This window comes from Acyrthosiphon pisum, chromosome A1, assembly GCF_005508785.2.
Source record: "Acyrthosiphon pisum isolate AL4f chromosome A1, pea_aphid_22Mar2018_4r6ur, whole genome shotgun sequence".
Taxonomy (NCBI): Eukaryota; Metazoa; Arthropoda; class Insecta; order Hemiptera; family Aphididae; genus Acyrthosiphon; species Acyrthosiphon pisum.
In genome coordinates, this window is record NC_042494.1 from 96,542,688 (window position 1) to 96,614,776 (window position 72,089).

General features: G+C 31.1%; 1 protein-coding gene across 1 annotated transcript; it reads right to left on the minus strand.

The window, feature by feature from the left end:
• Positions 1 to 16,024: 16,024 nt before the first annotated feature.
• LOC100162939 (phospholipase B1, membrane-associated) lies at positions 16,025 to 43,522 on the minus strand. Its single transcript, XM_001947352.4, has 8 exons — positions 43,386 to 43,522; positions 29,576 to 29,756; positions 28,492 to 28,768; positions 26,769 to 26,995; positions 26,224 to 26,383; positions 21,421 to 21,566; positions 19,307 to 19,475; positions 16,025 to 16,936 (listed from the first exon to the last, which is right to left on the minus strand). The coding sequence occupies exons 2-8, from the start codon at positions 29,690 to 29,692 to the stop codon at positions 16,767 to 16,769; spliced, it is 1,266 nt and encodes a 421-aa protein (XP_001947387.1). The 5' UTR covers positions 29,693 to 29,756; positions 43,386 to 43,522; the 3' UTR covers positions 16,025 to 16,766.
• Between the last annotated feature and the right edge of the window lie 28,567 nt (positions 43,523 to 72,089).

Here is a 72,089-nt window from a genome sequence, read left to right on the forward strand (position 1 = left end):
TTACCGGATTCCAATTTTTCGGATTTAGTTTTTAATTTTGTTTTCGGTTTCGGTTTCAGTTTTCAAACGTTTTTACAGGCTTCTAAGATCGGTTTCAAGGCCTGGACTATTTACGTTCATTCTTAGTTAATTAATCTTTTTGAATCGCTGGATCAAGCGTTCGAATCGCATTTTGTGTCAAGATCCAAAGATATATTTTTTAAAAAAAACTGTTTTTCGGTTTTGAAGTTAATTAATACCGTTTTCCAATTTTTTTCGGTTTCCGTTTTATAACGGTCGATATCGGTTTCTAAAATTGGTTTTGAAACCCTGCTATACTCGTGATATCATCATCTTTCACGTTAATCTGACAACGATAGATAAGGCGAAAACAGTAGTCGATAATGATTAGGTATTCTCATTACAATATACGTTCGATTCTATTATACGCCTTATATTGCGTTTTAAAATCAGAAAACGACATAGGTATCACAACACGTACTAAACTGCAGGAAGCGTATATTTTCCCGGTCGTATACCTACCCATCAGTATAATAATTATAAGTTAACACGTTGGAGTACGATAAACGATAACAATCGATAAAGTTGTAGTACTATATTATAGGATGTTATAATCAAGATTCGATGATTAAACAAAAAACATCATCGCGAGTTCGTGTTTAATCTACACGGACATAATATTATAATCGGGACGTGATTCGATTGATCAACCTCGAATCGGAATTTGTTTGGGTATACCACGCTTATCGCAATTAATATGCCTACGTTTTTGGGAATTAAATTATAATAATATGCTTACTATTGTCTATGTGTATTGAACACGTCTTTATTATAATGTGCAGCGTGCCTGACTTATCAGTTGTAGTATGATATATTATTTTAAATTATTAATATATCACATTTTTGTAATAGCTGTTTGACAACTACAAAAAATTAAATTTTTAATATTTGGTTGTAGTTTTGGAAACGTACTGTTATTCGAAATACATTTATCAATTAATTATTGTCTTCTTTGGTTTAAAAAGATTTAAATGGCAATAAGCGTTTTATATAATTATTTCATATATTGTTGATTATCATTATTAATTATTAGGTATAGGTATTCGTTATTAACTTAATGTATTGACGACAAAAAGCTCTAATTAGATTTTTTGAATAAAAATAATAAAAAGTAAAGTAACTTGGCTAAATAAAAAATGTAACTTAACATTGATCTAATTATAATTTTTAAAGGTAATATTATCCGTAATGTAATAAAAAAAAATAACTTCTCCAACACTGGCCACAGAATTTATATATTAATCAAAAATATTACATCAAAGTATAAAATTAAATTAAATTTTGAAAAATATGAATAAAAAAAAAACACAATAGTTATCGAAAATATGGTTGGTTATGATTTTTAATTTGGTTTTACATTAGCATTATAAATTGAACTCGACAGTATAACTAATCGTTTTTTCATTTTTTATAATTTTTCATTATTTGATGTTATGTAACATAATGTATTTTGATTTGTAAAATTAAATGCATTACAATTAAATGCATTACAATTAAATGGAAAAAGTATTGCTATTTTTATTGCTTTTGAATTGCATGGTATAATTTCTTTAAATTTTAAATTTTGATGGAATATTTCTGAAATGTTGAATTTGTTTTTAATATTTTATAGGTCATCAACTTTTGAAACACAATCATTAAATTATATTATCCACTTCTAACGGTGGTAATCGATATCGTTTTTATATAGCTACAGTTGTCTGATTCGAATAATTTCGCGACGTGAGCACAATACAAATTGGCTCACGGCTTGCTCACTAAACAAAGTTTTGAACTTTAGAATCACCGAAATAGTAAAAATGAACAACACTGCACGACTGATTTTAAATATGGTTAATATGTCCGGGATTCTGACAGTGTTAGTAAGTACATATTGTGATGTACGCATCAATAATAAAATTATAAATCATAGTTTTTACTGTGAATTATTACAATATGAACCGTCAAGTCAATATATTAACATAAATCACCGACGAATCATGATAATCATAATATGCATATTTTAAATAAAAATAAAAATTTAATCATCAACAGGTAGGTACACTGTAGTACACTGATAAAATATCTATTACGTGAGTACTTATAATATTAATTAAGATAGTAATATTCAAATTTCGAGGTGTTCAATTTAATACGACCATGAATAATACAAAAACCGATCGAAAATGCGAATAATAATAGTCTGTACAAATTTTTTCCATTATGAGTAATTAATAATTATATTCTCATTTGAATTAAAATTCAAATCGTTTGTATATCTGCATTAGAACCGTAGGTATATAGATGCTGCAACCATGAATTCAAAAATATTCAAAGCTACGCAAGTACCGTCTTTTCTCGAGTATTATATTGTCGTTTTAATATAGTCGGTTATATAATATAAGTAATTAATATTTATATTCTCGTTCGGATTAAAATTCTAATTCGTTTGAATGTCTACGTTAAAAGACGTAAAAGGTACTATTGCCAGCTATGAATGCAAAAAATATTCAAAACTGCGCTAGTGCCTATCGTCTTTTCTCGAGCATTATTATATAAATATCGATAAAAATGCGTAGGTATAATATGAACATATATTATAATAAAAAATCAAAATTATATAGATTTATCCTTGTAAGATACATCCTTGTAAAATAAAGAAAATTAAAAGCTAACAATTTATTTTTTTTTAATTTCTGTATATGCGTATAATCAAGCCTGGGCATAAACTAGTTAAAAAGTTAAAGTTAAGTTAAATTTAACTTTTTAACTTAATTTTTACCTTGACTGATTTTTATTGATATAAACGTGATAAATTACGAGTTACTTTTAATCAAATCCATGTTCATTTATAAATAATGAAATAAAAAATATAATTAAAATTATTATTGAGGATACATTTATATACATTTATATTGCATAAACATTTACTTTTTATTATTTCAAAACATATAACTGGCAATTAATTTATTTAAAAAAAAAATTAACTCAACAGTTTGTTAATAAATTAATTGTAAATTTCCATATCACTTTTAACTTAATTGAGTTAAAAAAAAAATAGGATAACTATTAAATGTATATGTAAATATTTTTTTTGGCCATAAAACAATTAATTTAATTTTTTTTTAAATTATATTTATACCCTCGGCAACATGGGCCATTGGGCTAATAAAACAATTAAACATGTAATGCAATACTAAAAATGTTACACAAAACACGTAATTACTAAAATAGAACTGATTATATAATAACAAAAGTATTTTGCTTCTGATGAGTTGGAGTCTTACAAAATTATTAATTAATTATATATATATTAATATTTAGTTGAACAAGAAAAAATACAAAAAATAAAAATAAACGCTAAGATAGTAATAAACAAGTATAGAATAAAAGATAAGGAAAAGAAATATAGAAGTTATTTGATTTTTGTACGCAAGAAAGATATATTATAGGATAATAGAAAAACAAGTAGAAAATCAAGTTATATCGTATGAATTTTTTAGCCATATTTTTATAAGAAGTTTGAATTTTGAGTATGATTGACAGTTTAAGATATGATGAGGACCGTTATTTAAAAGTTCAAGGCCTACTTTACCGAAGTATCTACTGAATTTCAAAGTTTTGATTGTAGGAATAGTAATTTTATCATTTCACGAGTTGTACGTGTGATCTGTATGAATTCTATTATGTTTAGTTTATTAATAAAATATAATATTAAATTTAAACTTTTTAAAATGTTTTCTATCAACTTTAATTAACTCAGTTAACAATTATGATAATAATTATTATTATCATAAACTTTCCCAGGCTTGCGTATAAATGTATAATAGTATGTGCACTACGCGTCACGTTAATTGTAATTATCGATATAAGAAAGTAATAAGAGTCGTATTAAGAGGATGTATCAGCGCACTATGTTTTGTTTTCTCTATGTGACACAATCGCGATGTATAGCAAATTTACATTTATAAGAACCAATAACCCTGAATTAATACTCTTAATATTATTTTAAGCTAGTGAATCCACCGATTATCAAACTTTAAATTAAGAAGATTACCAGCTGTGTCTCTACGTTGGTTATTTTATGATACCTATTTTAATTTATTGTAAGTATGTTAGGCAGCGTGTAAATTATTACAATTTAAAAATGCTCATAAATTGTATACAATCGAAAATATCGTAAAAAACCTAACGTAGGGACACTGGTAATTTTTTTAGCTCAAAGTTTGATAATAAGTGAAATTCACTCTAATATTTATTTATTTATGTTTATTAGTTAACACCAATCAGCGCAATTATGTAGAAACATAATTAAATTATATAACAAAATAGTTACAGAGATAAGTAAAAAAAAACTTAAATAAGGACGATATAACAGTGATAGCAACTAGATAAATAGCTTAGGTACGAATTTGTCATAAATTCTCCGAAGTATTCAAGCGAGGGATGCGTTGGCGAAAAATGTAGATCGACTTGTCAGTAAGTAAAAAGTGCCCTGAAATTGACTGTTACTGGGAACGCAGATGCTGAGTGTCTCTAATAAACGAGGTGCGCCTATTTGTCCATTCGATAATCCGAAGATAAAACGATATCCAAAGGTGAGCATTAACTTGTTAAAAAATTACATTTTTTTTACTTTTTAACTTGACTATAGTTAATTATTTTTGTTTTTAACTCATTAACTTATGCAGTTAAAATGCTTATTGGTGTAACTTAACTTTTTATAGTTAATTATCATTGTCAGGCAGTTAAGTTAATTTTCTTTTCATGGCATGTGGAACCAGCTAGACAATACTGATTCGTCGATTCTTTTTCGATTTTAATAATTTATTTTCTATATGTTATAATAATCTAATTTTTTATATAATGTTAAACGTCTTATATATATTAGCAAAATATTTTTGTGTAAATCAAAATACTAGGGAAATTTATGACTTTAATATATTGTAACTTGAAAAAAAAATGAACCTTTCTTTTAACTGAGTTAAGTTAGTTTTGTTTTTATCTTAAATTTAAACTTATCTAGTTAATTTTTTTTGTTAACTTTTAACTTTAAACTGTAGGCAGCTTAATTGGATTAATTTAACTTGCCACAGTAAAGTATTTTCATTAACTTGCTCACCTTTGACGATATCTATAACTAATAAGTGCCTGATGTCTAGATGACACGTATTCTAGACGGAAAACCTCCTTTAGAGGCTGATAATCACGGCATAGATCAGGGATGGCGAACCTATGTCACGCGTGTCACGGAGTGACACGCTTGCATTATTTCAGTGACACGCCAATTTCAAATATAATTCATAATTTTTACTTCACTTTCCAAAAAAATAATTGATAGGTAATTTGAAACTTATTATTGGAATATATCGTAAGATATTGTAATCTGTACTTTCCATTTCCTAAGCTCGTAAACGTTTAGATTAGATTATCAATAACTTCGTTTTCCCGTTTACGTACAAACGTAGGTACAACAGAACAGTCAACAGATAACAGATAGTTTCAGATGCCTCACATGACGACTAAAAAAAAAAGGTCTGCAAAGTTTCTGACACGCGAGGCAAATAAAATTAAAACCAAACATTTTGATTTGACACGCAGTTATCAAGGTTCACCATCACTGGCATAAATGACTGTGACCATGAATTTACTACTGTACTAAGTTCATGGTTTAAACGGTACCCAGCATAATTCAAATAAATAATAAATAAAATCCTCTAAAAACGGTACCTAGGTATAATAACAGTGAAGTAGACATGATTTCTGAAAGAGGAGGTATCAAAAAAAAAAAAAAAAAAACGACATAGCTAAATGGGAGGGGAAAATTGGAAAAATCTCCCACCCTATCAAAACTTTTGACTAAGGTAATAAAAAGCCAATGGGGGATCTGACCCGCACGTCCCCCCACCCTAATCTACGCCTGCAATGTGTAAATCTGCAATATATATACCTACTATACATTTGGTAGAACCTGTTAAGAGGAATGACTGCTGCAGAATAACCGCGATTACGAAATGAAAAAAATACCTGAGGCGACTCGTTATAATTACTTATAGTTATTTTAATAGAGTTTTTATTCTATTATAGCGCATCGGACGACGTTGCAACTACGACTGCAACTATTTACGGGCCGATTAAAAACGTCCTATGACGTCTTGGGTAAGCATCGTGTTTTTTATTTGTTGATGTTTCCATCGTTCACGTAGTCATTCGTAATTTACATAATATTATAGGTACACCTCAACATCGTAGACAAAACGCGAAAACGCGGAAAACCGTTCTCAGCGGCGGCGGCGATGAAGTCACACGATACCACGCATGGGTAATGATTATTATTACCTAGTATAATAATTCTGTTGGTCTTCGACGTGATTCTGACGTGCGGTGGCAACGATCCCGTATAATTAATATATGCGTATATTATTATAGGTAGATATTTAGATACCAGAGGTGGTAATGATAATATTCGTTTTTCCCGGACAAGGTCGCGTGCTCACGACTTATGTAATAATAATTTTATATTGTTATAAATTATAGTAATAATGTATTGTAAATCGACGACAACAACAACAACAACAATAACCGAGTTAACCGTATGCGTACGGGACAAACCCACTCGCTGTGTACAATATCGGTAAACGATCAACATGGGTTTTGTGTCCAGTTACTACTGTCTTGTTAAGTACTTGAGAAAAAACACTCGAACAGAGCTTTTTAAATTCTTCTACAAACTATCTGTACTTATTTAAAATCAAACAATAATTTTCAAATACTTAGTTATTCGTTTTAGCTTATATAATATGTTATCTATTTTAACTTTAATTTTAATCAAGTAAAAAAAAAAATGTGAAACTAATTTATTTTTTTGCCGGGAATTATTATTAAAATTCTAATAACTTGACAAAAAAATCTGATGATCTTTTAAAGCGTATCTTTTACAAGACTGAAAAGGGCCTATGTGAAAATGTCCAGACTGGGGTCCTTATACTTTCAAATAAAAATTAAAACAATCATACCTTATTATTAGAGTCTGGAAATTATTGCATTTGCATCTTTTTTTTCTAATTCTTACATTCAAGGCTCGTCTTTATAGGAATTCGACCTATATGTCACGCAGAATGCAATAGTACAAATTTTATTTAGCATTTTTTAGGTATTTCTTGGTAAGTAATTTCTTTATCAATTCGGGTGCATTCTACGCATTTTTAAACTTTTTGTAGGTATTATAAGTCATAGTGTTACTGATCATTATTTATGTATATTTTTGTAAAATTAAATATTAAAATTAACTTTTCTTGCTTTCAAGACAGAAATATAAAAAATAATTTTGTTTCTATCCAATATTGAGCTGTCTTTTCTTTTTAATATTCAATAGAGTGATTTTGTTGAAAAGGCGATCTTCCCCAATCGAGTTTCGCTGGTAATTCTTAATCAATTTTAATTTTGAGAAAGATCTCTTCGCTGAAACAATTGTTATTACGAGTAAGGTTAAATAAATTATACATGCACAATACGTCATAATTGTGTGTAGTGCTAAAATCATTTTCTAAAATAAATATGACAAGATCTTTAATCATACTTTTTATTTCCGAAATGTTAGCAAACAACTTTTTTATGAATATCATAATTTACGGGTCAAGTCTGGACGTAGGTATGTCATCCTGATAATATGACCAAAGGCGGGCATTAATTTGTTAAAAAGTTAAAGTTAAGTTAAAAAGTTAATTATTTTTAACTTTTTAACTTAACTATAGTTAATTAATTTTGTTTTTTTAACTTATTCAGTTAAAATTTGTAATTTTGTAACTTAACTTTTTATAGTTAATTATCATTATTATGCAGCAAAGTTAATTTTCTTTTCATGTCATGCGGAACTAATCTCATCAAAATGTTTAATTGAAAATCTTGTTCTTTCTATTACATAATAATAATTGCCTGGTACAATAGGTAATATTATTTATAAATTAAAAGTTAAAACAAATAATAAAATCTGTGTATATTAAAGACTGAATAATATGAGAACTCGGTCCCCCACCCAAAAACGGGTGCATACCCAACACCCAACATCCGAAATGAGTCAACAATATTTTGACCCATTGCGGGTATTGGGTCATTACCGGTACCTAAGAATCTAATAGTAAAAGCTCAAGTAACTCGGTAAAGCATGATCAGAAATTTATTTTAATTAGCTTTAAGGTTTCGCTATACAAGTAAGTATTATTGTATCACGATTCTCAAATCCCAAGTTAATATCATTTTTATTTATGCTTTATTTATCCTGTAATTACAGGACATTATAAATATAATTTAAATTTTATTTCGAGAACAGTTTACAATCTATTTATTTGTTTTATTTCATCTCATATAATATTTATACCTAACAATTATGTTTAGTTAAGTAAAATATTTGTAATTATGAAAATGTTGCATTGAAAAAAAAGTGCATATTTCTAAAGCATATATTTTGAACTTTTTTAAGCGCATAAGCGCATGCATACGTCTATTTAGTACTTTTTAAATGCATTTAGTTTCGAGCTCCAATTATAACACTGCAAAGATCGACGTCACTATCTGGTAGATCGTTCCGGTTGGTTTTAAGTCAATAGGTACGTCAGTTTAGGTTGGAATGCTGTTTAAATTATATCATAATAATAATAATAATATATTATATTAAAATATTTATACGTATTATACATAATACCTTTAATAATAGTAATCGGTAGCAGAATATTATGTTTCGCGTCGACGCCACGTGTGCCCGCCGCGGACAAGGACCTGCGTGCCAATGCATGATAAGTTTGAAATTAATTATTATATAATGCACCCGAGTAAAATGATATTATTATTATTAATATTATAATAATTTGACGTGATAAAGGCACGCCAAGTACCTACGCAGTACACACAACAAAAAGTTGAATAATAATAATAATAATATAAAAACCGTGGAATGAATAAATAATAATGTTATAATTATATAACTGCAGTTGCCTATCTTGCATGTTGCGCTTTAAGCAAATGTATTATTAAATTAATAATGTATAACAAAATAATAATATTTTCAATTTTTTTTTAATATACAATTCGATTTGAAATTTAAAACTAAACAATAGCCAATGGGTGTGTGTTTTTCTGGCAGAAACAAATCCTGCGCGCTGCGTTCACTGTGCTCACTTCCGAACGAATCGTCTCGACTTTTTCCACGCAGATTGGACCGTCTTCCACGGGATTTCCACCTGTGCTGCCGGTGAGACGATCTTCGCTCGGCCGTACGAGGGTGACATCCTTCCGTTGCCGATGGCCAAGTCTAGCGCGTCGACCGTGCAGTGAACATGCAGAGGTCGCAAGGAGTTTGTCGCTACGACTTGGTATACAGGTGATTTCGACTCTGGCGAAGACCGGACCCTATCTCCAAGTCCACGCTGCACCGGTGACCCGAATAAAGGCCGTGATCCTTCTATCAACGGCTAGACTGAGCGTGTCGATCGCGGACTGTCGGTCGTCGGAACGTTCGTACGACCGACCGCGTTTTGAGACTTCCACGTCGTCTTCCATTTCAGTCTTGTGACGAATAAATGGCGTCCGGGAAATGGCGGAACGGTGTTTTTAGGAATTATGCTTAGGAGACTTGTCACGCATCTATGGGAACGATGAATCGACGAAACACTACCGTAAACGGAAACAATTAATATTATACTATTACTATGGTGGCTTGACAAAACGGAACGGGACGAGTGGCCCGGACGTCCGGATAAGACTGAACGGCGCCGGACAAAACTGTGCGCAAAGTACGCGCGCGCGGCAAACGGCGTGCGTTGAAAGAAAGAAAAATGGGCGAAAGCGCACCACGACCAATACTCGAGTGACGGAGCCGGCCGAATGTTGGCCGGTGGACATGGCGGGCAGCTGACCGCGGTGGTTACCTGGTAACACAGCCGTGACCTGATCAATTTATTGACCAATATCGAGGACTTTTATGAAACGTCGTTAAAATATCCAACATACACGAGTATGAATTTGAATTGCTTTATAGGCGAAATCAAGTTTTCACTATGGATATTAGTATATTACTTCTTATAATAATATATCTTCTTTATCGGTTCGTTACACCGCACTAGTATAATACCTATATACTGTTTGGGATAATATAATGGCGGGTAACACAATGATGACAGTATATTATTAGGTATAGCAACTTGTAAATAATAATAATACGACCAAATAACAAGGCTGGACATTAACGAGTTAAAAATTAAAATTAAGTTAAAACGTTAAGTTAATTAACTCGTTACTTTTTTTTTCAAATTAACTTTTAACTTAATAAGTTACATTTTTTTCAAGATTAACGCGTGTTAACTTCAAGTTAATTTTATTTCAAAAATATCTAAATTAAGTTAATTTTCGTCCGAAGAATAATGCAAATTTTTGAATGTGTTTTTACTTTGATGTATCATTTTAAATTTCCCCAGTAATTTTCTTGGACGTAAAGAAAAACGGAACTTTTCTCCTTTACGGGACAGCCCTTTTTTTGGGTTTTTTTTGGGAGGACTTAGTATTTTTTTGGGTAAAAAAATGTTGGCGAAATCAGAATTTGGCGCACGAAGTTATTTTCGAAGTTATAGCTAATTGAAGTTTTAACTTTATATAATAACCCTTAAATACCTATAATGCTTGATTTCTCGCTACGCTCGCTCGGACATTAAAATCGAAAATATCCCCCTATTTGCTGTGTAAGCCACCACTGGGCCACGACGGCCCGCTTGGAGACGCGACATTTATAAGTTATTAAACGTATTATATACTAACTTTGAAGTGTCATTACTTCGAAACTAAGTCTGAGCCCCAAATTCTGACTTCGTCATCGTCTTCAGCGTACTTAACTAATAAGTATCAAAAAAAAAAAAAGAATGCAAAAAAAAAAGGTGTCCCGTAAAGTAGAAATATACCAGAAAAGCTATCTAACAAACCATATTATGTGTCTGGAATTTTTATTTTTGCAAATTAGCAAATTTTGACTTAACATTAAGTTAAGTTAGTTTTTTTTTAAATTTAACTTTTAACTTAACGAGTTGACGAAAAAAAATACGAGTAACTTTTAACTTAACCTAACTTAATTATTTTAAAATAACTTAACTTAACGAGTTAAAAAAAAATCGTTAACTTGCCCAGCCTTGCCAAATAATAACCATAATAATAATACGGTACAATTATCGTTTATTTTTTCTCAAACTTTTGGTAATATTATGACGTGTTTGTTATTATATCTTTTGATTTAATATTTATGATGACGCCACACGACCATTCGTTGCGTCCCCGTCTTACAAGTGCGTTACAGTTTACGTTCAGCAGAACACATTTTTAGCTTCGATAGTTTAAAAACTACAACAGCGAATAGACTTATTATAAAACTTGACGGTACATTATCTGTGTTCTCGCGTAGGTTTTTTACGGTATCTTATTTTTTACGTGAATTATGTGCGTTTTAACATCTCAATATTTCACTTGAAAACTAATAAATATTGTGAAAACACAGATTCAAAGTCGTTCGGGTTCAGGGTTCAAAATCGAGGTAGACCCGCTGGACACGCCTCTGGGTAGATTGACTCAAATTTGTTAACAAATAAAGCTAAACCACGTTATCTGCCGAGCGTATATATTTTGCCATATTACGCACTTGTATAAGACGGAGACGACAATAATGGTCACATGACCATAGCGTCCTCTTAAGTCGAGTAACTAAAGCTGTACCGCGAATAATATAATAAAATATATTATTGTGCATAATATAGGTATTTCAAATTTAAATTACCGACTGTCATTATATCTACTTACATGGCTTAGCGCAATATTTATTGGTCCATCAACCCTGAAAATGACCGATATAGCGCTACAGTACGCGCGGCGTAAAAAGGTCATTCGTTTTAAGCGCATATAATCGGTATAAGTCCCCGCTGCATCTATTTATTGCTATTATAATATATTATGATAGTTTTATTATGGTGTACCCGGATGTCAACTAGAGTATATATGGTTGTAAGTATGCCGTAAAAAACGTGTCCTCCGTAATAATAATCGTATTTGTACAATATATCATAATATATCGTGTGATTTGTTTTTCACATCCGCATCTGCAGCACTTTGGTCGCAGCACATGTATATGAACCGTTTTCCTGTCGGATCTCATGACACGCCACTTACAGGTAATGTGTGTATTATATTTTTCTAAGTCGTCGACGAATAATGCGCCGAGTGTAATATAATAGCAATAATAATACGGGAGGTGGAGATATCGCGTAAATAAACGTAATAATATTACGTCTCCGAGATCGCGTTCAAGGGCGCCCGGTCTCCATGTCCGGTGCAAATGATCGACAAAAATAAAATTCCGTCTGCGATCCGCCGCCACCCGGTCTTAACGGCGTAAGTATATAATATTATACATTTTTGTTTCGTTGTTTTCTTCGCATAATATATATTATTATTGTGCATCGTTTGTTTTCCTCTCTTTCTCGAACATTCTTGAACCCGCCCGCTCGGGTTTTCTGTTTTCGGGTCCTTCACCAGTATGATATTATGCGATATTATGCAGATGGCCACAAGTGTCATACCTATCGCAGACTACGCCCGAAACTTGAAAAAAATTATTACGTTTTTTTTAAATATTTAATAATGCTATATATTATAGCAGTCTAACTGAATATCCCGGCTTCGCCCGTTTGCACTTTTATTTGTGGCAAATTTCAAGCCCGGGCATAAACGAGTTAAAAAGTTGAGTTAATTTAACCTTTTTTGAATTTAATTTTCATTAACTTAATTTTTAACTAAACTGATTTATTGATATAAACTTAATAAATAACTAGTTGATTTTAATAAAATCTTGGTTACATTTATGTATAAATATAATATTATGATTATTACAAATGATCCATATTGCATAAACATTTACTTTTTATTATTTTAAACCATATTAGATACCAACTATTTATATGTATATTAAAAAATAAAAATAAATAACTTAACTTAAGTTAAAAAGTAAATTTTGATTTGGGTTGTAATTTTCCTTCTAAATTTTAATTTAACTGAGTTAAAATAAAAATCAGGATAACTATTAATAACCTTAAACTTTTTCAAATGTCTTCTATCTACTTAACTTAATTAAATTAAAAATTATCATTTACTTGCCCAGACTTGGGAAATTTTATAACATAATATATCACTATATTATAGTATATTAAACGTTGTAGATATAGGTGTGTCTTGGTTTGAGTGTATCTCAGTTTTAGTGTAGGGCAGTGAATCTCGGCGTCAGTGTACAATGCCATTGTGCATACCTGTAATAGCTTTGTGAAATAATTCGACCTAGACGGGCAACCTCAAGTGTCGTGGATTTCATTTAGCATTTGATATATATTTATCAGACGTGGTTATAAGCTACTTACTCTCTACACTTTTCTGACATCTCAAAAAACTTCAAACCGTGAGATTTTCGTCGAATTCGACCGAGTAGTTTTCGAGCATATTATAATAAGCTACACACATACCTAAATTAGTTTTTAAGGTAATATTATATATTATAGTGTATTCATTCGTGGTCATATAAGCGTGACGATGCGTAAGAATTATGCTTGTGCTTGATCTGCCGAGTAACCAGTGGCAACCATTCATAAACATACAAAAAGTTTCAATTTCCACCGTGAATCTCAAGATCCCTGCAGTTCAACCGCACCTCTTTAAAACGCGTACACCGAAAAATCCTTTATTATTGCACATCTATACGCAGAGCATTAAAGGAACCACTATATTATTCCAAATTTCGGAAACGAACGTTTCGCGTAGATTTTGAGATATAGCGACGAGTGAGTGAGTGGTATTTGGATTTTATACATACAGATTGTCAGGACATGACGTTATCGCGATTCACGAGGCCACACTTACGGCACTTACCTACGTTTCATGTGTTTTTCGTGACCTGACTGATCGACGATTAATGTACCTATAATACTACAACACACAACAATAATATTATTATGTTTATGCATAATATTATAATATTTATATATAATTGTGTATTATTCATTGACTATATAATCGCGATCGTCTCGAGATCGCTCGCTGCAGCCATGTTATACAATATATACATTGTCGTAAGTAGCTACTTACATATTTATTCCACTTGGAGTCTGTCCAAGACGGACAATACGTAATATTATTATTATTTTATTGTAATATAATAATAATATTGTTGTTGACAAACAAAAAAACCGGATCGCATCTTAGTAACAGTACCTATAACTACGTACAATATGCATTTCGCGTAGACGACCATTGCGATATTTACTGTCAGCTGCGCAAATTTTGTGTGCTTGAATAATAACGTCGAGAAAAAAAACGAAAAGAAAAAAAATCTAGAGGGACGCAGATTATAATCTATATATAAACATAACCTATATATATATATAGGTTATGTTTATAACAGGTTATGGTTATATATATATATAATCATAACCTATATATATAACCTAACCACATTTATATTCGGTACTGGATCTAGGAAATCGGACGCCCGGGGATAATAAAAAAAATGCAGCGACCTTACGTTGGTGATGAGGGGGATGATGTGCAGGGTGCCAACACAAATCAAAAAGTATATATTTTTAGAAAAATGTATAACTATCGGATCCCGCGCACTTTGTTGCCCGTACAAAATGACAATACTCTTAAGAAAATTGTGATTGTTCAACTCCTTATGTGTGTAACTTTCTGTATAGTAAGTACAACTCGGTCACCTTCATAGGCAATGTTTTGATGATGTAGATTTGACGAATGCTTGTACCTGATCTGCCCGATTAATAAATGGCAACCAATATACAAATAAAATACCAATTTTTACTAATTATTTCTCCTGTCACCAAAAGCAACCATTTATAAACGAAAATGTCCATGGTAAATATCAAAATCTCTGTTTGAGCACATCCCCGGGATTGGACCTACTGGATTCAATTGTGAATCTAAATCTTACCGGGAACCACTCAAACACACATGAAGAATTTCATCAAAATCGATCCAATAGTTTAGAAATGCATAAAGAGCATACAGATAAAAATTAATTTATTATTGTTATTATTTTCAACCACCCAATTAATTTTTCCAAGACAAAATTTACATTAAATCCTTCTCCACGATTAGACCAATATCTATTAGTGAAAACCGTATGAAAATCCGTTGAGTACTTTATATAATAATATTAATTTAATTAACCATTATCTAATAGCAACCATATAGCAACCATTTATAAACAAAAATTTCCATTGTAAATCTCAAAATCCCTGTTTGATCACCTCTCTGGGTTTGAATTTCCATTTTTTAAATAAGCATACAGCACTCAAGAGGCAGGGATAATGTAGCATTCATATGATGAAAGAATTTTTGAAATCTTCTTGAGTTATAAATGGTCTAATATTTTTTTGAACTCTCTTTTATATATAGATTATCCATATTTTATGTCTATGACTTTTTATTTGTCATAAACTTAAGAGCGCCTGAGCGCCCTTATACTAACAGCGCCCGGGGCAAGGATACCCACTCTCCCCCACCCAAGAACCAGTACTGCCTATATTATAATAACGATCGACGTTTTTAATTTAATAAAATATAAAAACAGTATAGTTAGCCAGCATTCGTCATTACACATTTTTAAGCATAATTTGAATTTAATTTAAACACACACATGTATATATGTGTAAGTTATGACGTGAATATAATCAATATTTTTTTTTAAATAGTTACAAATAAAGAAACATATAATTATACGACGTGCAATTAATATTGTAATAATATGGTAACGTCGAATGCTTATATTTTTTTTTTTTGCTTCCAAAACATTAGTAATTTATAACCACCAATTAAAACGAACTTTATTATACCAATAGTTAGGAATAATCGAATAGGTACATAAAAACGTTGAGTAAATAAGAAAACTGCGTAGTCTATATTATAATATTTTAATACATGTTTTTTATTGTAGTGTTATAATATAGGTATCGATAAAAATCGTTGTAAAAACAATTATAATATTATCGTGTATACGTTATGGTAATTTCAGTGATCTGGAACTACTCATGATGGCGACGACGAGTGTGGTGTGAGACGAGAAAAAAATATAAATACGATTAAAGATTAAAAAAAAAAAAGAAGTCTTCATGGTACCCGGTATTAATTGGTATCTGTCGTCAAACGCTGCCTGCAGAAATTCCAGAACGGATAGGATAAACACGCGCGTTGCAGTATATTATATTAACATTATGTACGATGGGAGGAAATGCGATTTGTCCGAATTATTATTATTATTAAACATTGTCTAAAACGTTATTATAATAATAATATACTAGCTAACCGGATACACTCGGAACTCGACGACTGACGTGTGACGTACACACGTCTCGTGTGCACATGTGTAAATTAATTTTATGCAAATCTTAAAATAATAACAATAATAATAATAATAATAATAATAATAATAGTAGTAGTAGTAATGACAATGAAAGAACGTCGAGAAAACATTTGAAATAATAATAATAATGTATACACAGTATAAAACAATAAATTTAAAAACGATAATTATAAATTATGCATGTATCGATGATGGTGTACCTACGTCGTGTGTATCGGCGTTTGCCTAATAATAATATTATGTCTTACGACCGGAACGACGTTCGGCGGTTGTTCGTTCATCTGAGCCTGTTGTCGTATCGATAGTCCAATGGCACCGAATTGTTGGCAGTGAATAAGTACGGACTGCGGGGCGTCGGACAGACGAAGTCCTTCATGATGAAGTCCATCGTTGTCTCCGATTTCGTGCCGACGGGTTGCAACATGTTGTTCCACAGCAAATTGGCAGCTGAAATTCGAAGGGACGATTAATATGATATATGATTACGAGACTAGCGGAGTCGGACTCGCAGTTGTCGTAATGTAGGTACGCCACTCAACATCATGTAATCTAATTACTAATAAGTAATTAGGTACCTAAGTTTTTTTTTATGATTCAAGTTTAATGAAGCTTAAGGTCTCGTTGGTTTAATTATAGTTATTCAACTTTCCTGTTATACATAAGCAGCACTTGGCTCTATTTTTTTTTTTTTAGGAGGGGGGGCAAAAATTAATCACAATTTGTTGACCTATTTTAATTGATAAGCTTACCCTCACATTCTTTTTTCTGGGGAGTAACAACACCCCTGTAACCCTCCCCAAATAACACCTACGCTGTTATTTGTACACAATATTTAATAATAAAAAAAAAAACCATATAGCGTCAATTCACATGCATATTAAATATAATATATTATATACGTTTTGTAACGTTCAGCACAATATGAAAACTTCAATAATACTGCAATTACGATTTACATATCTATATTTAATATAGATATAATATATATATTTAATAAAAATATTTTTTTGACATTATATGTAATAAGAAACTAAATTTATATTTATATGGCTGTCATTGGTTATAGAAAATATTATTATGATGGATATAAATATATAATTAACTAGACATTATTGATTTACCGACAATTTAACAAGTTAATGATCTTAAAAAAAGATAAATATTATAAACTATTTTTTTATTTTAAACATAAATATTATTTTGGGCTGAATACACGTTTTTTGTATGGTTTTCGTTGAAAAAATGTTGAAAAATGTTTCATTCGGTCATTTTTAAGGAGTACGAAGTAGGCAAATTATGTGGCAGGTACATCCGGTTCATGGCAATTTGTGTGAGCGTAAATTAACATTAGAGTGTGTGCACTACTAAAATTTCATTTTTGCTCACGAAAATCGTTTTATTTCAATTGGTCACAGAAATAAAAGATACTTTAATATACCATATTAATGAAATTAATAATTAATAATTAATTAAATTAATGAATGTATGTTTGTATGTTATATACTCAAAAATTACGTCATAGATTTTTACAACATTTTCAGAAATTGGTGTTATAAATTTAAGACAAATTTATTAGGTTCGATTTTTTAAAAATAAAATAATTTTTTTAATAATGTATTTTTTATTTTGAGATCTGACATTTCTATGATTTCATCTAATTTCTCCTTTGCCGACATCATGATACTTATTGGCGTACAAAATATATTAAATATTAATTAACAAATTGTTTTTTTTATTTAGAGTTTATTTATATACTATATATAGGTTAAAGAGCCAAAGTGCTCTTCACTCTCCATAAATTATAGAATATAAGGATGAAAAGTCGTTAAATAATAGTATAAATTTAGTAGATAAGAAGTAGCTATTAGGTAAACCATATAGGTACACATCTACAGAGTTATATTGTATAGTGTCTTTATATCCTTCAGTATTGTGAAGTCACGTAAAGGTGATAATGGGATGCACCAATTTACGGTATAAATCGTTGGTCATTAACCTTATTTTAGCAATTAAATTCAGCTAATCATGAAGGGGATTCGATACCGAGATTTTCTGTTTTGTCTAACATACGTATTTTAGACGTGTTTTTTTGCCAAACATACCAAATTGATCTAATGAAGCAATAAGAATTCTGAACACAGATTTGAATTGGTCGTCAATTCTACTTGAAATCAACTTACTGAAATTTTTGATATTATCCTTCACATTTCTAAAAATGTCATATTAAAAAAGAGTTTTTATAAATATTGTTTTATTTTTATTTTCGGAGAAGTTAAAATCAAAAATGAGGGAAAGTCGATTTCAAGTAGACTTGACGACAAATTTAAATCTTTTTTAGAATTCTTATCGCTTCATTAGATCAATTGATATGTTTGGCAACGAACCTGTCTAATATCCTATGTCAAGCGTGTATTAGACAAAAACAAAAAATAATGGTATCGAATCCCCTTAATGAATTTTTGTGACCTATTTGTTTTTTATTTTTGAAGTTTAAATAATAGTTTTATATGTGTAAAAATCATCGTAATTATTATTATTATGTCGATTTCATCTTCTTTGAATAATAGAATTTAATATATTTCAATTCTACTTTATTTATTTTATTAATTAAGACTGTATTATTGTGATTCAATTCTAAAACTAAATTGCAGAGTCGTGATCCACCAGTCGAAGACCACACAACATTTTTAATGTATAATAACATAATTTACATAATATTATACTGCTCGAGGGAAAAACATCGGACTTGTGCATTTCCGACGGACGTTCCGTCCTAATTGTCGTTTCAATTGTCAAAAATCCGTCGTTTGTACCTACCTAAAGCGTGTCCCTTTTGACTGAAATGGAAACAATCGTAAGTGACGTACGATATGTCTATGACCTCTTCGAATTGCCGCTTCTTGTCCAGCGGCGCGTTGAACAGTTTGATGAATGGTTGGATGACCACGGTGAAGTCTTCTTTTTTGTTGTATCGACCACTGTTGATCTACGGAAAATCAAAAACGAAGACGTCAACAATTAAAAAAAAAAAAAATGTCTCTGCTAAAATAATAATAAATATTATTATCTCTATATGAATTAACGAATTCAGGTGAATATGATTGTATAATACATTTTACCCGATTTTTGTTTTGTTTGAAATTTGGTGACAACACAATTTATTTTATATGAGAAACAGGGCTAGATACCGAAATATATTTAAACGATTATAGTTTTCTAAAAAAAAATTTTTTAATTTTTGTTTTGTCTGAAGTTTTTTAAAACTTTATTCTTGTTTACCTACCAGGAATTGCATTGACTGACTTTTACTGACATTTAGAAGTTTGAATTATTTTCAATAATATTTTACCAGCATTATTTTTACTAAGCAATAAGCACCTTAATGGCCTGAATTTTTTCATCATAATATTTTACCCATTTTTACTAACAAGGTATAATACATGTTTAAGATATTTTTAGAGTATAAATACAGACACATTTTAAGATGTTTTTTTATATTGGAATTAAGTCCGTGTTATTTAGCCATAACTATAGTTACTTAATTAATAATATATTTTAAAACATAGACTCAATGTCTACCTACATCTTCAATTACCTATATTATTGTTATCATTAAAATTTATTCTAAATATTAAATTTATAATTTTTGTACAGCATTTTTGTACACTCCAGATACCAATATAATATTTAATGTAAAAATGAAACACTTATTTTCTTAATTTTTAGTAGAATATAATATACAATCAGTACCGTAGAGTACAACAAAAATATAATTATGTAATACCTAAATAAAAAAGGAGAAAAAAAAATTTTGAACAGTGAAATCTTGCTGGAAGAAGACACTTGGCCACCCGGTGGTGATATTATATTTTGTAAAGATTAAACACTGCAGTTAAGACAAATATACATTTTTTATAGTTTTGGTTTGGGTTTTGCGAACGGTTTATATCTTTCGGTTTTGGTTATAATGCTAGGAATGAGGTAGAATTGTACTTGGTTTAAAAAAAGGTAATGGTCGAACTGTATTCGGGTTCAAAAAAGATATTTAACAACAATGTTATACATTTAGCGTGAATATTAAACCTAATTCATTGCACTTTTCACAAATTATATTGAACTTGTTTTTATACGTGTAATTTGTCTACAGTTTAATTATTTGAAATATTATATCATAATTCACTTTCTTATAATTTACAAAAAATAATTTCCTTAAAATATAATCTATATATATAAGGATTTAACTTGATTTTGGAGACGGAGGAAACCGGTTTGTTTGTTTATTAATTATTATTATTATTATTTATTATTTATTTATTTGTTTGCACTTGCATTTTTCAATTTGAAATATATATTATTCATTGAACAAATAATTTATTGTTACATTTTTTTCTACCTTATCTCTATTATATAATAAAAAGAATAAAATTTACCACTCCAGTGGTTGAATTCAAAATGTAAGATATGTAATTTTCAGAAATTAGCAATAACAATAACTACAATATGTAATTATATTATACTATTTGTATAGCTAAAAAATAGTCATATGTTTTTAAATTAAATTATAAAAAAATAATTTCTTCCGGAGGAAGGTCGGTCAGCTAGTAGTATATAATATTATACATACTCCATAGATATATAATTAAAAAGTATAACAATTATTAATTATTATGCCAATGATTACATTTTAAGTAAGAAAGGGAGTTAGTGTTTAAAAAGTTTAAATTAATTTTATTTTTTGAACATTTTTGTTGAAAACCCTATTTTATACCCGATTGCAGTTTGACCCTTATCTTTTTTTAACTCAAGTACAATTCGATAATTTAATTTAGGTAAAAAGTGCATTTCAAATATCCCGGATGTCAGAAAACGAAAAAAACGATACATATAATCGGTTTTCCTAGCATAGATTTCAACACTCTGACGAAACTAACCAAAATCTGTTCGGCAGTCTGATAATCTCGGACCATTTGCGTGATCTGATCCATTTCGTCTCCCTTCTGGTGGAAACAGGTACAGAAGAACCTGTGTAGCATATGGCACATGAATGACCTCTTCACGCGTACGCTGACTGACACGTCTACACGGACAAACAAGAAAATAAATGATTACTATATTTTATTATTATTATTAAAACATTAATATTCGAAAACGAAACGTCGCTCGCTAATAATATTATATTACCGTTATACAATGTATTATAATATTTTAACGTTAAAAACGCTACATCATGCGTGGTCGTGTGCGTCTGAACGCATAGTATGCATTTGTATAAGTGATGGACATTATTATTCGAATGGTGGTAAATATTAATTTACGGTTTATAGGAGTTTATTATTATGTAATAGTCGCATCCGAAAAAGTTTCATCCATTGAACGTTCCTCCAAGAAAAACCCATAATACTACATCTTTTACACGTCGGAGTCGTAAAATAAAGACGAGCAAAAATGATATTGTTGTAAAATAATATATTATATTAATAATATCGGCCGTAACTATAATAATAATAATAGCGCATGTCCAGTGTGCGGCGCTTCAATTAGAAATCATTAAGTGCGAGGATATAATATAATAATATAATTACGTTACTACTCGTAGGTAATATAACAGTGTATCGTTTTACACTATGTATACGAATTATGTAATAATACCATAATATAACTCCATAAGAATAGTCAGAAGTATAACTATAGAGCCTTGCATTGTGGAGGTACATATTATTCGGAGACGGCACGCTTTAGTTGAAAATGTGAAATTAGTTCAAATGAAATTAATATTATTTGGATATTATAAAACTATAAAAAGTAAAATACAAAATATATAGTATAAGTGAATATTATTAAATATTTTATCGAAAGAACATAACAATAATGATGATGGTATAGGTATACTGCCAATATTCAAGTAGGGAAATTAATATTCTTGGAAATTCTACTAAACGTATATATAAGTATAATATAAAAATCAAATATAACATTGTAAACTGAAAATAACTTCTAGGATATAGGTACATGAGATTAAATATATTTAAAAGGACATCATCATAGACACGCGTATCCTTAAAATTTGAAACAGGTCCGGTCCTGCAATTAACGCTATACCTCGACCTTTTTACATTCGCGTACCTACCAGTTACCACCTAAAATTTAAACATTTTAACCAAATTACTAATTTTTTGCTTCTCAAAACAAAATACGTTATATTACATGTATGGAATTTTATTTTATTTGGAACTAAAAACTTATGATATAATATAAGCATATATAGTGTATAAAAAGAAAATTAAATATGCGCAATTATTATTATTTATATAATCAACTAAACCTTAAGTAATATTTAATGTGAACAATGATCAATTCCATTTTTTTTTTATATAAATGGAGATTTATTTAGCGTACCACTAATGAGCTTTCCGCGTACCACAGGTTGACAGACGCTGTTATAGTCGATATAGATCTGCCTACATAACAATATTTTCTAATCATCGATGGCAAGTAGCAATATTTTCGTTCATTTATCAATATTAATTACGCGCGAGACAACATTGTGAAACGTTACGTTTTAGCCGTTCGAATAACATTATAATAATATGTGGTGTAAGTATTCCCATCATTCATTCCGTGTACATACGCATTGCAGTGCCTACGTTAAACAATGACAACATAATACATATTATATTGTATTATAAATTATTATTATACATTATAATATACGCGACACGTATATGACACGACGACGTTCGCATTGACAGTGCGTTCGCGAAATGGCTTTCACTTTCGTTTCCGACACAAGCTCTTTTGGAAGTTCATTTCGTATGCGCAACGTGTTTCGAGGCGACTCTATATATATAAATATATCCATGCACTTATGATATATATAACACGCCACCTCCGTCCGACGCGGTAACGTCAACCGCGGTATCAACGAGACGACGTCCCACTTTCCAGACGCGCGGTTGCAAAACGCCGACGCCGCGACGGAAACGGACGGACCGCGGGTGTCAAAATAAATAATAATTTATTATTTTGACGTCTGAAAGCCGCGACGACGAGAGGAAAAATGACGAGTAATAGTGGACGATATTATCGTGTCGGACTGCGCGCGAGTGATGTACCTACGCAGATCGCCGCCAAAATAACATAACGGTATAGCATATATAGACATATTATTGATAAATGGACCGATCGCAGAAATAGAGGTTCCAAAATTGTTAGAAAGAGATAGCGTACAATTCAAAACGGTCATAAAAGAACAAATCACATATTATCATGGAGTAAAAAACATTTTAATACTTCCAAGATTTTCGAGGAAATATTAATTAATTTGAGTTATCGAGGGTTACGCGTGCAATATACAAGCGATACGTACCGGACTCGTATTGGACTCAGACTTCGATTTGAGTCGGTACGTAACTATTCCATTGCGATACGTTTCCACCTTCAAAATGTGTTCTTATCATTCCACGATATCTCACTTTTTTCTGTTATGATTTTCTTAAACTAGGTATAGGTACTCTAGCTCTTTCATATACTATATACATATTATGTATAATATCGTTGATCTCTTTCTGACAATGTTGATTTCACGGTGACATAGGTGGGGTGTGTGGGAGGTGCGGTCCATCTATTAATATTTCTATGCGGTAATATTTTCGATCTGCTGCAGAGATGCCGATAAACAATGGGAATTGGAAACTCGAACTTGGCGGGTTCATACCTATTATATATTATGGAAAACTTTTATAATATTATTACACTTTTGGGCTTGGCCTCCGCTGCCGCAGGACTTGTAGAGTAGAGATTAGGATTACCGGCCACTACGTACGATTATTATATACGTTATATACGCGCTGCTAACAGGTTGCAATATATTTTATGTTGATTTGATTTAAAATAATATTATATTAGTCTGTCGCGCCTACCTACCCATAGGTATAATAGTTGAGTGCACGATCGAATCTATAGCGACACACGATGTACGCGTTTTATACAATACACAGCACAAAACATACCAATGTCATATTATCGTAATTGTTGTTGTTGTTACCGGAGAAAGAGATAGATATTCGAACACGACTTTTGAAAACGGCGGCATTCGGCCGTGTCATTATAACAACGCGTACCTATATATGATATTATATTCTAATACATATGGTCACGATAAGACTAACGGTATATTATTGTAATGCCATGACCGTTTCAGTTCGACGTCATCGTGAGATTCCGGAAAATCTAAAAGATTGTTTCCGAGTGAAACCATCGGAAGACAGACGCTTATTTCTCCACGTTATGACTGCGGCTGCAGCGGGTACGACGTTGTGATAAGAATGAGACATAATAAAGCAGAACAAAAGTTGCTTGCAGATATCCGACGACGACTTACGACACTCCGACGGTACGCGTACGACGCATCGCGAGATATTATAATATATTATTAATTTATAGATTCTTAGAAAAAGGTTATAAAACGGTGACGGACAGATTAAACCACGGTCAACATCAAAACCGATAACCATCGATAGCGGTCGCGTTGATAATGATATAGGTACATTATTAAATTAAATTATTATATACCCCGCGGGCCCGAAGCGTATTATGACGTAATCATGTGTGACGACGCCTGCGGTGAATGAATATACCTACGGACCGCGGTAACGATGATGGTGCATTATTTCCTCCATACGCATTCCGCGGGGTCTGAGAGTCGTGAAAGTGAATTGGCGCGGCTCTCATTCATAACAAGCGTATAGTAATAAAACATAATATATACATGTGTACCTACATGTATGTATAGGTACGATCGCCGGTCGACTTAACCCGGTTTACGGCATAATATGTGTCGCCAGTGCGTGCGGCGGTAACCCCTCCAACCGGGAGGACTACGTATTATATATCAGTGGTTACCCTATCGGCGCTTTAACCTTGCATACGTACGTATCATACGTGCAGCAGTGCCGGTGCAGTGTGAGCGCCGGTTTCACTTCCGACCGTGGCGGACGCTGCAGTAGGTATAAATATTAAATTTAATCGAGACCAGCGCGGTGACAACATTTTTAAAACTCGGTCAAGTTGGAAAAAAACGTATTGATTCTTAAATACGAACAGAGACTACAACACTATTGCTGCGTTGTCAATATGCGCTCACTACTTACCGACTTCACCAGCGGACTTCCGGCGAGGACGGAATTCGGCACTGGGTGAAGTTGACGCATAGGTACAGGAAGTTAGACAATTTTAAAAATTAAATACGCGCCCTACCTACCACAGAGATTTGATTCGAAATCGACACTTCTATACGCGTTAAAACGATAGAACCATCGACCAACGACCATGGTAATAGTGCAGTTATCACGTACGCTATACCGCATATACTGCACCTGCGTACAAGACGCGATATAATTATATCGTACATCCGCAGTTTTGGGTAGTATTGCGAATACTATTTTTTTTTAAATACTTTATTTACATTAATATTGGTTCCCTTGATTTTTGGACATTTTTTTACAATATTATACACATTTCAAGTCGAGTATCAACAACTTAAATTATATTATATTTCAAATTATTAAACTATACCTATAATAATATGTTGACACTATAATTTCAAATTTCCCGAAGTAAAGAAATCATTTCTCTTCTATTTTTATGAAGTATTCGAATACCTAAGTATTCCGAATACCATTTAAAAGTATTTTATTCAAGTCTGAGGGATATGAGAATATCGTAAGTATACACACCTAGGACGGGCACGAGGTTCACGAACGTCCTGGGAAGATTGGTCTGGAGGTAGTCTAACGCTTTTTGCAGTTTCTTGCTGTGCTGTAACGGAGTCGTGCCGTCCTTGTCGTAACACTGCCCCGAACACAAGTCGTTGGCGCCGAAAAACATGGTAATCAGCTGTACACATGGAAAACATAGGACGTTATTAATAATAATAATAATAACATCAGAAATAATTAATATATACGTCTCTATACAATATAGAGTTTCATCACAGCTGCGCTTAATTGTTTATGTACAACTAACGCGTTAATTATGATTTATGACGTATTATATTAATACTGTTAGGTCCGGCACCCCAAATGTAAAATCATTGCAGATTTAGATGAGGTGTGTCACAAGTATTATTACGCTAATTGCGACCATTGAGATGCAGTAGAGTCATGGTGCCCACCGGTTTTCCAAATTAGGTATAGTCGTGGTAGTCAATTGTTTTGAGTACGGCGTGCTGGGCCTGTTCGTTTATATCATAAAATATGCATATTATATCGCAACGTATTACCTTCCAGTCGTTTTTGAAATCCACGTCCGGGTCTTTTTTCATCTTCTTCACCAAGAACTGCGCCTGCCTATACGCATCGAAGTCAGCCGACACGGGGAAAGCGACGTTCATGTGAGAGTTGGGCGCGAGAAATTCGCCTTTGCCCACGGAATAGCCCTTCAGCCCGGGGTTGAATTCTTTGAGAATGTTGGGCAGCGTCAGGTAGTTCCGCCACGTAGCTTCGCCGCCTGCGGGTTGGATTATTATAAATTTGATTTATTAAGTACACACAAACGAAACAAGGTATCTAAAGGTGTTAAATACGAACATTATATCATTATTATTATTATTATTATGAGCGACGACAAAATCTTGGTCGACCTGTATCAGACACGATATATTATTATTATAAAGATATTTAGAAATGGAAATACGCATTGTACCCGTCATTTTAAATGTTATATAATAAAGACACTCATATACATATTATAATAAGATATTTACACTTATAGGGCCGATGATGAAATATATATAATACGTATTCATCATACCGGATGTTGGGTACAACTGCAGGACATGATGACGTAATGGAAACACAACGAGTGTTGAACAACTAATCCACAACAAAATTAAAAATAAATTATTCTCAACATAAAGCACCTAACTCGAGTAGGTATTGCTCTCGAGATCTCGATCACTATAAGTCTGTAACAATAATATCGAGTTTAATACTATATATTAAGATATAGGTAGGTACTATTTCTGGATACAGAAATAATGATTTGAGATATTACATTTTGGATCCCGTAAGTTTTACCGAGAACAAGTAAATTTTTAATGAACTGGGACGTCTAAACCAATATTACAATTTGAACAATAAAATATTACAATGGTAGTTTGATCAGCGATCGCCTGTAGTGAGCATATATAAGACGGTCTGCGTTGTAGACAAATAATTAAGATATGGAAAAAATAGCTCTTTATCACATTCACGCACACTCACAGGGGTTAGCCCACCAAGTTTACATAATATAATATTCTGATATTGATATACAAATAATTGTAGACTGGGTAATTATTTAAGTACGCCTGTTATCTTAAGATTAAATTATACATATTTTATTCGGCATAACTTTTAAATTTGTTTAGTATTATACATTTTCTTATACCTTATACAATATTTAAGAACCATAACGAGTATAAATTATTTTGTGCCGTTATAAACATTTTTTTTTTCAAATCAGTGTATCAATTTCTTCAGCGAATCGCTAAGCAGATCATATAATTAATTAAATTAAGTAGAAAACTGCCTAATTGAATAATTACAATTAAAAATATCGAAAAACCAGTAATTCAAGCATATAAGAACTGCGCGGTCACGCTTACAAAATTATTATAATATATACTTAATATTGTATACACGATATACATAAACAAATTGTAATATGAAATTTGTATAGTGTATGATATGATATAATATTCATGGGTCAGGTGTGGTCGCTAATGTGTGCTGCGGTCAAGCCTTGTCGAGCGTCGCTAGCACCAGGATGGGTGACCACTCAGGTTTTTAGGGACACCCTACATGATTATATATTCACGTGCAGTTGCTCAAAATCAACCGCAACCCCCCCCCCCCCTCACACACACACACACTAAAATTCTAATGGTCATAAAGTTGTCGATACGTCAAAAACTAATAAAAATATATTATGTACTTTGTATTTAAAGCGAATCTATGCCATACCTGCCGCCCAAGACACTCCTCGGTACTCGATCAACGTTCCCATGGCGAATTCTTCGAGCGCACCGTTTCCGGCCACCAGACTGTCGCCCATGGCTCCCACGACGTCAATGTCACCGGGCCGGAGCCTGTGCACGCTGGTCGGTCGCACAATGCTCCTGCCGAGTCCCGGAGACGTCATGTTCTTGCACGGGAACGGCATCGATCCCGGAAATGACGGCTGTCTCCTGATTCCCGTGGGCCCAGGCGTCATGACGATGTCTTCGCTCACGGCCGGCGTCTGCAAGGGTAAACGGAAATCATTAATCGACCGCAACTATGGCCGCGACGTTTAAGGGAGTCGGTGTAACGTATAGGAGAGCGAGCCGATCAGAAAATAAAAATAAAAATGTTTATAGTCAGGTGTGGGTCTAGAAATCAAAAAAGTAGGCACATAATTGCATAAGCGTGAAGTTTAAGTATATTTACAGTGAATAAAACATCCATCATACATATTACATACTAAATAATAATAATAACAAAATTACCTTTTATGACATAAGTAGATCTATTATGTATAGTAGATATATTTACGTAGTTAAATAAGACTCATAACCTTAAGCGGCCCGGTGATTAGGCTTTCGTTTCGAGTACCTATACATTATACCTAAATCCGTGATAATATTAACCGTGAATACCACCGGCATATAACTGATTTTTAGTGGAAGATATGCTAATAAAATAGTTCTATCCATGAAAAAGCATGGAAAAAAATAAAGACGAGCTCAAAATGTCCGGGGCCTCTGTAGGTGGGACCGCATTATTAAGGCGGGTTTCCACTACACACGTACTCGTGTACGTGCAAACAAATCCTTTGCTGTGATTGGTTGGTTAGGCTAAGTTACCACACGTTTAACCACGATACCGTGCAGTTTTTGGACATCGCTGAACATTTTTTGTGTACGGAAAACGTTTATAGCGGAAACCCGCCTTTAGACTCTGTACGCGCGTTCCATGTATTCGATTCAGTGGTGTGTGCGTATACGGTATAAATCAATATAGTATGTAATACAATGTTATATTGTGATAGTATTATTATTATGCGTACCATTCGGACATTCCTGCCATTGTTTCTGTTGGGCAAAAGCTGCTCGAAGGTCAGCCTTTGGGCGGTGCACCACGCGACCGCGCAGAAATATATCAAGACGTTTCTATTGGTCAACATCGCTTTGCTTGATGGCGCCTTTCATCGTGGGTCACTTTTCTCGTAAGTCCATTTTCGGAGAAAACTGTGACAAAATAAAGGAAAACCGATTTAAAACAACAACCACACATTACTATACTGCAGGTAAGACACGTAAGTGACATTACACACTGAGTACATTATTATAAACGCGTTTGACCATATACATTTAATTGCAAGAATCACACCTTAAGTCGCTGTCTCGTTAATCATCGCATGATAACGGATACGATATATACCGACCATTTTACCGAACATCGTGATAATTTATAACAATATAATATAATAGGATCTATTCAACTTTTGAGACAACCGTTTAACGAGCACAATAGTGCATTTGTTATTATTATTAACTATAATAATAATATGTCGTGTATAAGTACGTCGTCGCACGTTTCGAATACAAGAACATAATATAGGTAGGTATACAAATTATGTTTCGTCCTATTCCGTCGTCGTCGTACAACCACGGATGGCTGAATAATACATATTATTATATAATATTATGTGTGTCAAGTTTATGTTATTATAATGGTTGTGTATACATCTCACACATTATTATATTATATTGTCCCATGTGGGTGATTATGCGCGCGTTACCTCTCCGGTCAAACATATTATTATTATTATTTATTATCTCGGCGAACGTGGCCGTCGCGACGTGTTTCGTCACGGCTGCCGGCATAGTCGCAATGTCGCATAATATACCATTTATTATTATGTAGACATAATACGAGTGTTGTATTTGTTTAGTTGTGAAAGATGGGGTTGCTGTCTGTTTCTTTTGTACGCTGCGCGGTCACTCTGATATTATATTATTATACTAAAAATCTAAAAAAAATAATTAAAAGCACACGGCCATAATGTAGGTACACCGCACGCCGAGAGTTGTTTAGATCGTTACCAAACAAAAATATTAGGCGTTAATTAATAATTGTGTCCCAGTCGTCGTGAAACACACGCTCGCGAGTTATTACAACTAGAAAACACATTTTGTGTTTCAAGATATTTTATTATAATTTATATTTTATTATATAGTATTATGCACATGTGAGACTGGCGCGGGCCTGTGGCGAGGAGACAAAAGAATGCGTAAGGCACGTCGTCCCACTATTTCTTCGTTCCAAATCGTTCTCATTCGTGTCATGGGTGGCTCCATGGTTAGGGGGGGGAAGTCATAATTTTCAAACAATTTCGATGATTTTTGTTTTTAACAATATAAAATTGTTTAGAAATACGGCTTGGGAACGGCCACTGAAGGCCTGGATCCACTACTGAATCGTGCACCCATTCGTAATTTGTGTGGGTACCTAACCTGTAAACTTACGTCAAGTTTCCATCACAATAATATTATTATTATCATACCATTTAGGCGTCCCAAGTTTTGCGACCGACTCGCGCGTGTATATTATAGTAAAGTTTTTGTTGATATCGTACGTGACGAACGAAAGAAATCGTTCAAAACATAGTCATCTGTCAGAAGTCCACGGTCGGGTGGGTAGATGTGGCGCGCGCTGTGATATGGATACGAACCCGTCGCAGAAACAAGATCATAGGAAACGCGGTATTTTTGTTGGTACCTATGCCTTATAAAATATACGATAACAGTAACACAATAGTTTCCGAAAATGCGCATTAAAATAAATAATTCTAGGCCGGATTTTCATGGGGTAAACGCGGCTGATTTAAGACTTTAACCTCGATTCCGCAGAGAAAACAGTTTTATCCCTGAAATTATAGGGAAATTTTACCGGTTATACGCTGTTTAACCGTCAACAAGCGTGACCATCACACCCAAAAGATTATATTGGACTTTACAAAAACGCATTTCGATCTGCTTTTGAGTGGTCCTAAGTTTCTAACATAACCAATTTATTATGAAGTGGATTTTAGTTGACGATTATTGCTTGACATTTTTATCTGTGTAATCCCCCAAACAACCCCCTGGCAACGCCACTGTTCTAGTAAATAAGTACACTAGTAAGTAGGTAGGTACTATAGGTACTAAGTACTAGGAGTATTATCACAAGTAAAGGATCTGATATTTATTAAGAACTTAATATATTATATACTTATTATATTTATAAAAACTTCAAAATAAATTTGTATTTACCTTACACGCAATTTGAATGGAACAGAACATAATTAATTAAACTATATAGGTACATGATAGGCACATGCACATAGGTATATTATATGGTTTACACACCTATATATTATATATTATCGTATCGATATGTATATAAAATAAGTTGTCGCAGTTTGTATAATGTATCTTATCAGTATTTTTCTCAGACTGTATAGGTATAATGTTAAACATTTTTTCGCCAATGTTTACATATTGACTTTTAGAAAAAGGGTAATTTTTCCCAAGTTTACAATATGTTGTCACAATTTTTCGTGTTCCATAGAATATTATATTGTCGTATTTCGTCCGAACCGGTCGGTACGCCACATATATCTACCTCTCGGTGTCATGCACTTATTATACGTCTTGTACCACGGTATAACGACGTTTTATAGATGTATTTATTTAGTAACGGCCGCGTGGCACATTAATCGAGAGCCGTTAAATGTCGTCGAAGATAAAATAATATTAAAACAAAATAAAACAAAACACGTTCACTTGTCAAACGTCGCGCACCGCCACCGCCATCGCCGACGGGGTCGAGATTCGCACGCACGCAGAAAACCGCAAGCTTTCTAATGAGTTTTCTAAGGTCGTAAATATAAATAAAAAATAAATGAAACACAGATTGCCATTAATATATTACAGTCGGACTGTCCGAGACGAAACCCGAGAGCCCGTCAGGCCCGGAGACGTCGACGAACGTATACAACGTTACACGCATTGTACAGGATGATTATATTATTTGTCTCCCGACGTCAACCGGCCACCAATAATATTACGATTCTACGTAAGCAACATAACAATTTTGATTTAATTTTATCTTTTTATCGGGATACTAATCGCATTACATACGATATTATATGGTTATCGATACGAGATCAAAATTTTTGCAAGATTCCCGGGTGTACGACAATGACGACAAAAAATATCATCCTATATAATATAATCCAATAGTGCACTTCAACGACAATGATAAATAGTATAATATTATTATAACGGCCACCGCTATATCACCTAATTGGATTTCGTCGTGTACACACGATATAGGTAGGTACCTATTATTGTACAATAATAATAATAATGTATATGCACCAGCCGTAAAACGAAACTCGAAGAAAAAAAAAAGTAAATATCAAAACGTCAAAGACGAATTATATTACGCGCACTGTAAAAAAAATCACACTTAACACGCGTGCGCGTGAGAACCTAAGCAGTGAGCATATTATATATAAGTGCAGTCCATATGTATATAATAATATATAATAACCATTACCTCGGGCGTGTCGCGTGTGTATATAAGTGCGTACTACTACGTAACAGCGGCGGCAATATTTAGTCATAATTTGTATACTGCAGTCTTCCGTCTGGGGGCGTCTGACAATGTCCATCATTCCCCCAGTGTTCCCGGGAGTCCGGGACTATTCATCCGCAATATTGTCGGATCTATATATGTATACCTACGTCGAGGAGCTCTCAAACATTTTCGTTAGCATAAACCGCTAAAAATGTCCACAGAACCTCAAAAACTTGGAATATAGATTTAAAGAAAAAAAAAAAATTATGAATCGTGATCATGATCGCATACCTATATTATCGCATTGGTCATTAGTTCGCAATGTTCGCATGACATAAACAATGGGTATACCTACGAAAACAACTGATAATATTGAATTTGATTTAGTTCGGATGTGTCCACGCCCCCCGAACTCCTAGATCAGTCCGGAAGAACAATATTATAGGGCTGCGCGGAGCCACTGTATTGTAGGTATATCTACGTTATTGTATATTATTACACCTGCTCGGAGAGACTTTTTAATTACGCTCACCCCCCAGTTTTCCCTTTGATATTCAAATTCTGATTTTAAGAATATCTGAGTTTAGATAAACACTACATTTTCAAATTTCTGATATTTTTTAAATTATACTACTATTTTAAGGTGGCGATACAAACTTCTAATTTGAGAAATCCGCTTTTTTACTGCAAATTATTTAGAGGATGATTTTATTGACATTTTTGATGTATCTAAATCAACATTTTAATGAGTAGTTTCTGAGTTTGGTTCAATGTTTATACAAAGGTTAATAATCTCTAAAAATGGTTTTGTAAGAATATAAAGTATATATTAGATATTATTAGATTGATTATTTAGATCAATAGTAATTACTAACTTTTTTGAATCTTTTAAGCCCCCACATCTACTTAACCCATTACCGTATAGAGATAATATTATCTTTAAAACCTCCTCACAGTTATATGTATAACTTAAAAACTACTAACTCAGATTTTGATTTAGATGCATCAAAATTCTCGAAAAAAACATTTGCTTGATAATTAAAAATTAAAAGTGGGGAGGGGGCTCCTAAATGTAAAACGGAAAATTGTAGGATCATCCTCAAGTGGTACAAAAAATATCAAGTATATTTTAAAACATGGACTTCACTCTTCATGTGTAGACTGTAAGTATTTGAAATTTCCAAAACTAAGAATTTGAAAATATGCATAATTTAAGAATAATAATAGGGCGAACATGTTTAAAAAATATATCACTCTGTAGATCATCGTAGCATTGTTGTAGTACATAATCACGTTTGCGGTTTTAATGTCGGGTCGACTTTTATCCACCACGGAGACATTGCTACAGCAGTAGTAACGGCGGCATTAATGGTGATGATAATAATAATAATAATATTACAATGGATCGATTTATTCACGTTTTCGCATTCCGCTATAGCTGCAGTCGACGACCGGTTCCCGTTAAAATATTTGAAAGAAAAAAAAATCCGAGCACAGCAATACTGCTGTACTTGCGACTACTCAGTACCTATATACCGCTGTATTATATTAAGTTTGCCAATTTCCGTCGTATATACTCGATATATTAAAATATGTATTATAGTAGGTACCTGGTACCTATACAAAATACCAATGTATAATATAGCTGGCGATATAGGTACCTATCGTGAGCACCGCGTGTATACGTCGCAGCTTACCGTGGTATAAATATATAGGCAGGTGCATATTATAATACATGTGAACATGTGTTCCTAGTGTTCCTACCTATATAACACATCGGATCATAAACAGGATTTTCGTTGCCCCGCCGTCGAGTTTGCCGGAAGTGGATTCGGTATAGGTACACACGTAGGTATACAAACGGGCCATAAATATTACCGGACCGATACTTTCCAAACGTGAACATTTTTTTTAGTACGACCAAATATAATACATAAATGCGCGAAAATATTCACGCGAGTGTGATATATATGTATTCATAGTATTATATTATACGCGCTCGCACACGTCGAAAATAAAAGTTATAATTACGCGTTTGATGCATATTATTATATGACCTATGGCCCATACTATTGTACAGGGTGTACAGCAGGAAAACCTGACAAATTAAATAACTTCTGTTCTATTCAATATTTTTTTTTTTTTTATTTTTTTACATCGCTTACAGGCGCTTGCGTCGTGCGTATAGCATGACATTTAAGATTTTTGATTTCTTAATACCGAAATCAAACAATTTTAAATCTGACATACCTAATCTTTTTTTTTTTGAAAATTGTTCAACAACCAATTTGTAAATCTAGTTTTTAGAAAAATGCTGATCGCAAAAACGTTTATTTAAGTAATGCAGTTTGTTTTAAAATTTTTTTTTTTTAAATCTAATTTTGTAAATAGTTGATCCAGTCGTGAAAAACATTTTTAATTCATAAAGTTATTACTTTTCGAATTAACGAGTCTTACAAAAAAAAAGTTTATATAATAAAATATCATGAGCAATAAACCTGTAAAAACTTGACTTAGATAAAATATTTTTTACAATCAAAAGTTTTCTATAAACCAGATTTACAAATTGGCTGTATTGAAATGTTCAAAAAAATTTAAATGTTCATTTAATTTTTTTATTTTCAGTATTAAAAAATAAAAAAAAATGTTATATTATTATAACTACGTGTAGCATATGAGTCAATAAATTGTGCATTAAATATAAAAATACAAAATATCAATGAAAACGAAAGTTATTTCATTTGTCAGGTGTTCCTGTCTTCCAGTTACATCCTGTATGATACGTTACGCGCATTATAATACTCGTGTATAATATACTATATCCATGATACGACCATATGGCAACTGCAGTAGCGGAGAGCACTGTACATTTTCGGCGTTTACTTAACTACCTATATTTATATGGTACCTATATATTATAGTACGATGGCTTTTATAGCATTCGACCGATATTTAAATAGTATTATTCCGCGTCGATGTCGAAAGGAAAAAACGTAGGTATAATATATATATATATATAGTTGGTTTTGGTATTATGCAAATACCACTAGAAAATAATAATAATTTTGAATATTATGCATTTGCGCGCGAGCCTGGTTGTGTATCGCGCGAGCGATCAGAAGCAGAATCTCTCCCCACGCGTGTAGACTGACGTATTATAGAGTGACTCTACGATAATCGGTTTGAACTATACCCTTCGTTTGCAACAATTCTGCCTCGCGATTCAATTTAATGACTTATAGTCTTCGACTGAATAAAATATAAATTATGCTTTCCGCCACGATTCCCATCGTATATCATAATATAGCTGCGGCTCATCCATTAGCCGTATATTTAACCTCGAGCCGATGCAATAATCGAGTTTCTTTTATACAGCTTGGTACTAAATTTACATCCCATATTCCAGGACCTAAAATACATCTGATTTCAGGGGACACACCACACACTTATTAATTTAACTGTTACTTTTGAGCTTTGACAGTTTTCTATACCAAAAAAAACCTGTTGGGGTTCTAACACAAAAAATCCCCCCTTACCACTTTTATATATCATTTACCCTGTAAGTGAGTTAGTGAGGTAATTTTTATAATTATTTTAAATCACTAAAAGCAGTAAAAGACTATGTGTGTAGTAAATTGAAATATATTTAAATATTTTGGTTTGTTATCATCATCAATTAGAATAATTTATATATAATAATTTGATGTAGCAAAATAGTTTATAAGAATATTCAAGGTTTTTAAAAACAATTTTGATTATGTTTAGAAAATCATATTGAGTTTGTTAAATAAACTGTTATAAATATAATAATATACGTATATTATTATGTATGTAGAGCCTTTTAGTCAGGGGCGTCATTTGCGGGGGGGGGGGGGGGTTGCAGGGTGTACATTTGCACCAACTTTTTTTTAAAACGCCTTCTTTGGCCTGCCATCAATAAATTTAAACGCCGATATACCTAAGTGTTTTATGTTATATAGCCTATATTTTTTCAGTATCAAAAAAATGTATTGTACTAATGTTTAATTTCCAAGAAATTTTTCCATAAAATACATTTCTGGTTCTATTAAGCTGGCTATATTATATATTTTGATTATGCAGGGGGAAAAATGTGTTGATTAGGTTTTTACTATTTTATTATTAAGGTGTTTTATACCCATAAATGTATTTACCAAGTTTAAATACCACTGTAGCACTGGTATCCACAATATAAAATAAATACATTAAAAGTACCTACACATAGTCCTTCAAAAATAGTAACAATATTGTAATATTTTCATACTAATATAAGTGACATATTAAATAAAAATCTTGTACAGTTTTTATCCCCACTTGACCCCCCTCCAAAAAAAAAAAAAAAATGTTTTGTATGTGGCCTGGTAAAAATTTGAATGGCCTGCAAACATTTTGGCACCAATAAAAAAAAGTTGAAATGACGCCCCTGCTTTTAGTTATATTTATTAAATACGACAAAATAACTATATAATTCTTTAAAATAGATTTATGATTACAATAATCAGTTTAATAAGTTTATTTTTTTTAATATTTTAACATATTTTAGACTTAAAATAAACAATCATAAATATTTATAATATGCTATAGAACATATACCTGATTATATAACATTATAACAATATTCAATAAATTACGATGCACTTTCCAGTTAACTTTTCAGTAGGCATTACAGTACGCAATATTGTATTTCAATTTTCAATAGACACAACATAGAATAATTTAAATATTTTATACTAAGGCAGGTACCTAATTACTTTGAATTGACCTATTATTAATTATTATTTTTTTTATAACAAACTTGTCCATATTATAGAAATAAAATAAGTAGGTAATTAACTTAAGTTAACCGAATAGCTAGGTAACTAGTAAATTAAAATATTAAATGATTAATGTTCATTATTTCTACAAATGTAAAAACACGTTATATAACTTGGAACACACATTTGTCATTCAGGGGACACACTTTGATTTTCAGGGGACACAAAGAGTGTCAGGGGACACATTATTTTAGCCCCTGCCATATTCCTATAAATCATAAAATATTTTTTCCCCACCTAAATGTCTGCGCACTTGGTGACTTCAATGCCCTAATTATAATTGTCACTCGATCGATGCTGCAGGCAAATATCATACCCTATAAGCACGGTTTCGAATCGGTTGTGCAATACCCGAAAATATATTATAACCTAACGAAACGACATTTTAACGCGATAACGCAGTTGGAACCTACGCGTTACGATCAAAATTAACTCAGTATACATACACTGGGGAGGGGAGCGGCGGGTAAAGTTAACCAATTCAAAAGTGGTTGTAATCAAGTTAAGATAATAATATAATTGTAGATTGACTTATTACTTAAAATTTCGTTAATTATAATTTACAAGTAACCACGACAACGAAATTCTCATGAAAAATCAGTCAGAAACAAAAAATCTTATGTCCAGCCCAAAAAAAAAAAAAAATAACTAACAATCGCGTATAGACGTTGTAAATAGATAATTTATAAATAGTTATAAAATATGATGCCTATATAACGTGTCGATATGTGACACGATATACGGTCCATGCGTGTTAGGTACATATTATAATATTATGCAGTTATAACTTATATTATTATATACGTACACAGATATAATAGGTATATTCACAAACGAAACTCGTCGACACGTTTATAATGTAATATATATAATACATACGAATTCGGTGGTCCAGTATAATATGTAATATCGTATCGGAATGTGCGCAGTGTAATTATTATTGAGTGTTAATTTATGTAAATGCGACGTATACGTTTGGAAAGTTTTTCGCCTCGAATTCCCGAAAATATCGCGTCGCGAAATACGGTTTGCTGGGTGGGGCCTGGGGAAGGAATAAAGTCGTTTGCGCGCTGGGACGATGTATCGCGATAATATTGTAATGATATAATTCTTCACACTATATTCACCACATACTTCTACATTATCTAATATTGTATTGTAGCTGTGATGTTGCCTGGCTAAATATTTGTATATTTTTTAATAAATATACTTGTAAAAAAATGTGTATTCCATATTCCTTCTATAATAAATTGTAATATTAGTATAATATAATGTTTAACCAATGGCAATAAACATTAATTTCTCCTATTACTATATCATAATCATAAAGCAGCAACCAATAGCAACCATTCATAGACAAAATATTCCGTCGTAAATCTCATAATCTTTTCTCAAATTTGCAATAAAAAAAAATGAAGGGTCACTTATCGAAAACAAGTATCATATCGTTCAGGCCTCAGGTTGGACCAATCATAAGAGACGTTTACAAAATTTCATTAAAATCGGTTAAGTGGTTTCGGAGATTAGCGTGATTGAACATCGTGACACGAGATTTATGAATAAAAAGATGGTCTGGGACTACCGTGTGGCTTCTATGTCACACGTGTATATAAACCTATAAAATACCTTCTTATAAATATATTATATCCAGTCTTGTTAAGTATTCGAATGCTTGTAATTAAATACTTTTTTGGTATTCCAAATACTTTACAAATAACTACTTTTTGACAAGTGTACTTAAACCATTTTTAAATACTTTCAAAATACTTTATTTCATTTAACCGTCGTATTCCAATAAAAAATGTTTGTTTCGTATGTTATAATTTTAAAATTGATTTTATAATAGTTTATAATGCTTCTAAGAGTTTTTAAGATTTAATTAAATATGCAGATGACGCAATATCTAAAATGCATATATCTACCTTGCTAAAAAATATAATAGTCATGTGAATTATTTAATTTAAATACTTATTAATAATTTTAAGTTTATTTTTTGCATTTATGAATGCAATTTGAACAAACATTTTAGAATACTAAAAAAAAAAAATACTTGTGAAGTTAAATATTTTAATACTTTTAATTTTTAAATACTTGAAATTTTGAAATTTTGAAAGACAGTATTCGAATACGTATTCTGGATATACATTTGAAAATCATTCTCAACAAGACTGCATAATATATATAATTTATATATATGCACAACGAGTTATATCAAACATATACCTACAACGAAGTCCGACCGGTTGATCTATTTAGAAAAAAAAATAAATAGGCACTAATAATAATAGCGATAATTTGTCAGATGGCGGTTATGTAAACGATGACCCGGCGAAACCAGATCATACCGCGTCGCCGACATAGGTATCTAATGTACACATTATATTATCATAGTTATAATACCTAGGTATGTACCTACTATACCTATATAATATTGTTATACGCACGCCGCCGCCGAACCGCGTACAATATTATGTATATAACTAGCAGTTACATATTGTTGTATAATTCCACGCGTTTACCGATACATTCGCGTATGAAATCGTATATAGATAAATAATATGTGTGTGTATTTTTTTTTGTCTAGACTCGTTGGGAAACATAATAATAATAAATATATAAATATTAGGTAGGTATATCTATTATACTACGCCGTAATCGAACGCAAACGGTCGACAACTCAATTTTGGATGGCTAATTGATGCGTGATGTGATTATATTAGGTACGATTAACATTATAATATTAAATATTGTGCGCCAGCCAAGGCCGAGGGTTAGGTACCTATAACCGTTATTCTCCGCAAAGACATGAAAACGAATAGCGACGCATAGTACTTATATAGCTCAAACATATTTTATATAATAATTCACACCTCTAGAACAATACTGCCACAACTTATCTTGCAAAAATTCATCAATTTTCAGTTATGACTACTTTCGAATAGTGAAAATATAATAGCTCTATAAAATGCAAGAATGCATATCAAATTCAATATCATGAACATTTAACCACTAAAAATATGTTGTGTCAGCGTTGAACTATTTAATTATTTTTAGCTAGTTTTCAAAGCAAGAGAGCCTTATTATTTACTTTATAGCAGTAAATTATTTTAATTTATCCACAATTAATCAAAAAATTCACGACTGCGGTGTTATTGCGCATTGAATAAAAACTAATTATCGAGTAAAATAATATGTTGAGTATAAAACAGCCATATTTATTATTTACAGTCATGGCGATATTGCATTTTATAATAAATTTGTGGTATCGTAGCCACAATATGAAATTCAACACTGCCATGTTTCAGTATATATTATGATTGTCTTAAAATCAATTTCTATATGCAATACAACCGTGTCTCAAAATATGGCAGTCTTGCGTTTACTTAAAAAAATGTTACAAGTTTTATTTTTTGGGTTTAAGAGAGATCCGGGTATTTCATAATATTTAAAAAGTTCATAATATTGTAAAGTATGTTTGAAAGTTTTTGAGTTTTTAGTTTCAAACGCATAGGCAAAGAACTCTTTGAAATATCTTGGATTTAAACTTCGATTTTTCTTAAGACTATAAATTTCGAGTTGTGACAGTCTTGTGCTAGAGGTGCTAATATAGGTGCATAATAATATGATGACGATGATGATGGGTTCGGGGGATACAGTACGCGCCGATTGAAAACAATAATAATAAGGAAAAAACCGGAATACGAGAAATATAATGTGTGCTTTTCATTTTTTCACTTTCTATCCGGTTGGCCGATGAATTATATTATATTATGTTATATGTCAGCTGCTGCAGTACACAGCATGGCAGATGGCTACGGCGATTATCCTGTAGGATTCTTATGTTCACCGCCAAACGATGACCATTGATCGATACGTATTCCCCTTTACTTCGATCGGGGGGGTCACGAGGAACTGGAAGAAAAACGGGTTTCGGCCGCGGCTGTATCGTAGGTATGATAATAATATTATGGTGAGTCCATATTATATGCTTAGTCCGCCGTTGCAGCTACACACACACATATATATATATGTTATGTTATGGTGGTGCGTATATACATATATCATGCATGTTATATTATTTTTCGTTTCAACATTTTATCCGCCGAAACCGGTTCGCGCACGAGTGATTAAAAATCGAGAGTAGGTATCTGTGTATATACGCGGTAAGTATATTATAAGTTGTTAGTAGAAAAAAAATCGGAAACGAAGGGAAACTAGAAAAAAAAAGTCGTCTATATATCGATGCCCACGCCTAACTTTATAATAAGGTCGCGGCTGCAGGGTAAATAGCAGCGCAGCACGTGTGTAACGATTTTTCGAAGACTTAACCTGAGTTGTAAGGATCGTCGTCGACCCATCGACTTGACTCGTCGTCTGTCCCGTGATAATCGTTTTCATGAATTCGTTATATTATTATCATTATACGTATTGGCCGGTGCGGTAACGGAGCTTTTGTAGGTATCGAACACGTTTCGTTTTTAACGTTTTCACTTACGCGTGCAAAAAAAGAAACGACGGAATTTTTACAGAAAAAGTGCATCGTATGCGCACGTGGCTCGGCCAATCGATTAGTAAATCATTGCATTATTATTATTACCTATTATGCGTTGTGGTGGCGGGTTAACACTATATCGGCGGTCATGACATATTACAATTGATTGTATACGCGCTATAATAACGCATACCTATATTCTTTATGTAATAATTAAATTAAAATTCAATTTTACATTAGAAAGGTTACGCGCACTATGTGTGTTATACTGCCGGCGATTCTCAATTCCGATTCGCACTCGCGATTTCTACTGCGGCGGATCTTGATAACTGCATTATTATATATTGTTGTATATATTATATTATACAGTTGCGCGATTTCCCACGGACGTGATTTGGCACGGCAAAACTTCGATGAAGATTCGATGGGATAATAATATTGTAATGGTATAAAGAAACCGCCGCATCGCCGAAGGATGATTTGCACATTGCATAATATTACAACCGCATATCGACGGAGGAATATAATAATATAATATAATATAATATTATGTACCGTATAAAACAAAAACAAATGTGCAATAAGAGCATTTGCATCGAGAAGGTTGTGATTACCTCCTATACGTATAGTTGCGCAGAAAGTTGAAAACCTACTCCGGAACTATATCTACCGCGATCGTTGCACATTATGACGCGTTTACAACCTGCACTGTGTATCTAATATTGAACTATGATTGCAACTCGAAAATTTGCAAGTGACGGCAATACGTACATTATTATTATCGTGAAACAAAGACCTTTTATAATATATAAAACGTTGTAACATAGGTATTATTTTATCGATAAATTGGGTAAAAAAAAATTTAAAAATAAAAAAAATCAGATAAGCTCCTCACAATGCTGTTAGAAAACTACGAGAGTACTTACCAGATCGAGATCGACGCCGGCCATGGCACGTGGTCCCCGCGATGAGAGTCGAACTGTAAATAACGTCGGTGAAGCGATCGCGGCGCACAGGTAACAGACACTATGCACACTCTCACGCGCACACACACTCACACGCATGTTCCGGTCGAAGGGGCGGGTGAGAGGGTTCCGGCGGAGGCAGCAGAGTGTGTGCCGGGAGTGTGTGCGCGCGCGCCGGTCTCAACCAGACGACGGACCGTCGATTATTATTAAAAAAAGCAAAAAAATATAATTGCCACTGTAATATTATAACGACGGACGACGATAAAATAATGATATTTATAACAATATAATAATAATATGATAAAAAATAATGGCGTAAGAATAATATTTAGATATAGTAATATTATAATAATTCGCCGCCGTTGAACCGTGCTGCAGATCGTCGGGGACCCCCGGGTGCGGTTCAACCGGTCGTCCGCGGCATACCGCGCGCCAGACTTCCGGTAATCTGACGAAGGATAAGGATATCGCGTAGTTTGCTTCCCACCGAGAGAAGAGTTTTCAACATGCTGCGCGGGTTTCACATGATACTCTTTTCTGGTCCGCGCTGACCTCCGCTGCTCGAAATTCAGTAACGCGAGTATAGGCACCAACCTATATACATGTTACCAAGGCTGGGCAAGTTAATGATTTTTTTTAACTCAGTTAAGTTAAGTTAATATGCACCAATAATAAAAAGTTAAAAGTTAAAAGTTAATTTAACTATAGGTTAACTCAGTTAAGTTAAAAGTTAATACACACTTTTTGTTAACTTTTTATTTAGTTAAAAAAAGTCAATTTGTTTATACAACGCTAACGTACTTAATTTTTTTCCAACTCAAAACTAAATTATAGATTATAGTGTTTATATTTTATACAGTGTTTCCATATTAGTTAAATTCGAATTATATACATTTTTTACTTTAAACAAGACACGGTAAATATTTTTTGACATGAAAATGAAATATACTGAAGTAGTGAAATATGATAAAATTAAAAACAAAATAAATTAACTTAACTTACTTCTTGAAATGAAAAATTAACTCGTTAATTTCACGTTAGTTAAAAAAGAAATTTAATAAGTTAACAGTTAAGTTAATGAAAAGCCAAAATTAACTAGTTAAGTTAAAAAGTTAATATAAAATTAACTTATTAACTTAACTTTAACTTTTTAACTCGTTAATGCCCAGCCTTGCATGTTACTACGACGTAGTCGTGGAAATAATATATTATACGAACGATGAAGACAAAATATAAAACATAATGACTTAACCCAATTTTGTTTGAAATTATCGTAAACACATTGTGCAAATGCATTAGGATTATTTACAAATTAAAATCGTGAATGGGCACAGATTATATTATTAAAGTATTAAGTAATTATATCATAATATCTGTATAAATTGTCAGCAATCATTATTCTTGCGTCGGCGACGTCACGTGGTACCAATATAAAAATGTGTTACTTAACTGTCCACCGAATGTTTGTAAAATATATTATATTGACCGAAAGTAGTGAATTCGACGCAACAACTGCGATTTAAACCAGTTGAGTCTCTATACTACTACTACTACTATAACCAATAGCAGTCATAATGTTTAAAAGTTGTAAGACGAATTAATTAATTTGTTTTTACCCAGTTCTAGCTTTTTCATTTAGCGTATTACTATTATGGCTGTATAATGTGGGACACCTGACCTTTTTACTTTGAATATTAATAATGTCATATTGTTTCGCCAGCGTGTATGCATATTACTGCTTAACATCAATCATTTCATATTTGCATATATAGGTATTATGTTTACCTATTTTAATATTATTATGCACCATTAAAATATAGTCGCATGTCTGATGATAAAACAAGTGTCTAGTATTGAAGTAAAAATATACTAGATATTATAATTTACAAGCCTGGACAAGTCAGTGTTTATTTTTAAATGAGTTAACTACTTAAGTTGATAGAAAACATTTTAAAAAGCTTAAAGTTTGTACCTAGTTACCCTAATTTTGTTTTCAAACTCAGTTAAGTTAAAAGCCATATGCAAACTTACAATTAACTTATTAAAGTTAAGTTAAGTTATACATTTTTTTATATACATAAATAGCCAGTAATATGGTTTAAAATAATAGAAAGTAAATGTTTATACGATATGCATCATCGAAAATAATTTTATTATAATATTTATTATTTAACTATTTATAAATTAATTTAACTTGGATTTGATTAAAAGTAGGTAACTCGTTATTTATTACGTTTATATAAATAAAAAAAGTTAAATTAAAAAATTAAATTAAAAAAAAAATCTAGTTAAAAATTAAAATTAGTCTCAATTTCTTAAAATCCAATCACCAAAAAATATAACTGAAGACTTGTCTACAAAGTCTACCTGTATCTTTGCAAAATACCTTAAAACACAGTACACAATATCATGTGGAGTTCAGGAGCATGTGTAATCTGCACCACAAATTGAGCCCTCCCCTCCCAAAATTAACGACTAGGTATAAAGCTCCGATAATAAGTGACCGGCAACAAATTAATATAGTAGGTGTACGTAGCTTACAAATCAATTAATTTTGAATTGTTTTTCCTAAATCTTTGGCTTGCAAACATAAAATTATCAGGCCAAATATCGGAAACTACTAAATCTACATTTTAAAAATTTGTTCGTCAGTCGACATTGCGGGTGACGAAAATTTAAACGGAAACGGAAATTGTATTCTATTGAAGCTATTTTTAAATTCTTATAATATTATATAGATGCTGCCACATAATGAAATATTAGTCAACTACAATTAGCGCTACTTGTATAATATGCAAATGTACCTATAGCCTATAGGACGCCCTACAATACTCTACTGTTTTATTAGTTGGTCAATTAATATTATTTAAATATAATAAATTGTCCCGAGTGGAACATTTCAAGCTTGACTGTTAAAATATCTGGCCGTGACAAAGCCGTAATTTATATTTTTTTTAAATAATATAATTCACGTGAATAATATAATGGGATCGATAATATTTAATTTCAATATTTTATTAGGGAGTTTAAATTGTTTTTTACATTTATAATGCATCTTATTTATTTTAGTTTAGAATGAAATAGAAATGTTTTACCGGATATAAAGTGTAAATGCTATGGATGGAAAACGTTTTTAATTTTTTTGTTTTCGAATTTGTTTATCGATTTAAAAAATATAGTTTTTGTTTAACGTTTTTATAAGTTTTTGATTAAAGTTTTTAAAAACGTTATTTTTCTATAGTGTTTCAAAACTTTTTTGAAAACTGTGTGATTCATATTAATAAAATGTTTTTTTTTAATGAGTAAGCATGACAACGACACCTTACAAAAAACAGTTAGAAACATTTTATCATGTATATCCAACTTAAAAACAAATTATTTATGTTAAAACAAAATAATCCTGAAGTCAGAAGTTAATATACAATATTATATAAAATACATATATTTTTTTTTTTTGTTTGAACCGACGACGCCACGGGATCTGTTTTCACATTCTTCCGCGGCGTTATATAAAATACATCTAAAAATCAAAAATACAACGACAATAATAATAGCTAGGGTAACAATTTTCTGAGCAGTACTAACGGAAAATGAGTAGTTCATTATAGTGCACCATAATATTATAATAATAATTGTAACACAGCTGTAACGCGTCACTACAAAATGTTCATACAACCTCAGATCCACTGCTGCTGCAGCTACTGTAATATTGTGCTCTATCAATAATAGTATAAAAACATGCGATTTAATAGCTCAAATAGCTTTAATAATCATTCTATTTAATATCCAGTACAACAGTATTATAGTATTAATATTATAAAAATGTGAAGGTTCTTACCGATTGATTGGACACTGCAGAATACGAAGTCTTGATCAAATACACGACGGTTGAGCGCGTTCCTCTGTGAATATTTATTGTTACATTAATATCGTTGCAGTCTTATTTTAGATCGGAATAACGACGAATGAAAACAAATCAGATGGCGAAAACGATGGTTAACTCGAAACAAAAAAATGAATATTATTGTAATAATATAATGTGGACGGGTTCGTACTCGCGGTCCGTATATATAGGAGACACAGATATGTGGCGTGCACCCTTCGCCATTTCGAAACAATATAATATTAGTATAGTGCATGTCACGGCGATGATGATATTGTTATATTTATTAATAATTGGTACGGTATACGACAACGCAACTATAGTTGTTGCATATAATATGCAACAACAAACTGCAACGCTGCATAGCTATGATATTGAAGTTTCCCCATAATGTCATTTTTTAAACGTTCGCGGGTAAAGAGTGCTATTATTATAGCCGATGATAATACGACACACATTACAGTCGGTATACAACTTACAGTTACTATCGTCCGGTTGGGAAATCGAAGTAAAAGTCTCGTGACGTGCAGCACACGCATATCGTTATCATCATTATCATAATTATGTACCAGCTATAATATTATTATCATTAGGCGTTATCATAAAAGTGTTGCATTGCTGGCTGTGCAGTTCTCAGTGCAGCAACAGTCGCAATCGGTGGCTGAACCCTCTTCGAAACTGCAGTAGGTAACGCGGGCGACACAGTTTCGCGTGACCTAGGCCCGAATATTCGTGGGGGAGGGGGGCTGCGAGTAAATAATAATAATATAAACATCTCGTCAGCGTGTAGGTATAATAATATAATCGTCATTACTCATTACCGTCGCACATCATAATATATCATTATCGTCCTGTCGTTATATTTTATTTGTTATTATGTACATAATATTATTATATAGGTACACGCCTATAATACGTCTTATAACACGCTCGTCTAAGCGGATAATTTACACGACATATCGCATATGATTTTAAGGCCAGTGATTATATAGTATTTCGTATAAACAGATGTCGTACGAGCAGTCTGTAATCTATGTGCGTAATATTATTATTATTATTATTATTATAATGATTATTAAATAATAAAATATGGTATAGCAAATTAGTAAGCTGCTGTAGCGCGCGTGTATTACTGTTGAGACGACTCCGACATGTCTTAATGCGCATATCATATTAGATTATCATGCCATAATTGCCATTATATTATTATTATTGTAGTATAGGCAGGAGATACCTACTATTGCTGTAACAAAAAAAAAAAAAAAACTATTCGAGAACAAATAGGTAACAATTATTATATTACATTGTAATATTATTTTATACCACACAACGTTGTCTCCGTCTTACTAACGTATAAAATATGCAATAATATAATATACCAAAATGTACGTTCAGCAGTTCAAATTTTTGGTAGTTGTTGGTAAAATATTAATATATACAACTGCTCATAATTCACTTAAAAATAAAATTATAGTGTAACCATACGAAAGAACATGGATTATTAAAAAATAAAATGTTATTGATATTAACTGCTTCGCTATAATATATGACCATTGGCTACAAGAAATTTAACATAATTATTACATTAAGGATAAAATTGTCATAACAAGTTTCCGTGAAACTTGTAGCTATAGAGATACAAAAAAAAAATTTAAAAATGTGCATATAAAGTTAATAATAATACATTTTATGTGAATACATTGTATATTTATAATACACATTATATGGATACATTTCTAAATAAATTGTATAATGAAATTCTGTAGCTCTGAAGAATTCGAGAACATTAATTATGATACCAGTGTTTAGATTTTCAGCAGGATTGTGAGTAGATCATAGATGATGTTCTTACATTTAAGTTTGATAGTAGGTCAATAATCAATATTTACTATAATATATTATAAGCCAAGCACACAAAGTTATATTTTGGTGTACCTATTATGCGTTAGTAAGACAGAGACAACACCCAAACGGCTCCTATCCATTGTTTGCTTATTCCCAAATGGGTCCCGTCGAAAAATCATTCACGAATAACTAAATTCTCTAACGGCTCAGGTATTCGATAAATATTTTTAAGGTTATTGACATAAAACAGCTGAGACTCAAATAAAAGCTCGCAGTTATGTAAATATATCAAATATCAAATCAAAAAAAAAAAAAAACACCTGTTCATTGAAGCCATCGTTTATTAATTTTCATCTAAAGAAATATCCAGAATAGATTACATAAAAAAAATTACGTAACGTATGATTTTTATACTTTTCATGTGCTTGAAACCGAAAACATTTTTTCTGATTCCGTTTTCGGTGTTGAATATTATTGGTATAATATATATACAACTTATTTTCGATTTCATTTTCAGTTTTTAGGTATATCGATTTCGGTTTTAACGGATTTAGCCGGTACCTATTCAAAATCGGCCTCAAACCCTGGTTTAATATTTATATGCGTAAAAATATTTTATATTTTATTATATTTCATATTTCATATTTTTTTGAATTCGGCTTCGGATATAGGTATTATTTATTTTCAATTTCGTTTAATGAGCTGCTATAGTGCGTGTCTACTGTTACTGTCGAGACGACTACAACGACGATCGCGCCTATATAGATTATCATGTCATTATATTATTATAATCATAGTTATTGCAGTAAAAAAAAAAAAATTATAATAACCAGTCGAGAATAATTATAACATTGCATTATATTATTTTGTATCGCGCGACGATTAAGCGAGAATGCTTCGTTGTGACAATAACAATAATTAACATAATAATAATGGCTGTGCATGCGATATCGCGGTAGGCGTGTGCGTTTAAACTCGAATTGTCGGAGAGTAGACAAACCGTCTACTACAATAATTATATAGTGTGATCCCCCCCCGTTGGAAATTCACGCAGGGCACACCACTGTTGGTGTGTACTCAAATTAGACGCAGACCCGTTTTTCGAATTGAGTTGCGCCTCCGGGCTGAAACGTATGTCGTCCTTAAGTATTGATTTTACGAATTCTAAAAATTGTAAAAAAAAGTTTGTTACAAATTTACAAACAATATTATACAAATTAAGTTGTATATAAGTATTAAAAACTATATTGGACGATTTCGTTGAGTTGTGGGGAGGGGGTGCGTAAAGTTGGCCAATCGTCGTGAAATTGATCGTTGCTTGTAAAATAAGAGGATACGAATTATAAAAACTTGGCTACAATAATTGTTACAACTTGGAAAAATGAGGGTAAAATCATTTTGGAAGAGGTCTTAAACAGTTGGGGGCTGGGGGGGAGTGCTAACTTCACACTTCATGATTAAGCGAGAATGTTTCGTAATGATAATAACAATTAACACGATAATAATTATGGCTCTACATCATGCGATAACGCGGGAGGCGGTGTGTGTTTAAATCGGAATCGTCGGCGAGTAGACACACCATCTATTATTATAATAGTGTAGTATGCATACAATGGACGCAGACCCGTTTTTCGAATTAGTAAGCTCCTCCGGGCTGCAACGCATATGTCGCACTTAAGTTATCATCAGCTGATAACGCCATATATCGCTGATAACGCCCACGATCGGTAGAGACTATTGAAGATTTTCTAGAAGCGCTTCCAATAATATTTCTGTACCACAGAATAGTAACGCAAGTCCGATATACAATGAATTTATAGATATTAAGCAGTATACTAACTTAAGTCCTAAACTATAATATGATAGGAGTATTGAAACGTATGTCCAGCGTGATAAATACATAAGAGAAGTATAATACAAAATAATATTTTTGAAGCATACAGTCGTAAGTCCATCGCGAGTCGAGACAAACATTTGTTTGGTCTCTCCTGTAAAATTTGTTTTTTGTGACTTGCATAACTTGACAAATTTATCGTCTTTGATTTCCTTCTATAATAGATCGGTTCGTTCGATCAAAATTGTTTAAAAAATGTTTTTATAATAAATAATAAAATAAATAATAAAAACTTTTCAATTCCGATGGTAGTTTTTGTCAGTCGAGGTGTACCTACAACATAATAATATATTATCCCTAATTATAGATAAATAAAATATACACCATATAGGTATATATTATATTGGTAGGTATATAATAATATATATGTAATAAATATTATGAGTTTAAATGTTAAGAACAGTACCTATATTACTGTAAAACGTTGTGCATATTTTTAAATGATAACCGTGTACCTACTGCACCTTGTCACAAATAATAATACCAGATACCTAAATACCTAATTCATAAATCCTATAGATTTTACAGACGTTTGGTCGGAAACTATGCCTAATATAAGATAGTATGATGGAGATTAAAATATGAAATACAATTTACAGTTAAAACTCGATAAGACGGAATCGCTTGAGGCCGTCTAATTTGTCTGTCTATTAAAGTGCTTGGTGCCAATGTAATATTTTGTCCACAAAAATACGCTCTACGTGAATAATGATCCTCGTAGAATCAACCAAATTTGATAATTTTTTTTGTTACTAATATTATATAAAGTGATAATTCTACAAGCCATTTTACACTCCATTTTTTCTTAAGAGCATGCATTTGTTGTCTCCGTCTTACACACGTACGACATTTTCGTTCACCAGTTTCAAAAGTGTGCTGTTAGTTTTGATATTAGAGTGATTTTACGACAATATCCTAACCTTTAATCTCAAACTATATTTAATGTCTTCGAAAATTAATACAATTTTAAGATTTATTTTTACACATTATATATCATACCGTATAATTTGAAATTATATAAAAATTTGGAGTTCAGTTTGATCGTTATTAAGCTAAAAGCTTTTATTTTAAAATAATAATAATATTATAATGTATTGTATACTATTTAAAAATTAAAAATATGAAAAATGATTTTTCGAAAATGTATAGGTACATATAGCTTTATAGGTATACCGATCTGCAGATGACACATCGAATTTTGCAGAATATACGCGAAACGCGATGTATGTATGCATCATCATATGGACGTAAGTTATTCCTTCACAAAAATCATCATCCGTGAAATTTTTATAAAGTCGTTAGTCATCTTAATATCATAATATCATACAGGTATATATTGTTACCTAATCAGTTTTCAAAACGTGCAGCGCCAGTTATTTTCGCGTACTTTACCTTCACGAGTGCTTGGTTATACATATATTGGTATATATTTTAATTTTCGAAAATGGAAGTGTCTACATATGATTATTATTGTTTATCAGGTCAAGTTAAACAACGCTACGATAAAACTTAACAAAATACAACTTTTTTATTTTTTTAGTTATGAGCAACGTATTATTCAACGTTTTTTGAAACAAAACCGCATCTACCCCACATTTGCTGATGTACGTATCTTCAAAACTTTTAGATTTTTTAATGAAGATTTTATCATTGGTTATCTTTCTTAAAGATTTGGTACCAATTGGCTATTCATAACTATTGTAACGATTCTGAATATTTAATGAGCACATTTAAGCCGTAGATTACATACCTTTGTAAGTGGCTAATTGCACTTACTGAAGAAATGTACATAATATACATAGGTACCTACGTAATTACGACTATACGTCGTGTTCTATACATGATTGTCCTTTATTTTAGTTTTGTGTCATGTTGCCACTAAAAACTTATTCTTTCAGGACGCTTTTTGTCCTGTTTTTTATGTCTATTCCACTAAATATTCTTTATTAATTCTTATTAATATGTATATTGTATGTATTATAATATGCATTATTCTATTACGCATATTGTATGCTCAATATAAAATATATTATTTACATATTTAATTGTGTTTTCTAATTTGTTGACAAAAATATTATGTTAGCAACTGAATAATTTACAGTTGGGGGTGATCGTTTGAAAAATATAAGTCTGTATCTCTACAGGACATTCCTAGAGTAATTCAAAAAAATCTCAAGAATTTAAAAATATGATCTTTAAATATATTCCATTTAAAAATTCCAAAAAAAAGATTTTGAATAACTGCATCATTGAAGAAGAAAAAGGGGGTAATCATGTTTGGTAGATCACCCTATATATTGTAGTATAATAAAAAGCTCCGTGTATAGGTGTGTAGTATATCTATCATGTAATGTTCTTTAGTCTTTACAACTATTTAAACTAATACAAAAAATCTTCAATAACTATAAATTTAAATACTGCACCGTGGAAATGGTTTTAGTCCCTTTCTAATTATTTATTTTTTAAATATAGTCACCCTAAATACAGTTACAGTATCCCATCGTCGTGTTTATAAATCGCCCCAGCGGATTGCCTATACCTGATAATAAACTGTTTGCATATTGTCCGCGATCCGACGTCCTCGGATTGTCTATTTATAGGTACTTAATAAGTGACTAAGTTGCATGTAAATCGATTTTCACTTAGGTGAACACTTGCTGGACTTGTTGGACAATCAAACAAGGTTTTCGACCTCACACATTTTACACAAAAAAATTGCACGGCATATACGAAATGCACTCAATCCACCGTGGGAATAGGGAATATAATTTTTCTAACAAATATATATTTATTTTAAAACTAATCTTTCGACACGGACCGCGCTGGGTGGGACAGCTATATGGTATATATAACAATAATAATAATAATAATAATAATAATAATAATAATATGTAATCGCGTCTCGTCTCGACACTACGTCGCGGTCGTCGTCAGCTTACTTTAATATTATTTACTTTCCGGTTTTCAAATAACACCGACGCGCGGAGATGGAAAAACGATTATAATATTATACACCGTACGCCGCCGCCTCCGTCGTTGTCGCGATTGCCATTAGTGCTTACGGGATTATAATATTATTATTATTATTGTTGGCCCAAGAACATAATGGATGTGTGAACCACGATGTCTCGTAGCTGATAGGTTTTTTAATGAATTTCGTCGTAATGACAAGTGGATAATATATAGGTCTTATATCGTTACGTGACATTATGAATTTTTAATGGCGACCGCGCGCTCGATCGCGAATGAATAATCGTTTTACAAAAATGTTGGTTTTTTTTTTTGGTCCATCATATTAAAATAATAAGGCCACTGTGATGTCTATAATATTATAATATACAAGGTGTAACAGAACGACCTAAGAAAGGAAATAATTTTTGTTGGATTCAATATTTTTTAATGTTTTTTTCATTTATATAAATATATATAATTTATTGATTCTAAATTTCAAAATAGCCAATTTGTAAAACTGAGTTTTAGAAGACTTTTGAATGTAAAAACATTTATGTAAGTCGAATGGGTTTATTTTTTATGGTTTTCAAATTTTGTTTAAGTAATATATATATATAGGATAATCATTAATTTGTAAAGTAATGACTTATTAAAAAATTATTTGGTACCGAACTAACAGTCCACCACATCCTCACTGAATGCCGACAATACACAGAGGAACTTCATCAACTGAACATCTCAACCTCCTTAGACGCAGCCCTCAGTCCAAATGCAGACACCACATTCCAAATCCTGACCTTTTTAAGAAAATACAAATTGTACAATTTAATTTAAAAAAATTATATTTAAGATACAAAGAAAAAATGTAACTAACGTAATGTCTATGACTAATGGCCGTTGTTGCCGATGTCTTTTTTAGAACAATAAAAAAAAAAAAAAAAAATATTTAGATTTTAACAAGTGGATGCCTAAAATAAACCTAGAATTGTCATAAAATATTTAAAAGAAATTTAAACATTTTGAATTTAAAATGTTTTGATGACTTTATACAAGAACAATTGTAAAAAAATAAACTATACGCGTATGATTTAAATAAACGTTTTTACAGTAAACAATTTTTCTAAAAACCAGATTCACAAATGTATACAAAATTGAAAAATTGTTATTTTCAGTATTAATAAATAAAAATAAAAATAAAAAATGTTATACTATAACTACGTTTAACGAAGGCGTCTGTAGGTTATAATATATAAAATACAGGATAAAAAAATAAATAAACATCATTGTAAAACCACTAGCTACCTCGATCTGCTCAGAATCTAAAACAAAAATTAAAAAATATTGATTAAAACAAAAGTTATTTCATTTTTCAGGTCTTCCTCGTACACCCTGTATATACGGTGACATGTCATATTATATACATACGCATTACGTCGACAGCTGTAACCGCGATGCTGTAATAAGAATATAAACGCGTATTCGGTCGACGGCGGAAATTTGTCCTATATTTGTCGAATAGAATATTATAATATGCCGGGGAAGACGCAGGACCGGATGAAGATTAACCATATATCCCTATGTCGGTACATATAATTAAACAGCCTGTTGTGTGGCAATATGCAAATTGTACACAAGTGCTACCAATAACGTCATTTTGAAAAAAAATCAGATGTTTTCAATATTTTAACTGCGTGGACAAATAAATGATAGTAAAAATGTTTATGATTACGTATAAATTAATACAAACAATCTTAAACATATGAATAAGTATTTTATTAGCTTACGAGTTTTATTCAAAATAGACCACTTAATAAAAACGAAAAATCTAGTGTTACAGTTATTTAAATTTTAAAACATTATTTATTTACTTTTACACAATTACCCAATTACAAAATTGATAAAGAATATAATTGTATGATACTACCTATTAAATACAACAACTATTATAGCGATATAATAATATTATTACCATCGGGTACTTCAAGATCTCGTGGTTTTGAGAGAACAATATTGAGATTGTGTTTAGAACTCAAATCTTGTCTATTGTCGTGAAAACGAAATCGAATAATCCAAAATAATAATTATTTAATTTATTTTCAATATCAAACGATAAATACAGTACCTATATTTATGATATATATCATATTGAACTACTCTAACTACCATCGCAGTGCCTATATTAAGAACAAGAATAAGTGTGAATTGCGAATGTTATAATATTATTATACAGTAGTTAATTATTAATATCTATACCAAAATTTGCCGTTTCTGCGTCTCTCCAACAGTCCAAATATTAGAAAACCTCGATTTAAAAAATAATAATAAATATTGCTTCAAGTGCATCTGTTAAATATACATGATGACGTATAATTAGCGTATAAATTATAGTATTATAGTCATGATAGTTATTATAGTTACCACTATCCGCAGTCACGTCTTAATATATATATATCATTTTAAATATATGCGCACACAGGTGGTTTGATAATAATGTGTGTTTATATATTTTGTTTTATTATACGCATTACATATTATATGTAGGTAAATTAGCACCTATACATATTTCTGCGGGAAACCTATTATACAGATAATTAATAATATTAACAATCCGAATCAAATTTTCCTTTATAATAATTATAAATCCATTATCAATATAATGCATATATAGATTATCATACGATAATATTACTATCATAAACGAGGTTACAGAGCTGAGAAAAAAAATTAATATTTGAAACACAGGCGAAAAATATTAAAAACGCAATCGCTTGACGACGTTGTGACGTCTACAACAGAACGTATGATTAAGTAATCAAACCGGCTATTACAAGTCTACGTGCTATGCGACATAGGTATTGGATACTAAAATATTTCCGAATACCGTAGGTACTATACAGTCTACGCCGAAGGTTATATTTTTAACTAATATCGTGCTTGTGATTTCTAAACGTGTTCATAATAGTAGGTAATCTATTGTTTACATATCGGAATTAAGACGATCGTTTACAATTCACGTCATAGGTATACAATTATTGGTAATGAGCTTCAGCTGGGTTTTTCATAAGTACAAACTTTGAGATTGAGATCTTGCGATATGTCGACGAGTGAGTGATTCGTGAAAACCTATTTCGCGAACGCTAGAAATAGGACATTAGAATTAGAAAATTTATAAAAAAAATACCGTTATAATATATCTCATTAATTTGTTTTTTATTTCAATATAAATTATAGATATTTACCTAATAGCTATATCCACGGCGTGCATGTTATGTTAAATCGGACGTCTAACGTAGGATTTAGATTGAAATCGGCTGGTTAAAATATTAACTTACGCAAAGAATAAATTTCAATAAATTATCTAGACCCTATAGTATTATAAGCATAGCTAGGTACTTACTCGCTGTGAGGTTGTAGAAAATTTCCAAACCAATCCATGTCTCCTGACTCCTTGTTACATCGACACCACAGCTGATACAAATGGATATTGTCCCCGTACCCGCGTGTATCGTCAGCTCGTCTGATGCATAATATATTATCAAAATGTAAGTCCAGCGGCAGTTCCAATTTTTAATTTTGTGTTGTTAGCTCAACATTTTAGAGTGAATTGACTTATTCTTCTTCCCGCGCGGTTATTAGGGCTCTCTGCAGGACCATCCCATTTCGTACCCTTTCCTCGATCCTTCTCTATCCGTTGCTTTTCTTTTCAATCCGAGTTTCCGCCAAGTAATTCCACGTGTTTTTAAACAAATCTTCTCACCTTGTTTTGAGTCATCTCTGTGGTATTTTTCCGCACGGATTTTGTTCCATCACTGATCGAGTATATTAAATATTAGTATTTTAAAATGCTCATAATTCACATAAAAATTAAAATATCTTAAAAAACTAACGAGAGAACACAGGTAATTGTATTCTAGTTTAATAATATAGGTCAACTCACACTGATATTTAAGCTAACAATACAAACTGCTATAGACGTAAATCTTGATATATTATATGCGTTAGTTATACGGATAAAATATATGCGAGTATACGAAGTCCTCTAAAGTGTTGGCGTGCGAGTCACGTACGTGTCCTATTTTGAGGTCTCATATTGTTGTGTGTTGTCGAAGAATGGCCACGTGCCCACATGACAAGTAATTATTTTAATTTTATAAAGTTTGATTGCGAGTTCGAGCCGATATATTTTCACTGGCAGTAGATATTATGTAACGTGCACAGACTGTTTTGATGATTCTATTGATTTCTTGTTAAGTGGACGCCACACTGACATTTGTTGACTCCGTTTTGCAGACGTATAACATGGCAAATTTTACGTTCACAATACTTAACACATTCTGTAATTTTTAAAATTAGAGTGAATTTACCTCTTATAAAATGTAAAGGTAAGATTATTATCTAGGGCGTCTCGGAGGTCTTTATTGATATTTTTTTATTATGAAGCAAGTGATAACCATTTTTAACTTATACACTTTTTGTACATTTTAAAATTATCATAACTTACCTACTCGAAATAATAACCTAACCTAACCTAGCTTTTTGGTTTGGTGGAAAAAGGGAATCGATCTTTTTTAGATTTTGTCGAAAAGTGAATCGGTCGAAAACCGTATGATAATATAACAAATATAATATAATCATCATTATGTGAACTGTTCACTTCAACTGTTGTCTGTTGCAGACGACGCGCGACGTCGTGCACCACGGTTTCAGTTCATAAAATTTACCTGGCTAAAAATATCGAGATCATCGTGGTCACCGTTCAAAATTCTACGTTCGAATATTTGATATAAATTATCATAGGCCGCACAAGAGTGTTGCGCACGAGTGGGAAAGGGGGAGGTCGTGTGCCAAATAACATTATATTATAGTTGTTTCGTTACAAAATAATATTAATATAGTCGTTATTACATAGGATATTCGGATGTCGTGTTACGCAAAGTCGTAGGAGCAGGTCGATGTAACGACGACGACGGAAATAATATATAATACCAATTGATTTACCGATAGTCACACGATCGATTATCTTCATAATAATAATTTTTATTACTATCGGCACGACGATGGTTTTATGATAAAATTATTATTATTATTATCGTAATAGAGGCTATGATATGTGTCCCTCCAATTTGAGCTTTAGAAAAAACTCTGGTCCGTGATGGTTATTACTATCAACTATTGGTATTACCGTTGATTTAAAATTGTACGTTTTAAACCAACGGTGCTATATTATTACTATGTAAGTCTGAACCAAAATTTATATTATACAATGTCAAATTAACAGATTTCTCCCGTCAAGTCTTGTAGAAAAATATTCGTACGATAATATACAACAGTAGAAAGCTAAAAATTTGAAAACGGTTTATCGTAATCTCGTTATATGGAAAATATGAAAAATAATCGTACTAAAAATTAATTGAAGGAATCATTCGTAATCCAGTTATTTTCTATCTGTATTATCTCAACTATTAAAATTTTGATTTTAAATATATGATATATTATATTATATTAAATGCGTTTCATTTAAGTACGAAATACAATCTAAAGCGTAATTTTTTGCAATTTTAGGAATTTTTAAACCTAATTGCAATTTTATTGAATTTCCTCATTTATAAAACAATTTAAGCAATCTTTCAATTTTGTTCACGTGATTTTACTTTGGTTTTTACGTATTGGCTGCAAATCGAAGAACGTATGAAAATGAACATTTTAAACAAACACTTATAATGCAATTCAATATGTTTATAGTAGGTAGAGTAGGTATAGTTTATTAGATTGTTAAAATAAAAATATGTAAAATATTTTTTTTTAATTTAAATATTATTTTTAAAAAAAGAAAGATAAAAATAAACGTGGAATGATTTTTTTAAATTTTTATTTGAAATATATTTGAACTGTAAAGTAAAAAAAGTCAGCAGTCACGAGACCCTTGGAAAATTTATAAAACATCGTAATCATTTCGTTAAAAAAATATGCAAGAAAATTGAAAAGATGTATAATTATATATTTAATATATGTTATATAATAGTGTTAAAATAAACATGAAATACTCAAAAATAAAATATTCAGATTTTTTTAAGGAAAATAATTCTTTATTTTAAAAGTGCATGGATGTTTCACGCATTGTGTGCTTTTAATCGGTTTTACAGATAGTTTTAGACTTTTGACATAAAAAATTGCTAACGATAATTTAATAACAATAAATCTATAACATTTATAACGAAACGTTGTTATTTTTTAGTGCAATCGTTGGTATTTTATAAGTGCAATATTGCAATCAATTTACTTCCTAATTTTTTACTATACTACAAAATCTATGCCCTACAGTTATCACATATCAAAAAAATTATTAAAACATATTATGGATTTACGACGGATACTCCTATAGTGTGTTTTCGTAGCCCGAATGTATATAAAATTCATCTGTGTACAAGAATAGTGTGACATAACTCAAAAAAGTAGATTTTACAGTACAGCTGCTTAAAGAATTTTCGTTTCTTGAAACTCTTGATATGAACTAAGATTTTAAAATTAAAGTTTCTCTTTAAAGATAAACTGTGCATTCTACAAATAATAAGTTTGTGTGGATAACATTTAGAATAACCTCAAAAAATGATTGATTTTCATCGCTCTTTTGAGTTATGACGTTCTTCCTGAAACCTATTTCACCTATACTGATATTTATCATGATTCATGACGTCTATAATAATTAATAATAATATTATGGCTGGTAAATGCATACAAAAACAAAAATTGTATTACTAATATTAACTACAAGTCAACACTTAATTGTAAAAAAAAAAGCAAAACAAAAAAATGTCCCGATTTGACCTGTGTTAATGTTGCAAATAATATTTTTAATTATTTTCAATAAAACTAGCACATTTTTATTGGTGTCAGTTTAGTCGAAAACCAGCGGTACTTTGTGCTTTGACTGTTGGAATAAATTTGGATTTATGATACAATCTTCATGATAACAAACTTGTGATTATGCGATATGATAAGAACGACTCTACAGCCTGCTATATCCTGCGGTCATTTTTAGAGTAATTACGCCGTTCTTGCACGTAAAAATATGGATATTTCGCTATAAATTTTTATAATAATTTTGAAAATGGCGATGTTTGAGCTGTGTGTGTAACGCGTTAATCGTTAATTGATGTATACCTATCACAACTATATACAACTCCCAAGCCTTCGGACAAGCGGCTGTTGTTAATGTGGTTTTGTTCTGACACGTAAATAATATAATATAAATCATACAATATTTTAATTTTAATTATTATTATTACTTATTAATATATAATACTATTACTATATATACGCATAGACGTACCGACACTATCGGCTGACGTTACGAAATAATATTATGATGTTTAGGCATAACGATCGTTGGCTCTGCGTCGACCACTGCTATGGCTAAAACATGCTACCGTCCATATACTAATAGGCATACCTAATATGATATACAGCTATGGTGTACGTGATGGTTAACATGTAATAATAATATATTTTATCGCATATTTCGTTGCATCGATGGTTCATTGATTTCTTCGACGATTTTTGGAGAAAAAAAACTATACAGTAGATCACCGCAGGACACAGGTTCTCAAACTTATTCAATCCAACGCCCACATTCAGAATCAACAATATTCCAAAGCCCCCAACATTTTTATCATCTGTAGTGCATCTTTAAAAAAAATAACTATAGTTATTGTAATTATTATACTTGTAAACGCCGTATCTTATATCTGAGTTCAAACTTCCATGCTTAATGAGATAAAAACAAATATAATTAAAACATGTCATACTCGATCATATTCAAAAGTATTTTTATTAGAATTAAATTAAAACGTATACCTATCTAATGTGAAGTACGAACCTGATGCTCTTTAACAAGTTTGTTAATATCAAGCTTCGATATTTTACTTAAAAACAGACGTAAGTATAATTATGTGGACATGTAGTAGGCATTTAATTTTAATTTGAAGTATAAGAAGAACATATTTTTTCGCTTTTTTTAATCACCTAGTCGTCTAGCCATCTACTTCTCTTCCACGCCGCTAAAATTTCTTCGGGTCTTTACTGCCCTCCCTCCCCCTGGAGGGTGCAGCCAACTCCCACGATGGAGCGCTGTTTCCCACTTTGAGAAAGACTACAGTAGATCACAATAAGTATAATATATAAAAATATAAAACCATAACAAATTCAGCACACAAAATATGATTGATGATTAAAGACCACTATGACGAAAATCGGCTACTGTCTACATATACTAATAGGCATACTTAATACGATATACAGTTGTGGTCTACGTGATGGTTAACATTTAATAATAATAATATATTTTATCGCGTATTTCGATGCATTACCGGTTCATTGATTTCCTCGACGATTTTTGGAGAAAAAATTATGCAGTAGATCATATTATTAATAAGTATAATAATATATAAAATCATTACAAGTTCAGCACAATAAATATGATTGATGATTATAATATATAATATTATTGGTATAGCAATATTTTATATAATATTCCTTACACACGGCCAGGGCTTGATTTAATGAAATTAGGGCCAATATACATTCACCAACTCATACACCAGGTCAACAATTTTCAGCGAAAAACATCAGCAGATGATGTTGTATTTAAACTATCTCATAGCTCACAAAATATTTTTTCTTTATTAAAATGATACTATAAATACAATTATTCAGTTACTTGGCTTTTTAAATTGAGGGTAATGAATATATTATAGCACTACGTAATTAAATAATATTACAAAATTATACTATCCGCATATTAACACATAAAAAATACTTTAGAATTTAGATGTAATTAAAATTAATAAATAATTAATCTTGCATTAAAATTGAAAAACAACTTATTAATTCAACAGTTTATTTCATACAATTAAAATTCTATAAAATAATGATAATAATCACCCAAATCAATTAATAAAAAACTTGGCCACTCCCACAATACCTGGAAATCCTCCAAGACGTTTGAAGCGTAAGTGGTGTCGAGATCTCTTAAAGTAACCTAAATTAAATTATAAATTCAATTAAAATTTAAAAAAAAAAATTGTTTAATAAATAATTATCAAGCCAGCAGAAAGTGCTATCAATGTGTGGCTTCTTTCAACAAAATCTCATGACATGTTAACCTTTATCACATTTTCTTATTGTATCTAGTATGGATACAGATTGTTAATTACTTTTGAAAATAAAAAATGTAATAAAATAAAATAATGATAAATTTATGTTTTTTTATAAAATATTCTGCAACTCGCGGAACTCCCTGCAGAATTTGGAGGCCAAGTGCAAGTGCAATACCTGCACTTAAGTAAATCAGGGCCTTCTATATATATCTGAATTCTCCGACACGTTGTCAGAAGATAATTATCCGAGATAGGCAATCCACCTACTGCGGCGGATAGTAATAAGTAATAACTAAGAAGTATGTTATAATAAGTAACTTTTTTTTTCTCACGTTTAAATGCTGACAATAATTGTAAGCAGAAATAAGCGAATATGCGATGATTATTTGAATTGTATTGATAGCGTATAATAGCCACCCCGACATTTTGCATAGATTGATTATGGGTATACTTGGTAAGAATAAAATTCATAAACAATATTATACAACACTGCCGGGAAATCCAGCTTGTATTGGGAGAGTTGAGTTGAGTATATAAATTTAGGTAAACAATTTTATTATATCATTATATTTGAATACATAAATATGTTTTTGGGCTAGGTACATATATTTTATTTTTTAAACCGATTTTACAAAGTAGACGTTTTGATTGTCATGGTTATACTTATTAACAAAAACCTATAATTTATGGTTCATAGATACCTATTCCTTGTAGAGAAAAAATATCGAGTAGCGTGCTATGGTTTTATTGTTATTATTGAACTAATATATTGTAATTATACCTATACTATTTTGTCAGTGTTTTTAAGTTATTATTAAGAAGTACAAACTAAAATGTTATATAGGTTATGTTATAATGTTTGTATTGTGGTTTCACTTATCACTGTTTGCTATGATACCATACCTAAATTATCATACGTGTAACCACTTTGGTAACTAGTATGCTTTTCGATCACACTTGAATACATGCAGTATGTATCATCATTCATCCATGTACCTATATAATATTATGTATGCATACGGATCGTTCAGGATTCAAAATATTTTATCTATATCATTCATTTTTGGTTTCAGTTAAAATAATCTCAATTAATTATTATTTTTTTTGTTTAAAATTTCAATTATTTTTATAAAACGTAAAAATATGTCTGTATAATTTATACTTATAAATTAATATAAACATCTTTAAATATTATAAAATATATTACTTACAGTATAATTTTCATCAGTCAATTTTAATTTTTAAATAATATATACGTAGAATAAATAAAAATATAATACATTTATAGGTACAATACGAATACATATTTTACATAATTATTCATGTTTTTATATTTCAGTCACTATTTTTTTTAAATTAAAATGTCAATGGATTCCTCGCTCTGCTCAGAATCTAAAATCAAAAAACAAGGAAATATGTAATTTTGAGTTTGTAAAAATCTACTTATGACATTATAATTTAATTTTTTTTTCACTTGACTATTTATTTTTCTGATTATTAAATCATCTATATTGTATTATCAATTTGTTCCATAAAAATTGATTATCCGGTTATTAAACATTTTTGTTGAGTTATGAGTATTTTAATATTATATTACTATCTTAATAATATCATATTTTTTTTTTTACTGTAAACATTTTTTGCCTTCATTATGAGCTGGAGTAGCTATTTATAATATGTATATACCTATATATATAATATGTATTATATTTAAGATGCATTTTAATGAAAATATATGTTTATAAAAGTTTATTTTTATTTTACCCATACATAACTATTTTATTTATCATACGTTGTTCTGTGAACCTGCAGTGGTGTTTGGACGCAATCGAGATACTTATATTTGGAACAAAATACCTGAATTTAGCCAATCTGTGATCTTCGATATAGGTATCTATTTACGATAACTGCAGTGCACACCGTGATGGCGCCATTTCGTAACCGCATATGGCATATTACACGGTGACGGAGTCGTAAGCACGAAAAACATAAATCATTAAAGACTAGTGACTACCTACCTATACATAATAATATCATATTATATTGGAGGTGGTATTATAATATACCTCCAATGGTAAAAATAAATCAAACGCACGAAACGAGTATTTCACGAACGCAAATATAATAATAATAATATGTAATATGAATAATAATACTGCTGCACACGCGTAAACATTGTGCGGATTTTCGGAGTAAACAATATTGTGGTATTAGGTAAATACCTACCTACCTACCTATAATATAATATTCAACATTCATTTGTATTGTATAATATAATATTATGATGCGATCTAACCTAACCTATACGAGTTTTCGCGGCGTGCAGGTCCCCGATGGTTATACGCGTGTATTTGCGTTTGTAACATTATTATAGTTATAGGTAGGTACTTATACTCGAATTATAAATTTATTGAGTGTGCAGATTTGGAGAGATAAAAATTGCGTGTACAGTAAGTTGTATTAAGAATTTGTGTGTTTTGTTATTTCAACGAAAAATACTGAAATCCGGAATTAGGTATATGTACCAATTGTTCCGACCTAATAAGTCCGATTTAATATTTGTTTTTTCTCAATAGACTGCTCCGACTCAAAAACCATATCATAAGGACGTAAACTTAAGGTAAAAAGATCAACAAAAGATCGGGTAAAATTGATATAATATGTATACGCACGGCTTTCTTCATTTTTGCGTTATTTTATTGGCACAGCATTGACGCGACTTAATAATGTTTAGAATTTACATTTATATAGCGGCAGTTAAAAATTAATAAATTGTATATTATTATATTATTATTCACTTGAAATCAAAATTGTAAAATGTTGATTTTAATTTCAATTTCGCAGAATATCGATATTTGTTTTTTTCTGATTAAAATTTAAAAATAATATACCTATTGGCAAGCCTGGGCAAGTTAATGATAATTTTTAACTGAGTTAAGTTAAGTTAATGTAAAACATTTTAACTCAGTTAATAGTTAAAAGTTAACCCAATTTTTTTTTTAACTCAGTTAAGTTAAAAATTATATGAACATTTTCAATGACTTATTAACTTAAGATAAGTTAAGTTATTATATTTTTTTTTATAATATCTTTATAAATACCCAGGAATATAATTTAAATAATAAAAATCATAAATATTATTGAACACAGGAAATAGCTAATAGCTTTTCTATACATAGGTACTGAATTAATAGAATTATGAAGTAGGTACGAAAAAAATACAAAATTGAAAATTCCAAAACAAATACAACCTTTTGATTTATGAATACACTAATACAGATAAGTACTATACAATTTTTTTAAATTATTAAATAAAAATAACATGGTATTTAAGAATGTACTTAATTTTAAACTCTGAATACTTTTTCAGGGTACCTACTAAATGTCTAAAACTGTTAGAGAATATAGCCAACTTTATACTTCAGTAAAATATTTATATTTATAAATATTTAGGTATTTAAGAAATTGATTTAAATATATTTGTAATTCCCTATTCTAGTAAATGGTTATGTAATATCAATAATAATTTTTATTTTTATTATTTAATTATTTATAAATTAACTTAACTTGAATTTTATTAAAAGTAACTCGTTATTTATTAAGTTAATATCAATTAAAATAAGTTAAGTTAAAAATTAAGTTAATGAAAATTAAATTTAAAAAAGTTAAGTTAAAAGTTAAAATTAACTTAACTTTTAACTTTTTAACTCGTTTATGCCCAGGCTTGCCTATTGGTATTATAATTTTATGATTTTTATATTGTTGCACAACATCGAATTATTAGTTGTACCTACCTACCTATCTACCTATTGTGATTTTCAATTAGATTTTGAACAACATTTTTCTTAATCTTATTTTAAAATGTAAATTTCACCGACGCCATCGTTAACTCGTTTGAAAACAATCTTTAATGTTCGTCAGTTCTTCTAGATGTCTTTTGAGCATTTGACAGAGTCTAGCACACCGGACTTTTATTTAAATTGAAAAAACTCCTCCTCCCTCCATACTTTTTATTTTTCAAATCATACTTAGAAAACCATCACTTTGTAATTAAGGTAGGTTCTAAGTTCTCAAAACTAGCACCCGTTCTGGCCGGTGTACCCCAAGGTGCTATTTCATCTCCTAATCTCTACATATACGTGGCTGACCGCCTGGCCAACCAATATCCCCTCACTCCTCAGTAACTGAATTTGCCGATGACAAAGTCATTTTTACTTCTAATGAAAACCTACTTGTCTTACAACCAACCAACCAACAATTACAAAGTCACCTTAACGACATGGAAGAATGGTATTCCAAAGGAAAAGTTAAAATAAATAATGAAAAGTCTTCGCTTATTACCTTTTCTCTCAAGCAAGGAATTGTCCCTTCTCCTTTCCTGTCAAAAATGACTATTTCTGCGGCTACTTGCAGTGTCAAGTTACTTAGGGCTGATCCTAGACAAACGTCTAACTTGAGCAGAACATATAAAACAAAAACGTCTTCTATTAAACTTAAGGTGAAAGTCCCTATATATCCACTCCTAGGTAAACAATCTAAACTCAACTTAAAAAATAAAAACAAAAACATCCTGAAACCTATTCGGACCTATGATATTCAATTGTGGCGCGAGGCAACAAAAAATGCAACATTTACAAAATGCAAACGTTCCAAACTTGAAACTACCGTATATTTATATAGATAACGCGAAAAATGCATAATATACATAAGACGCCAACGAATGTAATAACTTCTATAGTAGCGTATCGTATATAAAAATATCATATTTTTGTGTTTTAATGAAAGTGGACACGAGCTGCAGTTGTCTTGGCCGAGAACGACGGCATAGCTATACACTATGCCTGTATATTTTATATACAGACTGTAATATACACGCAATCACGTGATCAAAATTTTTCGTTTCATTTCCCGCTTCGGTCGTCGTCGTATTTATTATATACGTGAATTTAGCGACAGGACGTCAACGCACTGTGTTTTTATTTTATCGATACGCAGAGTTAAAAAAAAAAAAAACAGAAAAAAAAGTTGCGGACAAGATCAAAATATATAATTTAATAATATTTATGGCCATATAATATATAATATAGCCTGCAGGATGTTGTGGAGCCGCACCGGTGTGTCGGGTCGCTCACCTCGGCGCAATGACCCACTGCGGCAGTCGTTTTGAATATAATATAATATATTTTGAAAGTTGTGCGAAAATTTCATACCGCTTTTACCGAACCGATAATAACGCGTGTTTTCAAAAAAAAAAAAATGCATACTCGCATCTGTAACACGGTTGTACACAATTTTTACTCGTTTACTTGCAAAAAGCTGACATTTACTACTTTTTACATTTTTTTTTTATATTTTAAAAACCAAAATCAAATTTGGCATTTTTTTTTTACCTTTATATTCAAGAAACCATAAACGATTGCACACACAGATTTTTTTTTTTAAAAAAAAGGTTAAAAAGCGCGCAAACGCATTGCACCGATCTGTCTGCAGCACTGTGCAGGTGCAGAAATTCCATATAATAATAAACTCTGCTCGGAATCTAATGTGAAATAATAAACAGCCTCCATATTGTAGCGGGTGGCTGTCCCAGTGATTCAAATATTAATGTTATTGTACTGCGAAGTGTTCTAAAATCAATTTAAGACTATTATAATAATATTATGTAATTATTGTAAAAATCGTATGGCGTGAATGTGCTCAGGACTATAGCTCAACGGCTGCCATCGGCATTGTTATAAGGTAGGTACTTGAGTACTCGAATACTTTTTAAGTATTCATTTTGTATTAAGAGTACTACTCCAATATAGTAGATAGTAAAGTACTTTCTGAAAGTATCAGTAATTAAAATCAAATACTTACTTACTAATTTTAAAATACTTTAATAATTATTTTCAGTTTATATTATTATATTTTGATAAGTTTGCTAATTTTTATTACGTAAAATAATAATACAAATTGAGAACATAATATTTAAAAGTTTATTTTTTTACTCTGAATTTATACACAGCCAAAAATATAAAATATTTCGACAAAGAAAACAGTTAATTATTTTAAAGTCTCGTCAAATTATACGGTGTAAAATAAAAATCTGTGGCTTAGTACAAGAAGGGCCAATAAGTTATATTTTGAATATGTTCCGGAATTAAAAAAAAAAAAATTATCAATTTTTTAAGTGTACAAACAATTTTTAAATTTAATCTTGGAACTATAAAAATACAGTTACATAATTCAATTTGTTTTTTTTCATTGTGTGACTCTCATTTCTTTTTTGACTATATAGATATGTAAGTTTTAGTTTAACACTGACCACCAGAAAAAAAATTTTCATCGGTTTGACGTTGGCCCAAAACCAAAACTAAAAATAAACAATTCTTAATAATTAAAGAACTTGACTTTTTTATTAAAACCTAATAATAATATTCTATTGAGCATAATGTTTGTAACTTTTACATTTATTAACTTTATTAATTGATTTCGAAATGGCCAATATGGTCGTGGCTATAAATAATATGTGGCCAATGATGACATAGGCCCATAATATATCGATTATTATTTTATCGATTATTGTCAAAGAGGCCAATGTCAAATCTAATTTGGTCATACAGCATAAGAGACATTGGCCCTTTTAACACAAGTAACATAAACAAACATTAATGACATTGGTAAAATAATCTCAATTTTGTCAAAATGTGACATTGGCCCTTCTTGCATCAAGCCACAGAAATATTTAATAACATCTTTTAATATATATATATATATATAAATAACTTAATTAATATAAATATTTAAATATAGCGGACTTCTAACTTTAAGAGTTGCCTTTCGACACAGTTTACTGTTCAATACAATTACACGTAGCTTATAGAATAGAATAAAATATAGATCAGTATATATCGAGTATATTGATTTTCATGATTTAGATCGTTTGAGCACCTTCCGTTTACCTTAGGTCAAAATATAATCGAACGCCATCAGCAGGGCACGGATATTGTTGCATTTGAAACTTTTCTTCTATACACTGTTCTTATATTGTATTGCTAAGAAAATTTGAAATGCGTTTTGAATAAGTACAAATTAAAATCTAAAATTTTTAAATGCAATTCTCTGCAATATTTTGAATTTTGTCAATACCTACATAATTGAATTTACTAATTTTTAAAACAATATTAAAATAACTATTTTTAAATTTTGTTGGTTTTTTACTTATTGGCTCCAAATGGAAAAACGTTTGAATCTGAACATTTAAGAAAAACATTTATAACCCAATTCATGTTATTTTTTTTGTGTGGGGGGGGGGGGGGGTTAAGGCTTCGACAACTGAGGCCATTAGCCTGTAGAACTATGGGGGAGGGTACTGTAGGTTTCGAACACGAGTGTGGAGCTATATTATGTTTAAGGCAGAGTAGTTTAGATTGTTAAATTAAAAATCTGTAAAATTATTTTTTATTAAATACTTATTAACTTAAATACTAATATTTATTTATAAAAATCATTGTATTGTGCTCTGTTCGTCCCATCTTAGAATATGGATCGGTAGTCTAGAATCCTTATACAGTCACCGGCTCAAGCCAACTTGAATGCGTACAACGTACGTTTTTGAGCTTTGTTGGCTTCTCTTTAGGTATTCCTCATGAACCTAACGATTAGTCTCTTGTTGCTGAAGCACTTTGGCTACATACCCTCGCTGAGCGTAGACGTATATGCTTAATTCTAAGTTCTTTGATGACTCAACAAAATTGATTCTCTCACCTTAATTACTATCCTTGGTAAATTTTAAAATTCCTTCTCGTTCTACACGTTCTAATATATCTTTCCATATTCCCAGAGTCACCACTAATTACCAACAATACGAACCACTTAGACGTCTAATGACAATAGTGCCAATAATGACCATGCCTTCTTAGATTCTTACTCGTAACTGCTTATTTCTTTGCTCACCGTTTTATATTTGAGTTATAGTTGTCTGTTACTTATTAATATTGTTACTCCCTACTTCCTGTTTCATGTTTGCTTGATTTGTGTTTATCTTATTAAGTTTAATTTATCATATATACTTTACTGTATTTACTATTGTAAATTATATCAATAACACAATGAATTTCCCGTATATAATAAAATAAAATACAATTAAACACAATTTATTTGATAACAATATGACCAATATAACGTTTGTAACGAAACTTTGTTATTTTTAGTGCAAATTTTAAATTATTAAGTGGAATTTTCGGTATTTTTAAGTGCAATACTGCAATACATTTACAAGTTTTTTACTACTTCAACATCCGTGCCCTATATGGCTATAAAGTTATAAACATATATTTTAATACATTTTATCCATAGAACTCGGAGAGATTAGGAGTACCTGAAAAAGCGAAAGTTAATTACTAACTTTCAGCTTAAAATTTGACGCTTGTATAATATTAAATTTTTAAATATTTAGTAGGTTTTTCTAATAAAAATATAATATGACGACAAGATTAATTAATTGAATTCTACTGCAGGTGACTCATAACTGCGACCAACCTGTAGATTTTTATCACATAATATTATAATTATGAGTATTATTTAAAATTTAATCGAATAAACAAATTTATTTGTTATTTGATACATATATTTATCATAATAATATTAGGTACCATAAATTGGGGTGACATTGATATAATGACGTGCGACTTTCATAATATAACTGATTTATTGGATTAATTGCATACTGATCGGCTGTAACGCTGCACTGCACGGAAATATTATTAATTTTCACTGCAAAATAATATATTATGTGAGTTATAAATGTTGTCGAATTCTCGAGATCAATATTAGAATTTCGTATTAAAATTTGGTCTGACACGTGCGATATACCTATACAACTTATATAGCTGCTTTTTAACATGTACCTATGATACCTAACACGTTTGGTTGAGAAATATACCTACCAA

Coding starts and splice junctions, on each gene's coding strand:
- LOC100162939 (XM_001947352.4), bottom strand. CDS start 29,692: ATGTTGACCAATAGAAACGTCTTGATATATTTCTGCGCGGTCGCGTGG. Junction 28,769..29,575: donor ATGGCAGGAATGTCCGAATG/GTACGCATAATA, acceptor TTACCCTTGCAG/ACGCCGGCCGTGAGCGAAGA. Junction 26,384..26,768: donor ATTTCAAAAACGACTGGAAG/GTAATACGTTGC, acceptor CCATGTGTACAG/CTGATTACCATGTTTTTCGG.